The sequence below is a fragment of the Phyllopteryx taeniolatus genome, unplaced genomic scaffold (genome assembly GCF_024500385.1).
Source record: "Phyllopteryx taeniolatus isolate TA_2022b unplaced genomic scaffold, UOR_Ptae_1.2 contig_29, whole genome shotgun sequence".
In the NCBI taxonomy this organism is placed as follows: domain Eukaryota; kingdom Metazoa; phylum Chordata; class Actinopteri; order Syngnathiformes; family Syngnathidae; genus Phyllopteryx; species Phyllopteryx taeniolatus.
In genome coordinates, this window is record NW_026903217.1 from 555,449 (window position 1) to 627,537 (window position 72,089).

Consider the following 72,089-nt stretch of genomic DNA (forward strand, 5'->3'; position numbering starts at 1 on the left):
ACCAAAGAAATTAACATTGCAAAGAGGATCTATACAGCAAAGTTGGAAAAACAGTTTAGCGCAAACGACTCTAAATCAGTCTGGCATGCATTCCAGTCGCTGACTAATTACAAGCGACGATCCCCCCAAGCTGAGAACAATAGCACACTAGCCAACGACTTGAATACCTTCTACTGCAGATTTGAAAAGGACAGTTTCACACCACACACCAACCCGGCCCCACCCGCGACCACAATCACACCTCTGACCTCTGCGTTAACCATCCATGAACAGGATGTGAGACGCATCTTCAAACAACAAAAGATTAACAAAGCGGCAGGCCCGGACCACGTGTCTCCATCCTGCCTCAAAGTCTGCGCGGACCAGCTCGCGCCAGTCTTCACTCAGATCTTCAACAGATCACTGGAAATGTGCGAAGTTCCATCCTGCTTCAAACGCTCCACCATCATCCCAGTCCCCAAGAAACCTGCAATCTCGGGTCTGAATGACTACAGGCCTGTCGCTTTGACATCTGTGGTCATGAAGTCCTTTGAACGTCTTGTGCTGGACCACCTCAAGAGTGTCACAGGTCCCCTGCTGGACCCCCTGCAGTTTGCCTACCAAGCGAACAGATCTGCGGATGATGCAGTCAACATGGGACTGCACTTCATCCTAGAACACCTCGACAGTGCAGGGACCTACGCGAGGATCCTGTTCGTGGACTTCAGCTCAGCGTTCAACACCATCATCCCTGAACTCCTTTCATCCAAGCTTCTCCAGCTCAGCGTCTCACCTGCCATCTGCCAGTGGATCTACAGCTTTCTGACGGGCAGGACACAGCAGGTCAGGCTGGGGGAGGCCACCTCATCCACACGCAGCATCAGCACTGGGGCGCCCCAAGGTTGTGTCCTCTCTCCGCTGCTCTTCTCTCTCTACACGAACGACTGCACCTCAGCGAACCCGACTGTCAAACTCCTGAAGTTTGCAGATGACACCACTGTCATCGGCCTCATCAAGGACGGTGACGAGTCTGCATATCGACAGGAAGCGGAGCGGCTGGAGCTGTGGTGCGGCCGACACAACCTGGAGCTGAACACGCTCAAGACTGTAGAGATGATCGTGGACTTCAGGAGGCATCCTTCGCCACAGCTGCCCCTCACGCTGTCCAGCTGCCTTGTGTCAACCGTCGAGACCTTCAAGTTCCTGGGAATTACAATCTCCCAGGACCTGAAGTGGGCGACTAACATCAACTCCGTCCTCAAAAAGGCCCAGCAGAGGATGTACTTCCTGCGGCTTCTGAGAAAGCATGGCCTGCCACCGGAGCTGCTGAGACAGTTCTACACAGCGGTCATCGAATCAGTCCTGTGTTCTTCCATCACAGTCTGGTTTGGTGCTGCTACAAAAAAGGACAAACTCCGACTGCAACGGACAATCAAAACTGCTGAAAGGATTGTCGGTACCCCCCTACCCACCCTTGAGGACTTGCACGCTGCCAGAACTAAGACAAGGGCGTGCAAAATCCTCTCGGACCCTCCCCACCCCGGTCACCAGCTCTTCCAGCTCCTTCCCTCAGGTAGGCGCTACCGATCAATGCAAACTAGAACTAGTAGACATTCCAACAGCTTCTTCCCTCTTGCAATCAACTTCTTGAACAGCTAACTTACAATTCCATTACAACAAGCTGGCAATTTTTTGACTTGAGTTCGTTGTCACATTTCTGTATTCTGTATTATGTATTACTCGTGCACTCACTGTAGTTGTCTCGCCGTGCTGCACTATTTGCATATAGTGGCCACTCATGCCAGAGTAGTATCTGCTTCATTTGCACACTGATTGAGGAGTATCTGTAACATTTGCACAACCATTGTCCCAGATTATCGCAGTACTCGTCACTTTAAACCGCATACACTCCTTGAAGTCTCAGTGCCCTTTGCACAATGGTCATTGCACCGGACTATTGCGTCATTAGCCATTCGAACTGAGGACTCTGCATCTTTTTGCACAATTGTTGTTTGTTGTTGTTTTTTGTCAATGTCTTTATGTCTCCAAAGTGTTCTGTAAATTGACTGTCTGTTGTACTAGAGCGGCTCCAACTACCGGAGACAAATTCCTTGTGTGTTTTGGACATACTTGGCAAATAAAGATGATTCTGATTCTGATTCTGATTCTGATTCAGGTTGCAGTCTCTATGGAGGCGTGGGTTCAAATCCCACTCCTGACAGTGTCTAGTGTATAAAGACAATTTGTCCATTCTGTTGTTCATTTCCTTTTTGTGAGTGCGCCTCTGCTGAGGGGGAATTCAGTGCTCACATGGCAAGTGACAATGTGACTCGGAAGGGCATGATAAAGGCGAAAGCCTCCCCTCCCCGATCAAAGCGCGAGTCGTGCTTACATATAGGAATAATGTGCTCGTCACAGACTGTCAATAATTAACACCATCTTCACACATAAGGGTTTCCAGATGAGCACTTGACACCAGGACAACCTTAGGCCGCAGTTCGATGATCGACTTTGTGGTCGTGTCATCGCACATGCTGCCGCATTTCTTGGACACTGGGGTCAAAAGAGGGGCGGAGCTGCAATCTGATTCCCACTTCTTACAAGACGTGACCAACAAACACTTGGTTCCTGTCCTCGGTCGTCCAGTACCGGTGGGGGGAAAATGTATGTTTTGCAAGCAGAAGGAGTTTGTTCTCATTTTCCTCAAATAGAGCTTAATATACACAAACCGGTCAAGCGGTCAAGCTCCCGCTTGGCAGGCGAGAATTCCACCACTGAACCACCAATGCTTGGTATGGGGGTTCTTGCACTGACTACATTCCAATACTCTCGAACGGGTCGCCCACCGGATGAGCAAACCGCCTGGGGTGAATAAAGACCCGTAACCTTTGTTCCTTCTAAACAACGCAACACACTACTGTCAGGATGGCCGAGCGGTCCAACGTGCTGCATTCAGGTTGCAGTCTCTATGGAGGTGTGGGTTCAAATCCCACTCCTGACAGTGTCTAGTGTATAAAGACAATGTGTCAATTCTGTTGTTCATTTCCTTTTAGTGAGTGCGCCTCTGCTGAGGGGGAATTTAGTGCTCACATGGCGAGTGACAATGTGACTCGGAAGGGCGTGATAAAGGCGAAAGCCTCCTCACCTCTCCCCGATCCAAGCGCGAGTTGTGCTTACTTATAAGAATAATGTGCTCGTCAAAGACTGTCAATAATGAACACCATCTTCACACATAAGGGTTTCCAGATGAGCACTTGACACCAGGACAACCAAAGGACGCAGTTCGATGATCGACTTTGTGGTCGTGTCATCGGACATGCTGCCGCATTTCTTGGACACTGGGGTCAAAAGAGGTGCGGAGCTGCAATCTGATTCCCACTGGGTGGTGTGTTTGCTTCGATGTTGGGGGCAGATGTAAGTTCGACATGAAAGAGAATTACGTATTTTGAGGGTGTGCTGGTAATGTCTGGCAGAGTCCCCAGTCAGAAGGAGCTTCAACTCCCACCTCCGGCAAAACTTTGTCCATGTCCCGGGGGAAGCAGGGGACATTAAGCACGAGTGGCCCATGTTCTGGCAACAGACTTTGTCGTCATTCTCCTACTCTTGACTTGGATTCCAACATTTCAGATGAGTATTGAGTCAGTAAGTCAGAGGCACTGGCATGCATATAAACATCAGAAAACTATGATGCAATGAAAAACAACATAATCAACGTCTGTCGGAGTGGCTGAGCCGTCCAAGCAACTCCATTCAGGTTCCAATATCTATGGGTATGCGGGTTGACATTCTGCTTCTTGTGTGATTAGACTGACAAAAACTGTCTGTTTCCTCTGCTTGGTTTTCCAGTCCAACAAAAATTGGTAAAACTCGGGTGTTATCATTGTTTCTGCCCTACACTGCCACCAAACAACACAAGGAATATTTGTGAGGATGGCCCAGCGTGCCAAGTTGGTGAACTTCGTTCGGAAAGTCTACGCATATGACCCACTTCTGACAAGATGTGACCAACAAACACTTGGTTCCTGTCCTCGGTCGTCCAGTACTGGTGGGGGGAAAATGTGTGTTTTGCAAGCAGAAGGAGTTTGTTCTCATTTTCCTCAAATAGAGCTTAATATACACAAAATGGTCAAGCTGCATCGGCCAGGAATCGGACCCAGGCCTCCCGCGTGGCAGGTGAGAATTCTACCACTGAACCACCAATGCTTGGTATGGGGGTTCTTGCACTTTGACTACATTCCAATGCTCTTGAACGGGTCGCCCACCGGATGAGCAAACCGCCTGGGGTGAATAAAGACCCGTACCCTTTGTTCCTTCTAAACAACGCAACGCACTACTGTCAGGATGGCCGAGCGTTCCAAGGCGCTGCATTCAGGTTGCAGTCTCTATGGAGGCGTGGGTTCAAATCCCACTCCTGACAGTGTCTAGTGTATAAAGACAATGTGTCAATTCTGTTGTTCATTTCCTTTTAGTGAGTGCGCCTCTGCTGAGGGGGAATTCAGTGCTCACATGGCGAGTGACAATGTGACTCGGAAGGGCGTGATAAAGGCGAAAGCCTCCTCACCCCTCCCCGATCTAAGCGTGAGTCGTGCTTACTTATAGGAATAATGTGCTCGTCACAGACTGTCAATAATTAACACCATCTTCACACATAAGGGTTTCCAGATGAGCACTTGACACCAGGACAACCAAAGGACGCAGTTCGATGATCGACTTTGTGGTCGTGTCATCGGACATGCTGCCGCATTTCTTGGACACTGGGGTCAAAAGAGGGGCGGAGCTGCAATCTGATTCCCACTGGGTGGTGTGTTTGCTTCGATGTTGGGGGCAGATGTCAGTTCGACATGAAAGAGAATTACGTATTTTGAGGGTGTGCTGGTAATGTCTGGCAGAGTCCCCAGTCAGAAGGAGCTTCAACTCCCACCTCCGGCAAAACTTTGTCCATGTCCCGGGGGAAGCAGGGGACATTAAGTACGAGTGTCCCATGTTCTGTCAACAGACTTTGTCTTCATTCTCATGCTCTTGACTTGGATTCCTACATTTCAGATGAGTATTGTCAGTAAATCAGAGGCACTGGCATGCATCTAAACATCAGAAAACTATGATACAATGAAAAACAACACAATCGAAGTCTGTCGGAGTGGCTGAGCCGTCCAAGCAACGCACTAACCATTCGTCCACCGTGCCGCTAAAATGAACTTGTTTGTGAAATATGGACCATGGGGACCCATACTTGCAACGCATACATTTTGTCCAATGTTTTAGTGAAGTCAATATCAAATATGGGGGGCACAAGTCAGTGCAAACTGTAGGCCGGTCCCAAGCCCGGATAAATGCAGAGGGTTGCGTCAGGAAGGGCATCCGGCTTAAAACCTTGCCAAACAAATATGAGCGTTCATCCAAAGAATTCCATACCGGATCGGTCGTGGCCCGGGTTAACAACGTCCGCCACCGGCGCCGTCAACCTGCAGGGCGCTGTTGGAAATCCAGCTACTGTGGGTCGAAGTCAAAGAAGAAGAAGAAGAAGAAGAGGTGGAAAGCGGGTTCTCCGGCAGAAAGAGAAGAGGAAAACACAGAGCCTAGAACTGAATGTGGGGACTTTGAATGTTGGGACTATGACAGGAAAATCTCGGGAGTTGGTTGACATGTTGATTAGGAGAAAGGTTGATATATTGTGTGTCCAGGAGACCAGGTGGAAAGGCAGTAAGGCTAGAAGTTTAGGGGCAGGGTTTAAATTATTTTACCATGGTGTAGATGGGAAGAGAAATGGAGTCGGGGTTATTTTAAAAGAAGAGTTGGCTAAGAATGTCTTGGAGGTGAAAAGAGTATCAGATCGAGTGATGAGGCTGAAATTTGAAATTGAGGGTGTTTATGTGTAATGTGATTAGTGGCTATGCCCCACAGGTAGGATGTGACCTAGAGGTGAAAGAGAAATTCTGGAAGGAGCTACATGATGTAGTTCTGAGCATCCCAGACAGAGAGAGAGTCGTAATTGGTGCAGATTGTAATGGACATGTTGGTGAAGGTAATAAGGGTGATGAAGAAGTGATGGGTAAGTACGGTATCCAGGAAAGGAACTTGGAGGGACAGATGGTGGTAGACTTTGCAACAAGGATGCAAATGGCTGTAGTGAACACTTTTTTCCAGAAGAGGCACGAACATAGGGTGACCTACAAGAGCGGAGGTAGAAGCACACAGGTGGATTACATCTTGTGCAGACGATGTAATCTGAAGGAGGTTACCAACTGTAAGGTAGTGGTAGGGGAGAGTGTGGCTAGACAGCATAGGATGGTGGTGTGTAAGATGACTCTGGTGGTGGGGAGGAAAATTAGGAAGACAAAGGCAGAGAAGAGAACCATGTGGTGGAAGCTGAGACAGGACGAGTGTTGTGCAGCTTTTCGGGAAGAGGTGATACAGGCTCTCGGTGGACGGGAAGAGCTTCCAGAAGACTGGACCACTGCAGCCAAGGTGATCAGAGAAGCAGGCAGGAGAGTACTTGGTGTATCTTCTGGCAGGAAAGGAGAGAAGGAGACTTGGTGGTGGAACCTCACAGTACAGGAAATCATACAAGGAAAACGGTTAGCTAAGAAGAAGTGGGACACTGAGAGGACCGAGGAGAGGCGAAAGGAATACATTGAGATGCGACACAGGGCAAAGGTAGAGGTGGCAAAGGCAAAACAAGAGGCATATGATGACATGTATGGCAGGTTGGACACTAAAGAAGGAGAAAAGGATCTATACAGGCTGGCCAGACAGAGGGATAGAGATGGGAAGGATGTGCAGCAGGTTAGGGTGATTAAGGATAGAGATGGAAATATGTTGACTGGTGCCAGCAGTGTGCTAGGTAGATGGAAAGAATACTTCGAGGAGTTGATGAATGAGGAAAATGATAGAGAAGGGAGAGTAGAAGAGGCAAGTGTGGTGGACCAGGAAGTGGCAATGATTAGTAAGGGGGAAGTTAGAAAGGCATTAAAGAGAATGAAAAATGGAAAGGCAGTTGGTCCTGAGGACATTCCTGTGGAGGTATGGAAGCATCTAGGAGAGGTGGCTGTGGAGTTTTTGACCAGCTTGTTCAATAGAATTCTAGTGCGTGAGAAGATGCCTGAGGAATGGAGGAAAAGTGTACTGGTGCCCATTTTTAAGAACAAAGGTGATGTGCAGAGCTGTGGCAACTATAGAGGAATAAAGTTGATGAGCCACACAATGAAGTTATGGGAAAGAGTAGTGGAGGCTAGACTCAGGACAGAAGTGAGTATTTGCGAGCAACAGTATGGTTTCATGCCCAGAAAGAGTACCACAGATGCATTATTTACCTTGAGGATGTTGATGGAAAAGTACAGAGAAGGTCAGAAGGAGCTACATTGTGTCTTTGTGGATCTAGAGAAAGCCTATGACAGAGTACCCAGAGAGGAACTGTGGTACTGCATGCGGAAGTCTGGAGTGGCAGAGAAGTATGTTAGAATAATACAGGACATGTACGAGGGCAGCAGAACAGTGGTGAGGTGTGCTGTCGGTGTGACAGAAGAATTTAAGGTGGACGTGGGACTGCATCAGGGATCAGCCCTGAGCCCCTTCCTTTTTGCAGTGGTGATGGATAGGCTGACAGATGAGGTTAGACTGGAATCCCCGTGGACCATGATGTTTGCAGATGACATTGTGATCTGCAGTGAAAGCAGGGAGCAGCTGGAGGAACAGTTAGAAAGATGGAGGCATGCACTGGAAAGAAGAGGAATGAAGATTAGCCGAAGTAAAACAGAATATATGTGCATGAATGAGAGGGGTGGTGGGGGAAGAATGAGGCTACAGGGAGAAGAGATGGCAAGGGTAGAGGACTTTAAATACTTGGGCTCAACCGTCCAGAGCAATGGTGAGTGTGGTCAGGAAGTGAAGAAACGGGTCCAAGCAGGTTGGAACGGGTGGAGGAAGGTGTCAGGTGTGCTATGTGACAGAAGAGTCTCTGCTAGGATGAAGGGCAAAGTTTATAAAACAGTGGTGAGGCCAGCCATGATGTACGGATTAGAGACAGTGGCACTGAAGAGAAAACAGGAAGCAGAGCTGGAGGTGGCGGAAATGAAGATGTTGAGGTTCGCTCTCGGAGTGACCAGGTTGGATAAAATTAGAAATGAGCTCATCAGAGGGACAGCCAAGGTTCGATGTTTTGGAGACAAAGTTAGAGAGAGCAGACTTCAATGGTTTGGACACGTCCAGAGGAGAGAGAGTTAGTATATTGGTAGAAGGATGATGAGGATGGAGCTGCCAGGCAAGAGAGCTAGAGGAAGACCAAAGAGAAGGTTGATGGATGTCGTGAGGGAAGACATGATGGCAGTTGGTGTTCGAGAGGAGGATGCAGAAGATAGGCTCTCATGGAAAAGGATGACACGCTGTGGCGACCCCTAACGGGACAAGCCGAAAGGAAAAGAAGAAGAATATCAAATAAGTGAATGATTGAAATAAGACTTGGTGAACTATAAAGTGTGTAATCCTTATTAAAATACATTCATTTAAACAGTGAAGGTGACTGAATTTGCTTTTATATCAAATCCCTTTCCCCCATTAAAAAGATTTGAAATGTCTTTTATCCATTGGAAACCCTCCAAAAACAAAATGCTTTAACTTAAAGCAAGAAATGGACTTGCTTGCTTGTGGACTCTTGGGATTTATTTTTTTGTCAAAAAAGGACATTTGAAAGCATTGTTCTATGATTGCTTTGTAATTCCGATTGTCTTTGAATTGAATTTTTATATTGTTGTGAACTTTAAAGGGACATTTGTATTGTCGATTTGCAGTATCGCTACAGATTTCGCAATGTGATTTTGGTTAATTTCATAAACCTACAATTGCGCTTGAACCAGAAAATTAAGCAAATAATAGGTTTATTATCCAAAATTAGACTAAATGACCGGTCAATAAAATAAAACAGAAATAAAATAGGAAAAAGTAATTGAACTTAAAACCTTTTGTCTCACTCCTGAAGTCAACAAGAAGGTGTAATATAACAGGAAACGTTGTTCTAAGGTGCATATGCCAAATGATGTGACTAAAATTATATGTTAACTGTCGTTTTGTCCACTGTCTTGTTTGTTGTTATAAGTAAACTGCCGGCTTCATGTTCAATCTCAGAATCAGAATCAGAATCAGAATCATCTATATTTGCCAAGTATGTCCAAAAAACACACAAAGAATTTGTCTCCGGTAGTTGGAGCCGCTCTCGTACGACAACAGACAGTCAATTGACAGAGAACACTTTTGAGACATAAAGACATTGACAAAAAAAAAAAAAAAAAAACAGTCACTGAGCAGTAAAGGGTAGTTAGTTATCTGGTAATGCTGGTACTTTTTTTTTTTTGACAATTGTGCGAAAAGATGCAGTCCTCAAGCACTTAGAGCAGTTCGAATGACTAGTATTGCAATAGTCCGGTGCAATGACCATTGTGCAAAAGGCGCCGAGACTTCAAGGAGTGTATGCGGTTTAAAGTGACGAGTGGTGCGATAATCTGGGACAATGGTGCAAATGTTGCAGATACTCCTCAATCAGTGTGCAAATAGAGCAGATGCTACTCTGGCATGAGTGGCCAGTATTGGTCAACAACAGATATGCAAATAGTGCAGCGTGGCGAGACAACTACAGTGAGTGCACAAGTAATGTATAATTGGTCCCACAGAAATGTGACAACGAACTCAAGTCAAAAAATTGCCAGCATGTTGCAATGGAATTGTAGGTTAGCTGTTTAAGAAGTTGATTGCAAGAGGGAAGAAGCTTTTGGAATGTCTACTAGTTCTAGTTTGCGTTGATCGGTGGCGCCTACCTGAGGGAAGGCGCTGGAAAAGCTGGTGACCGGGATGCGGGGGGTCCGAGAGGATTTTGCACACTCTTGTCTTAGTTCTGGCAGCGTGCAAGTCCTCAAGGGTGGGTAGGTGGGTACCGACAATCCTTTCAGCAGTTTTGATTGTCCGTTGCAGTAGGAGTTTGTCCTTTTTTGGAGCAGCACCAAACCAGACTGTGATGGAAGAACATAGGACTGATTCGATTACCGGTGTGTAGAAGGACCTCAGTAGCTCCCGTGGCAGGCCATGCTTTCTCAGAAGCCGCAGGAAGTATCCTTTTCAAATCTGCAGTAGAAGGTATTCAAGACATTCGCAAGTGTGCTATTGTTCTCAGCTTGGGGGGATCATCGCTTGTAATTAGTCAGCGATTGGAATGCATGCCAGACTGATTTAGAGTCGTTAGCACTAAACTGTTTTTCCAACTTTCCTGCATAGTTCCTCTTTGCAATGTTAATTTCTTTAGTCAGCTGGTTTCTAGCTCGATTACACAGGGCCCTGTCCCCGCTCTGAAATGCGTCCTCCTTAGCTTGGCGAAGCTACTTAAGTTTAGCAGTGAACCACGACTTGTTGTTGAATGTGGGTGCAGTCTAAGCAGCTTTGAAGTTCCATCTTTGCTTCCTTGGTCCACTTTTTCACTGTTTTCACTGTAGGCCTCGCGCATTTAAGTTCTTGCCTTTATGTCGGTATTAAGTGAATGAAGCAGTGATCAGACAAGCCCAGGGCGGAACGAGGTATAGCACGGTATGCGTTTTTTACCGAAGTGTAGCAGTGGTCTAAAATGTTATTTTCCCTGGTAGGACAGTCGATGTGCTGCTTGTACTTAGGGAGTTCGTGGTTGAGTTTAGCTTTGTTAAAGTCCCCGAGAATAATGAGGGGTGAGTCCGGGTGTTTTTTTTTCAATTTCGTTGACTTGTTCGGCGAGCGTTAGCAGTGCGGCATTCGTGTTAGCTTGAGGCGCAATGTAGACTCCAGCCAGGATGAATGATGCGAACTCACGCGGCGAGTAGAAGGGCTTACAATTCAAAAACAGTGACTCCAAATGCGGGCTGCAGTGTGTGCTGAGCTGCTTCGACTCCGGCACTCTCTTTGCTAGTGTAGTATATATCAATAGTACCACAGTCAGAGTTCCTTTGCGAGGGCCAAATGCTTGGAGATCTGTATTCAAGCCAACCATCTTTTCTTTGAAGTTCTACATCAAAGGACTTCCTTCAACCATTTTTACGTTTATTAGGGTTTTCCTTCTCTGGCCAGACAGCAACATGTCCTGGGTTCACAACAGGCGTCCCGGTCTGCTAAGAGGTCTGCTTTTCATCTTATAAGATAAGGGTACCGGGTGTGAGCCTAGCTAGAATGTGAGGCGCCAGCAGGCGGGTGTGATTCCCAATATGGTCATGAGGAACGAACATCTTCCGGGTGCAACCAGGGTGTGGGTAAGTCCACGCCCAGAGAATTAAACCTTGATAAACTGAGATCCAGGGTTTTTCGGGGCTTTTTTGTTGTTCTGGCTATGTAAGCAGGTGTTATGACACTAAGGCTTGTTCAATAAATCAAATTAGCCCAAACGCCAAGTGTCTCAAAGTCTTCATTCATTCCTGCCCAACGGAAGCCACAGTTCTCCCGGGTGGCCTCCGACTCGGAACCATCCATCCATCCATCCATTTTCTGAGCCGCTTCTCCTCACTAGGGTCGCGGGCGTGCTGGAGCCTATCCCAGCTGTCATCGGGCAGGAGGCGGGGTACAACCTGAACTGGTTGCCAGCCAATCGCAGGGCACATAGGAACAAACAACCATTCACACTCACAGTCATGCCTACGGGCAATTTAGAGTCTCCAATTCATGCATGTTTTTCGGATGTGGGAGGAAACCGGAGTGCTCGGAGAAAACCCACGCAGGCACGGGGAGAACATGCAAACTCCACACAGGCGGGGCCGGGGATTGAACCCGGGTCCTCAGAACTGTGAGGGTGACACTCTAACCAGTCGGCCATCGTGCCGCCGACTCGGAACCACAGGCGAAAAAATATAATATCACGAACACTGCCGGGCGATGGCGCCGCGGGGCCGCTTCAGATTTCATGCCGGCAAGAAGGTGAGCGTTTCCTCACTGTTTGGATCTGGCAGCCATGCGGCGCTCGCGCGAGTGGCTTGCGTGCGGCATTGAAACGGCTGGTGTGGGTGTGCCTGTGTATCCGTGTTGGTGGAGGTGGTTGAAGGCTTCGTCTAAATTTGTGGATAAGACCACGTGGATCTCTTCCAGAAACATCCCCTCCTATCACTAAATATGAATGTTGTGTTTGTCCAATTCCTTGACCATTGATGCTTAGCATAATAGGGTTTTGTGTTGAACCATAATTTCTTTGGTGTTTTATTCTATCCATTATTGCATTATGTTTTTTTCTGGCCCTTAATGCCTTTGTCCACCATTTTTTGTGGGGTCCACCTGCCGGTAAAATGGGTGGTTTGTCCCAATGTCTGACACCTTGTGTGACGATATGGCAAATTCTGCACGCATCAGATCTGTACCATCTGGTTGAAACATAAGTAGATGTCTGTTCCTCTATACGAGCTGTTATAGCCTCCACAGTTTATCACTTCGCATTAGTCGAAAACATAAGCATTGTTTGTTCCTTTCTTTGTGATTAATTGTAATTTGGAATGGTATTCCACATTTGCTTGGTACCCTTTCTCCTGCTCTATGAATTGTTGGTCTACTAAATTCCCCGTTTGCCGAATGCAACTTGAGGCAATAAATGCAACACTAATGAAACAATCAAAGTGGTTTGGCAACATGACATTGTGTCCAGTGGAACCAGTTAGTCCCTTTTCCTTCAAGTTGGTAGGCGTGTGAAGTCCTCGCAGTCACGGTGAACGGTCCCGTCCACCTTGGTTCAGACCACTTCCTCTTTATCACTTGAAGCCAAACAGATGCAGGTGGATTATCGCCGTCTGACTGGATGCCTGCAAAGCTGAATAGAACACCTCTTAATTGATCAAAGTAAGACAGTCGCGACTAGGAAGAAAGTGACTCAAAAGATGAGCCAGAACCTGGACCAGGAAAAGAAAAAGAAAAACCATGATATATTTTGATAGGGCTGAGTTTGTGTGTACTATTTACAGATGCTCTGATGGACATGACCACAATTGGGAGAGCTCTCAACCATGACATATTTGACTGTGCACAGCATTTAGCCAATTTTTGTTTTAAAGTTGCAGTCATACGTTCAACGACTCCTTTCGTTCACTACTAGTTCAATTACAGCCCATCCAGCCACTAGTTCCCCATTGTTTGTCCTATAACAACAACCATCCATAAGTAACTTTCTCCCTCCCTTCAACGGTTCCGACAATAAATCTGAACGACATGCTTTGTCTTTTCAAGCCTTCTGCTCACACCAATGGATTCTTTCAGTTACACCGTCGGCCATGTTAGTATTGACAGGTGTAAACTGAATATGCGGTTGTTGTAACAATGATAATGTTTCATTTTTCACTTGTTTGAAAAGGTAAATATGCGTGAGTTGATGAAAGCGGTTGTGGAGTGTGTGGTGTGTAGCAGAGCGGGTGCATAAGCACCACATGTGCGCATTTTTCTGGAAGAGCCGCAGATCCTGCTGCATATCTCTCGCAGTCAGAAGCACGTTCTACTATTGGTTCTAACAAAACACTCGTGTGTAGTAGTACCATTCTTTCACCCCGTACTATTTGGTACAATACTGCAGCGGCAGTATGAGGTTTGTTAGAGATGTCCAAATGAAACGGTAGTTTATTGTTAGGAATTGCCAAAGCAATGGCTTGACTTAATTCTTGTTTAATTTGTATGAAGAGTTCTTTCTCATCATGTGTCCAATTGAGTTTAGCCGACAGATTTCTTAATCCTTCTCGTTTAAGTGCCAATGAAATGTGAGACGCAGAAAATGGCATTTTGAACCACGGCAATAAATCCGATGTCAGCTCAACCACTGCCGCAACACCCTCTCGTACCACCACTATTCTATCACTTGGTAAAATACCATGAGTGTCTGATCGTTTTTCAAAAATTATTGTTGATAAATCCAATCGTGTTCTCTATCATAGAACAAGGTACAATGTGGAGGGTCAGGGGGTGGCAGGAATGGCCCCAAGGACACAACCCACGGCTTCCACTCCGCAAATGTCTGTAGCACGCTGTTATTTATTTGACACTGGCTGGCTCTAGGGACGTGGAATGTCACCTCTCTGGCTGGGAAGGAGCCAGAGCTGGTGATTGAGGTCGAGAAGTTCCGACTAGATATAGTCGGACTCGCCTCCATGCACAGCTTGGGCTCTGGATACCAAGATGGCGCCTACCAGTGTGGTCGCCTCGGTAGCGCGCTCTCTAGTATTGTTTTTGTCTTTGTGTTTTTCGTCCGTCTTTGGAGACCTTACACGACTCACTTACACAAGGGGAGACCAGCGAACCATCAAGGAGGCTACTACGGACTTTCTGTCACCAAATTTCGGAAATCCTCTGTTTTTTCCCTGAGTTACTCACCGGAGCGGCGTCCGCGGTTTTCGACGCATGGAGACGGAAACGGCGCCACAGAGGGAAGCGTGGCGGCATTCAGGTGAAACTCTGCAAGAGAGGATACAGATTGCCGTTCCCGTCGATCCACCTCGCGAATGTATGCTAACTACCCAACAAAATGGACGAGCTTCATCTTCTGTTAAAGACCAGTAAAGACTTCGGCCGTACCGCCGCCATGTGCTTCACGGAGACCTGGCTTTGCGACGCTGTAATGGATGGCGCCGTAATGCTTCCCGGCTTCCATACTCATCGAGCAGACCGCGACATGGAATCATCGGGGAAAACAAAGGGCGGCGGGATATGCTTCTATATCAATGAAAAATGGTGTACGGACGTCACGGAGCTCAGCACACACTGCAGCCCGCATTTGGAGTCGCTGTTTTTGAACTCTAAGCCATTCTACTCGCCGCGTGAGTTCACATCATTCATCCTGGCTGGAGTCTACATTCCGCCTCAACCTAACACGAACACCGCACTGCTAATGCTCGCCAAACAAGTCAACGAAATTGAAAAAAAAACACCCGGACTCACCCCTCATTATTCTCGGGGACTTTAACAAAGCTAAACTCAACCACGAACTCCCTAAGTTCAAGCAGCACATCGACTGTTCTACCAGGGAAAATAACATTTTAGACCACTGCTACACTTCGGTAAAAAACGCATACCGTGCTATACCTCGTGGCGCCCTGGGCTCGTCTGATCACTGCTTAATTCACTTAATACCGACATAAAGGCAAGAACTTAAATGTGCGAAGCCTACAGTGAAAACAGTGAAAAAGTGGACCAATGAAGCAAAGATGTAACTTCAGAGCTGCTTAGACTGCACAGACTGGAGTGTCTTTGAAAATTCACCCGGCAGCCTGGATGAATATACGGACACTGTTACATCCTATATCAGTTTCTGTGAAAATGTGTGTGTATCAACAAAATCATTTCGCACATTCAACAACAACAAGCCGTGGTTCACTGCTAAACTGAAACAGCTTCGCCAAGCTAAGGAGGACGCATATCAGAGCGGGGACAGGGCCCTGTATAATCGAGCTAGAAACCAGCTGACTAAAGAAATTAACATTGCAAAGAGGAACTATGCAGCAAAGTTGGAAAAACAGTTTAGCGCTAACGACTCTAAATCAGTCTGGCATGCATTCCAATCGCTGACTAATTTCAAGCGACGATCCCCCCAAGCTGAGAACAATAGCACACTAGCCAACGACTTGAATACCTTCTACTGCAGATTTGAAAAGGACACTTTCACACCCCACACCCACCCGGCCGCACCCCCGACCACAATCACACCTCTGACTTCTGCGTTAACCATCAATGAACAGGATGTGAGACGCATCTTTAAACAACAAAAGATTAACAAAGCGGCAGGCCCAGACCATGTGTCCCCGTCCTGTCTCAAAGTCTGCGCGGACGAGCTCGCGCCAGTCTTCACTCAGATCTTCAATAGATCTCTGGAACTGTGTGAAGTACCATCCTGTTTCAAACGCTCCACCATCATTCCAGTCCCCAAGAAACCTGCAATCTCGGGTATAAATGACTACAGGCCTGTCGCTTTGACATCTGTGGTCATGAAGTCCTTTGAAAGTCTCGTGCTGGACCACCTCAAGAGTGTCACAGGTCCCTTGCTGGACCCCCTGTAGTTTGCCTACCAAGCAAACAGGTCTGCGGATGATGCAGTCAACATGGGACTGCACTTCATCCTAGAACACCTCGACAGTGCAGGGACCTACGCGAGGATCCTGTTCATGGACTTCAGCTCAGCGTTCAACACCATCATCCCTGAACTCCTTTCATCCAAGCTTCTCCAGCTCAGCGTCTCTCCTGCCATCTGCCAGTGGATTTACAGCTTTCTGACAGGCAGGACACAGCAGGTGAGGCTGTGGGAGGCCACCTCATCCACACGCAGCATCAGCACTGGGGCGCCCCAAGGTTGTGTCCTCTCTCCGCTGCTCTTCTCTCTCTACACGAACGACTGCATCTCAGCGCACCCGACTGTCAAACTCCTGAAGTTTGCAGATGACACCACTGTCATCGGCCTCATTAAGGACGGTGACGAGGCTGCATATCGACAGGAAGCGGAGCGGCTGGAGCTCTGGTGCGGCAGACACAAACTGGAGCCGAACACGCTCAAGACTGTAGAGATGATCGTGGACTTTAGGAGGCATCATTCGCCACAGCTGCCCCTCACGTTGTCCAGCTGCCTTGTGTCAACCGTCGAAACCTTCAAGTTCCTGGGACAGTCTCTCAGGACCTGAAGTGGGCGACCAACATCAACTCCGTCCTCAAAAAGGCCCAGCAGAGGATGCACTTCCTGCGGCTTCTGAGAAAGCACGGCCTACCACCGGAGCTGCTGAGACAATTCTCCACAGCGGTAGTCGAATCAGTCCTGTGTTCTTCCATCACAGTCTGGTTTGGTGCTGCTACAAAAAAGGACAAACTCCGACTGCAACGGACAATCAAAACTGCTGAAAGGATTGTCGGTACCCCCCTACCCACCATTGAGGACTTGCACGCTGCCAGAACTAAGACAAGAGCGTGCCAAATCCTCTCTGACCCTCCGCACCCCGGTCACCGGCTCTTCCAGCTCCTTCCCTCCGGTAGGCGCTACCGATCAATGCAAACTAGAACAAGCAGACATTCCAACAGCTTCTTCCCTCTTGCGATCAACTTCTTAAACACCGAACCTACAATTTCATTACAACATGCTGGCAATTTTTTGACTTGAGTTCTGTGGGGCCAATTATATATGACTCGTGCACTCACTGTAGTAGTCTCGCAACACTGCACTATTTGCATATCTGTTGTTGACCAATACTGGCCAATCATGCCCTTTATTGCTCAGTGACTGTTTTTTTAGTCAATGTCTTTATGTCTCAAAAGTGTTCTCTGTAAATTGACTGTCTGTTGTCGTACGAGAGCGGCTCCAACTACCGGAGACAAATTCCTTGTGTGTTTTTGGACATACTTGGCAAATAAAGATGATTCTGATTCTGACACGTGTCGAGCAGTCCCCAATAGATGTCAGCAACAGGAGTCACAGTTTTTTGTTGCACACATGCTAGCACATGTGTACGCAGGTCTCCTTTGGTTCCATCATGGTTCCATCTGGAAACACAATGTCAGGTCCGTGTACTGCACAGACAATGGCAGCATTACATTTCTGTAAAATGTCTCTTTGGCACATTTCGCCTGCCTCGTCCTGTTGTTTCACCACGTCCTCTGGGCAGCAGGTTGGGACAACAGTTGGCAATGTGTCCCTCTTGTCCACAGGCGTAACAACTGTAGTTACTCTGTGCTTCAGCAGGGCCTCGACAGACAAATGCAACATGTCCAGTTTTTCCACATGCAAAGAATCTTATGAAGTTCGCACCGCGGGAGTGACCCCTGAAACCACCTCCGACCCACCTCTAGTCTGCTGCTGTAGTAGCAAAGTGGCCCACGTCGGGTCCTACGACAGTAGCTGAGGTGCCATGACAGATAGTGCTTGTTTTTTTTTTTGTTTTTTTTTCTGACACATTTTCTTTGGCAGGGCCTTTTTTCTATCCATCTTTACATAAAGCGAAGTACTCTTAGTTCTAAGTATAGTGAGGAAGTTTGTGGTGCCTGCGCATATGGTGTTTTTTTTATTTATTTTATTATTTATTTTTTATTTTTTCAATTTCATCTTCCTTTCTTTCTCTTTTTTCCTTTTGTCATGCCATAATCATGGCATCATCTTTTGGTTCAAATATCCCCACCAATGCAAGTACATTCATCACTGTACACAGAGCTTGTTCTTTTTCAGCGATTTTAGAGTTCACTGCGGAAGACGGACGGTTTTTTGTTTTTTAGAAGTTTTATTTCTACAACTAGTCTGTCTTTTAGACGGTGTAACTCAGGAAGCAAAGGCTCAGTCTTTCTGATTTGTCCTTCTTCCTATTTTTTATCTAATCATTTACTTATTTTCTCTCTTTCCTTTTTCTGTCTCTTCTCCCCTACATACCTTAGTCCCGTATAGTGTAACATTAACTTTGTGAATTGCCACCTTTTCCCCCTTCGTGACCTAAATCTCCCAATACCAATTCAGGTTTTTCTACCAATTGACAATGTTTGTCAAAATGTGCTTGCATCCATCCATCCATTTTCTGAGCCGCTTTTCCTCACAAGGGTCGCGGGCGTGCTGGAGCTTATCTCAGCTATCATCGGGCAGGAGGCGGGGTACACCCAAAACTGGTTGCCAGCCAATCGCAGGGCACATACAAACAAACAACTATTCGCACTCACATTCACAACTAGGGGCAATTTAGAGTTGTCAATTAACCTACCAAGCATATTTTTGGGATGTGGGAGGAAACCCGAGTCCCCGGAGAAAACCCACGCAGGAATGGGGAGAACATGTGTATTTCTACACATAAATAACACTGTATTATTCTGGTCCACCAAGACCTTCCCTGGTCTCTAACCAGAGGGATCCTTCACTTCTAATATTTACCTTTTAATAGTGGTAAAACTTCCCTGACCGTCGTCAGAGGATAACCTTCCCCAGTCGTCACTGGGGGATAACCTTCTCCAATCTGTCGAGATTGGAGGCTATCCTTCCACAACCTTTGTTGTAGAATTTCTCTATCTTGCGAGTCACACAAAACTTATGATTAGAAAAAATTACTTGTCTCGGACTCACAAATAATTTGGTAACTGTCAATGTGCAGAATTTTGTTAAAAAGGTCTCTGCTTACCTTAGTTTGTGAGCGATCTGTTTGTGAGTCCAGGCCAAGTAGTTGATGACCAAAATTAACCTCTCCTGTCGGACAAATCACGACGAAGGGTCACCATCTGTTAAGGACGTAATATAATGTCAATGTTCAATAGATCATGGAACCTTCAATCGTTCTTGCATGTTCGTTTTCTTTGTCCAAAAAGAGAGGAAAAAAGAACACCAAAGTGCTGAGTCTCAGGGTGCATTCAGTCAACTGTTCACCAGAGTGCAGCTTCACTGAATGACACACCTTGTTTATTTGCGCCAACTCCTTTTATACACATCAGAAGGTTTCGTTATGACTGTTCAGCAGAAGGTTTTGATATATGTTTCGCAGAAGGTACCTCTGGCCTTGGGTGTTATCAGAAAAGGGGGAGTCACCCTAAAACCCTCATTCTTCAGTAATCTACCTTCTACATATTCTCATGGATAACAAAACCTAAACATGTATTACCCTCGTGTTTTGGAAACGGAACTTAATTGTGAGATAAAGGAACATAGCTTCATGAGTACAAAATAGAACAATCCAACAGGTTCCAACTACCGGAGACAGATTTCTTGTGTGTTTCTGACATCCTCTGCAAATAAAGATGATTCTGATTTTGATTCTGCTGATTCTGATTGAATTTACTCAATTTCACAATTTCATTTGCACAATTGTCCAAAAAAAAAAAAAACACAAAATTTGCATCGACATGACCACATTACCGGTAAAATTGCATTGCTCAGTGACTCTCCGTACTTTGGTCTAATGTGATTATGTCTCCAAACTATTTTCTGTCAAATGGCTGTCCGTTGTCGCACGAGAGGGGCTCCAACTACCGGAGACAAATTCCTTGTGTGTTTCTGACATACTCGGCAAAAAAAGAGGATTCAAATTTTGATTCTGCTGATTCTGATTGAATTTACTCTACCTAATCTACTCCTAATAATACTGCCATTGACTCCACTGTAATGTATTCCTCGGACGTGGTTCGGGTTCATAAACCGTGGCTTTGGGGTCCATACAATAATGTGCAATAATTACGTATCATTTAAAAATCCATACCTTCGTATCCCTAGCCTCGAGCCAATTAAAAGCACTGATGTGATAAAATTGTGACGTATCATGAGATACTAATATATATATATATACATATAGATATATGTGTTTATAGAATTGTTTTTTTTTTTTACTGTCGGAAAAGGAGAAACGGGATGTTTAAAAGAGGTACGTGAAGATTCTGTCTCCGAATAAAGAGACAGTAAGTCATAAGAGAGAGAATGACTGCATTATAATTAAGGTCAACCACCGATAAGAAAACAATTCCATGAGAATCTCAAGTGAAGAAGCTTACAGAACCTGGTATTCCCTGGAGGTCTCCCATCCAAGTACTAACCAGGCCCACCGCTGCTTAGCTTCTGAGATCGTGCGTTCTCAGGGTAGTATGGCCATAAGACACATGGTTACCTGAAGAAAAGCAACATTTTTGTTAAATATATTGTAGAAGTTATTTGCTTAGTATGGACGATTTTGAGAAAGGAAGATGTCTCGCCTTCAAGAAGATGACTCAGCAGGAATCATCCGATAGAAGGGCGCCTTGACCAAGGACGTGGCCGGGGACGTGGCAGGTGTTGGTCTCATGTCTTCACCTTGAAACCTTCCACTTAGTGTGTTGTGTCTTGTAGCTTAGTATGTTATGTCTTGGAGCTCAGAAACCTCCCTATTTCAAATAAATACAGGAGCGACGGGAGAGATTGTTGAGAGCGTGATGAAAGGCTATAATCTGAACAATCTCCCATACAATCTCCTCCTCATGAGCAAAAGAAACCAGCGTCTTCATTCCTTTTGTGTCTATTTTTATAGGTGTTGGGTGAGATAGATCCAACATTAAATTGGTCCTTCGAGCCGGATGTCAACACACCCGAGGATTCCAGTTGTGGAGCCGACTTCCAGTTAAGAGACCGTGGCCACGGCAAGTAAGACTTCGTTCTCCTCAGATGGGATCTGAATGTTGATGACAGTCCACAGGATTGAAGACGACTTTGTGAGTTAAAATAAAAAAAAAAAAAAGGGATTAAAGAGTGAGTGAATTGCGCGACAAAGAAGTCTGCGGCAGAATAAACCTTGTGTGATACTAGTCACTGGCAAGTAAAAGAGGGATGGCAGAGTCCAAGAAATTCCGCGAGGACGGCGGAGTCCTGTACGTACTGAAATTCCGTGTTTCCGTGTGTTTGTAAAAACGTTACTAGTATCGTGTGAATGTGTAAAAGTATGAATGTATAAGACAGGATTGTCTTAGGCAGCCGTGGCCCAATGGTTAAGATCATCGCCTGCCACCGTGGGGGACCTAGGTTCAAAACCCTGACTGGACCATCCGCCAACATCCCCCGGACTCACGGCTGTGGTGTCCTTGAGCAAGACACTGATACCCCGAAATGCTCCCCGGGCGCTTCAGCTGCCCCCTGCTCCAGTGTGTTCCACTAACATGTGCATGTGTTCACTGTGATGGGTTAAATGCAGAGAACAAATTTTGTGTGCATGCATGCATGTTCATGACAATAAAAGATGATGATTCTTCTTCTTCTTCTTCTAAGTGACAACTGGGTTTGGAAGCAGATGCAAGAATCCTCCGCTCCGTGTGGGTAAAAGCTTGAGAATTACCAAAACACAGACATTCATTTTCACCCTGTGATTTTGAATAAAATCAGTATTTAGGTCACTCTAGGTGCCAATAAACTGACTTCCAAATTCACAAAAAGGGAAAAAATAACAGTAAAATGGATCCAAAAGAACGCCTAAAGCGTAAAGACTGGAAATATGTTCAACTCCAAAACTCTTCCAAAATAAAACATTTAAACACGTGGATAACCAAATACGGTTTCGCTAGCCAGCTAAATTCGTAAAATTTGGTTCAACTTCGAGACGAAATAAAATGTCGACACAAAAATAAGATATCAAAAATAGAAAAAGAGGGATATGACGACTTATTCTTCTGGCTAAACATGGCGTCTAAAAGAGAAAAAGGAAGTAAGAAAAAGAAGGACTTAGAAAGTGAAAAGAAAAGGCAGGCAGGTAGGGATAAAGACAGAAAGATGACGAGACAGGACCAGTAGTAAGAGTTGAGAAAAAGTGAAAAGAATGAGGAAACAAAGGCATCAGCACCCTTGTACCCGTTTTTGCCACCTCATGAAAGTCCTCCAACTCATGAGTCAGAACCTCAACGAGTTTTATGATCAGGAGGGTCACAAATGAATTGGTCTAAAACTATGGGAGGAACATTGTCTCCCATTCCCAAAATAACAAATATAACCACAGACGAGGGAGACATGGATTTATATCCAATGATTGAGGTGGCAAATCCAAACGTCCAAGAGGACCACAAAGAAACTATTTTGGTCTATAGGACCTGGACTAATGAGGATGTGAAAAAGCCCGTAGCCGGCATCACACCCTATAAAATAGACATTGTCCAGTTTGTTGAGGAAATGGAAAATCTTAGATAGTCCTATCATTTAAATGGAACAGAAACTCAACAAATTTGGATGACTGCAATGGGGCCTGATTGGGACCTTTGCTGAAGAGATTGGGACCCAAAACACCATGGTATTGTAATGCCACATAATGACAGAGAATTATAACATCGAGTTAGGGCTTTAATAGAAAGAACCACAGCCAGGTTCCGCAAAAGGGCAAGGACGACGAACTTTTTGAAGAGTATAGGGTTAGAACGACCGCTTGTTTTAAAGCAAACAGCGGCTTGAAGGATGCCAATCCTCAGGGCCCTTATCAACAACAATTAAAAAATGCCTTACATGCGAATTCTGGAGAACACATTAAAAGATGGGTAGATAAACATTGGATAAAACTAGCAACTGGCCCTCTGGAGGAATATGTTAATCATGCCCTCCACGCAGAGAGAGAGTTAGGATTAAAAAAAAGGAAGATAGATGTCTTCCTCAACGAAGGAGCAGAAATATACTACCAAGGCAGAGGGGGAGCAAATTTTACAGGACGTGGCAGAGGCTGTGGGAGAGGAAGTTATGGTAGAGGTCGAGCCAGTTATGAGGCTGTTGGTGCTGTGGAGAGAAAGGCCACATTGCACGTGACTGCCCTAAAAGAAATAAAAGAGAATACGGACAAACTACCACATGACTAAGCCAGCCTGCTTCCCAACATAACAAATCCTCTTGTGTAATCATTAAAGAGAATGAGGAAGTGGATTTCAATTTACAGGACATTCTGAGTTTGGACACTGAAAAACCTGAAATAACCTTGTTAGTAAATGGGAAATAAATGAAATTTCTTTGCGATACAGGAGCATGTAGGACTGCATGTCGAGAAAAGATTCCAGGTTCCAAACTATCGGGACATAAGGCAATAGTTAGATCTGCAAATGGGCAATTTAGTTTTGCCATGGAACTTGAGCCTGTGTGGATTAGAGACCCACAGGGGAGATCTTGCCCATCTTCGAAGTCCCGGAGTGCCCTGTGAATTTGTTGGGAAGAGATGGCTTATTCCAACTAGGACTTGTACTCATTCCATCGTCAAATGGAAATATTGTAGTGAAACGAAAACATGAATTAAAAAGAGAGGACCTCTATGTGACACTGGAAAGCAGAGAAATTACATTCTATTACACAATCGATATCCCAGACAAACCACCGTTAAACATGGGAAAAGCCCTGTTGTCTGCAGCCTTGCAGCTTATAACGGAAGTAGAAGACAACAAAAAAGGTGATGAGCTGCATATAACTCTGTGGTACAAAAACACACCAGGGCCAGACCCAGGATATGGGAAAAAGTTACGACATGCGACACCTGATAAAATTACTGAAGATTAGACAATGAAACAAAAGTCGCGGCAGGGATTCGTCAATATCCATTAAAACCAGATGCACATGAAGGAATCAAACCGGTAATTGAAGCACTAATTAAGGCAGGAGTTATAGTGGAGTGTCCAGAATCACCATGTAACACACTCATTTTTCCCGTAAAAAAGGCCCCACCTTCAGTGGGTTGGCGAATGGTACAAGACTTACAGGCAGTAAATTCTGCAGTAATACAGAGAGCAGCATGCGTACCAGATCCACACACATTGTTAAATTCATTGAGACCAGACGCTACTGTGTTTACAGTGGTGGACATAAGTAATGCCTTCTTTTCTGTACCAGTAGAAAAGAACAGTCAATTTTGGTTTGCATTCACATTTGAGGGAAAACAATATACATTTACTAGATTACCACAAGGTTACTGTGAAAGTCCAACCATTTATTCACAAGTAATGAGAACAAGCATGTCTAAATTCACTCCCCCAGGAGGGAACCAAATTTTACTCTATGTAGATGATGTTCTCCTGGCATCTCCAGATGGAGAGACATGCATCAAAGATTCATTGGCCTTACTGCATCATCTAGCAGAAGAGGGACATAAAGTTAACAAAAATAAATTACAATGGTGTAAAAGGCAAGTCAAATATCTAGGCCATAATTTAAGTGTAGGAGGAAGGACTATATTCGAAGACAGAAAAGCTATAGTCTTAAAAGCCCCTAAACCACAGATGAAGAAACATATGATGTCATTTTTAGGTCCAAACTATGCAGAAATTGTTGCACCATTGTCAAAATTAATGTATGAAGCTAACCTTAAAATGACATCACCTGTTCAATGGAATACAGAGGCAGAAAAGGCCTTCTGTGACATTAAACAACATTTGGTGTCCAGTACTGCGCTGGCCCTTCCAAATTATGATAAACCATTCATTCAAATGGTAGATTGTAAAAACTATTACATGACCTCCGTACTCACACAACAACACGGTGATGAGCTAAGACCAATAGCTTATTTTTCGACTAAATTGGACAGCGTGACGTGTGCATTACCGAATTGTGTCAGAGCAGTTGTGGCAGCTTCGATGGCAGTAGAGAGCAGTTCCACGATTCTGTTATTTCATCCATTAACTCTTAAAGTCCCACATACAGTGTCTGCTCTCCTATTGCAAACCAATATGGCGTTTTTATCACCTGCAAGACATTTATCTTGCATGGCCATCTTGCTGTCACAACCACATTTGACTGTTGAGCGATGCACAACCTTAAATCCACCCACACTAATACCCTTACTTGATGAAGGCACGCAGCATGATTGTCAGGAATTGGCTGAACAAACTGCTAAATGTAGAGGTGATTTGAAAGATCACCCGTTAAGTGACGGACAGGTTCTATATGTAGATGGTTCTTCGAAAAAAGATGAACTAGGGAAGATAAAAACAGGATACGCGGTGGTAACTTTAGCTATTGTGCTAAAAGCTGAGTCACTACCGTCACATTACTCCGCCCAAGCTGCTGAATTAGTAGCATTAACCGAGGCATGCAAACTAATGATAAATAAAGATGTTACAATCGATACTGATAGCCAATATGCGTATTCCACAGTTCATGTGTTTGCGCAATATTGGGATAACAGAGGAATGATTACGTCAACAGGGAAGCCAATAACACATGCTGAATTACTTAAACAATTATTACACGCAGTGCAACATCCACGAAAAGTGGCAATTTGTAAATGTGTTGCACATACATCTGGCACTGACAAGGTTTCTAAAGGAAACGCATTTGCTGACAAAGCCGCGAAAGAAGCAGCCGATAAACCATTTTTAGGTTTAAAAAAAGAAATTGAACAACAAACCTGAGATGACCACACACTAAAAGACATGCAACAACAAAGTCCACAACAAGAACGCAATTATTGGGAAAAACAAGGTGCAAAACTACAAAATAAAATTTACATTAGCACAGAAGGGAAACAAATACTTCCAAAAAACCTATTTAAATGGGCTGCTATATTGAGCCATGGTGTGTCACATGTCTCAACCGGAGGGATGGTGGCACAGATACATCGACACTATACAACCTATGGTTTCAATTTATATTCAAAGAATTATTGTAGAGCATGCATGATCTGTGCACGACATAATCCGCAAGGGCAATTGCGACCTACTAGAGGTCAATTCCCAGTGCCAACATACCCCTTCCAAAGCATTCACATGGATTACATAGAATTAAGTCAAAGTGAGGGAAAGAAGTTCTGTTTGGTTATCATAGATGCATTTTCTAAATGGATCGAATTATTCCCAACAAAATCACCTGATGCTCTGACGGTGGCAAAAGCACTATGTAAAGACATCATTCCAAGATATGGCATACCTGAAACCATTTACAGCGATAATGGGACTCATTTTGTAAATCAAAAAATCAATAAAATAGGAACCATGTTCCACATCAATTTGAAAAACCATTGTGCTTACCACCCTCAGAGTGCAGGTCTAGTGGAAAGAATGAATGGCACAATTAAAAACAGACTGAAAAAATGTATGGAAGAGACAGGAAGGTCATGGACACAGTGTCTTGACCTCGTTAAAATGTACATCAACATTACAAGCACCGCAGGTTTAACACCATACGAAACATTGTTTGGAAGACCTTATAGACTTCCGTTGTTTAAACAAAAATGGGAACTTGATGACGAAACAACCTTAGCTGATTACATGAGAAAGTTGTTAGAGAAACAAAATGATTTAAAAGTATCTGCTGAAAGTAAACATGTTTCCCAGCAGGAAACCAAGTTGGTTGGACCAGGAGACTGGGTCCTAATTCGAAGCATCAAAAAGAAGCACTGGCATTCACCAAAGTGGGAAGGACCGTATCAAGTGTTATTGACAACTCCAACAGCCCTAAAAATAGCAGAAAGAAATACATGGGTTCATTTAACACACTGTAAAAGAGTCATTTCAGCTGAGTACTCAAATAGGGAAGGTGAGCAAAAGTCTGATAACGGAGCGGGAGCAGATGTGTAGATTCTGAAAATGCTTGCTGGTTAGTGAAGAAAAAAGACACCAACCCTTTTAGTGAGAACTCAGCAGAATGGCACACCCACGTTGGTTACAAGATTCGATAAGTTGTTACGTAGCAACTTTGGCTACTATGGTGTTGGTTTTGTTTATGTGGTACATGGGACGTCCCACCCTAAATGATACAACGAATTTTTTAGATAGAAAATCACCTACCAGCTGGACCAATATGACGAACCCAATAATGGAAAATTTTGAACCATTAACTCGTATCAAAAGGAGTACAGCTGATGATCAGAACTGTGGGCATGGCCTCCAAACGCGGCAAACCGGTTTAATATTTTGTGCCCCCCAAAATCAAACTGCTTTAATCATAATTCCATATGCGGCTCTCACCAATGATGCTCAAGAGAATGGGCAGAATTGGGGATTTGGATGTGACTGGTATGCAACTATAGGCTTTGGATGGGAACACCTCATTGGTGAAACAGGTTATGATTGGTCCAGTTGGTCACTAAAAACAGCAAAAGAACATAGAAAGAAGTTTAACATAAGCAAAACGGCCCATAGTTTAATATTGAAATACAAATCAAGTCACCCAGTGTGTTTGATGATGAGCTTGTGGGCATATTCTGGCGGAAAAGATCCCCAATTCCGAGGAGCATTGTGTTATGGGAACCGTGTTAAACCATTTAAACCATAAATGCCATTGAAAACTTCAAGAAAGGTGGACAAATTTTAATGGTTAACAACATAACTACTGATGATTGGTTCCTTGCTGTCACAGGAGTTTCAGGACAAAATAACAATTGGTTACTATTGGTGGAACAAGCAGCAAATGTAGCGAGAAATGATTGTGTGGTTTGCATGGGTCCGAGGCTTTTGTTGCGCATAGTTCCGGCACAATTATCACAAGATTGTATTATTCCATTAATCATGGGATCCTATATATCCCGTCATAAAAGCAGATAAACACAAACCAATGTTTTCTACTTTAGTACCACCGAATAATTTTACTTGTATAAACATGATTAGTAAAGGCAAAAAATTAGGACCACTGAACGACACACAGTGTAAAGTAACCTTAAAAGTCGGACCAAATTTTATGCCAGTATCACAGAGCGACATCTGGTGGTGGTGCGGAGAGAATAGACTGTTTGATAGATTACCTAAAGATATATCTGGATTGTGCGCTATTATCACTTTGATATTGCATGTGTCAGTATACCCTATGCCTGTTCAAGATTTAATGGAAAGGGCACCAATGTTTTTGTCCAATCTTGAACACAGACAAAAAAGAGATTTATCCTGGCAGAGGCAAAATTATCCAACATAAAACATACATCGACGCCATAGGTGTTCCTCGTGGGGTTCCTAATCAATACAAATTAGCTGACCAAGTTGCAGGAGGATTTGAATACTTCATATGCTGGTGGTGTACGATTAATAAAAATGTTGATGGGATAAACTATATCCACTTCAATGTACAGAGATTAGGAAATTGGACTCAGAGTGGGTTGGAAGCTGTGCATGAGCAACTCAAGGACGTTCCAAGACCGCATAGCTGTCGACATGCTCCTCGCAAGAGAGAGAGGTGTTTGCGGTATGTTTGGAGAACAAACAATACTGCTTCAGATGGCAGCTTGACCAGAGCCATCGATGGTCTACGGACCCTCAATCAACACTCCTTGTGGGACAGCTGGATGGACGTTTTTGGTAAATACAAAACCCTAATTTCACCAATATTGATATCAATTGCTGTTTTTGCAGCCATTCTGACATGGTGTGGATGTTATTGTACCCCATGCATTCGGGCTTTAATCAGTAGATTAATTACCACAGCAATTACCCCCACGTGGAACCGTATGGAGCAGATTTATCCTTTATTGGAGGTTGATAATGATGACGATGATGATGATGATGATGTTGTTTTACCCGATTTTTTTCCTGATCCAGATGATTACGATGTTTAAACTACAACATTCATGTATGACAAGTTTACTCTGAGTGTAAATGTATTTGTTTCATAAAAATGATTCTACAGTTAAAAAAAATTGAAATGAAGTGACTGTTAAATGATATGAGAATTTGTGCAAATACATGATAAACAGGAGGGAAATGTTAAATATATTGTAGAAGTTATCATTTATTTGCTTAGCTTGCATTAGTATTATGGACCTTTTTGAGAAAGGAACATGTCTCGCCTTCAAGAAGATGACTCAGCAGGAATCATCAGAGAGAAGGACGTGGCCGGGACGTGGCAGGTGTTGGTCCCATGTTTTCACCTTGAAACCCTACCCTTAGTGTGTTGTGTCTTGTAGCTTAGTACGTTATGTCTTGTAAACTTAGAAACCTCCCTATTTTCAAATAAATGCAGGAGCGACGGGAGAGATTGTTTAGAGCGTGTTGAGAGGCTGTAATCTGAACAATCTCCCATACGCCCTCCTCATGAGAAAAAGAAACCAGCGTCTTCATTCCTTTTGTGTCTATTTTTTATAATGTTGGGTAAGATAAATCCAACAATACCCAAGGTCAAAGTCAGAAAGTGAGAGGTGCATCGATGAATATGTGGTGGGTGTTTTGAAGTGTTCAAGTGTCTGAGTCAAAGTACCTATGTGATATTTAGTGAACAACTGCTTAAGAATTATCTCACCTAAACAGGTAACTCGAAACGGGACTTGAACCCTGGACCCTCAGATTAAAAGTCTAATACTTCAACCGATTGAGCAATCCAGGAGATAGATTAAATGAGGGAGTGAGCTGAGGAGACGAGGTGCAAATTTAGCACAAGCAAGAAATTTGACACTGACTAAACAGGTACTCGCAAGACAGAAAATCAGATTAAAAACCAGGTATGCAAATGACCAAGATACCCAAGGTCAAAGTGAGAGTGTGTGGTGAACAGATGAACATGTTGGGTGTTTTGAAGTGTTCAAGTGTCTGAGTGAAAGTACCTGCATAATATTTAGTGAACAACTTCTTAAGAATTATGTCGCCTGAACAGGGACTTGAACCCTGGACCCTCAGATTAAAAGTCTGATGCTCTACCGACTGAGCTATCCAGGCTCTACAGTCAATGGGGGAGTGAGTTGAGGAGACGAGGTGCAAATTAAGCGCAAGCAAGATTTGACTGACGAAACAGGTACTCGAAAGACAGAACATCAAATTAAAAGCCTGGTATGTGAATGACCGAGATACCCAAGGTCAAAGTCAGAAAGTGAGAGGTGCATCAATGAATATGTGGTGGGTGTTTTGAAGTGTTCAAGTGTCTGAGTGATATTTTGTGAACAACCTCTTAAAAAATATGTCACCTGAACAGAGACTTGAACCCTTGAGCCTCAGATTAAAAGTCTGATGCTATACTGACTGAGATATCCAGGCTCTACTGGCAATAAGAAATTTGACTGATGAAACAGGTACTCGAAAGACAGAACATTAAAAGCCTGGTATGTGAATGACCGAGATACCCAAGGTCAAAGTCAGAAAGTGAGAGGTGCATCGATGAATATGTGGTGGGTGTTTTGAAGTGTTCAAGTGTCTCAGTCAAAGTACCTGCGTGATATTTAGTGAACAACTGCTTAAGAATTATCTCACCTGAACAAGTAACTCGAACAGGGACTTGAACCCTGGACCCTCAGATTAAAAGTCTAATGCTCAACCGACTGAGCAATCCAGGAGATAGAATAAATGAGGGAGTGAGCTGAGGAGACAAGGTGCAAATTAAGCGCAAGCAAGAAATTTGACACTGACTAAACAGGTACTCGCAAGACAGAACATTAGATTAAAAGCCTGGTATGCGAATGACCGAGATACCCAAGGTCAAAGTGAGAGTGTGTGGTGCATAGATGAACGTTTTGGGTGTTCAAGTGTCTGAGTGAAAGTACTTGCATAATATTTAGTGAACAACTTCTTAAGATTGATATCGCCTGAACAGGGACTTGAACCCTCGACCCTCAGATTAAAAGTCTGATGCTCTACCGACTGAGCTATCCAGGGTCTGTCGTCAATGAGGGACGCAGTGAGGTGAGGATACTAGGTGCAAATTAAGAGTGGCTCTCAAAAGACAGAACATCAGATTAAAAGCCTGGTATCCTACTGACCAAGATACCCAAGGTCAAAGTGAGAGTGTGTGGTGCATCGATGAACATGTGGTGGGTGTTTTGAAGTGTTCGAGTGAAAGTACCTGTGTGATATTGAGGGAACAACTGCTTAAGAATGAGCTCACCTGAACAGGGACTTGTACCCTGGACCCTCAGATTAAATGTCTAATGCTCAACCGACTGAGCTATCCAGGATCTAAAGTAAATGAGGGAGTGAGCTGAGGAGACGAGGTTCAAATTAAGCGCAAGCGACACGACTGAATAAACAGGTACTTGAAAGACAGAACATCTGATAAAAAGGCAGGTATGCTTCTGACTGAGATACCCAAGGTCAAAGTCAGAAAGGGAGAGGTGCATCGATGAACATGTGTTGGGTGTTTTGAAGTGTTCAAGTGTGTGAGTGATATTTAGTGAACAACCTCTTAAGAAGTATGTCACCTGAACAGCGACTTGAACCATCCATCCATCCATTTTCTGAGCCGCTTCTCCTCACTAGGGTCGCGGGCGTGCTGGAGCCTATCCCAGCTGTCATCGGGCAGGAGGCGGGGTACACCCTGAACTGGTTGCCAGCCAATCGCAGGGCACATCGAAACAAACAACCATTCTCACTCACAGTCATGCCTACGGGCAATTTAGAGTCTCCAATTAATGCATGTTTTTGGGATGTGGGAGGAAACCGGAGTGCCCGGAGAAAACCCACGCAGGCACGGGGAGAACATGCAAACTCCACACAGGCGGGGACGGGGATTGAACCCCGCACCTCAGAACTGTGAGGCTGACGCTCTAACCAGTCGGCCACCGTGCCGCCGCGACTTGAACCCTCAGATTAAAAGTCTGTTGCTATACTGACTGAGCTATCCAGGCTCTACTGGCAATAAGAAATGTGACTGACTAAACAGGTACTCGCAAGACAGAACACCTGGTATGCGAATGATAGAGATACCCAAGGTCAAAGTGAGTGTGTATGGTGCATAGATGAACGTGTTGGGTGTTTTGAAGTGTTCAAGTGTCTGAGTGAAAGTACCTGCGTAATATTTAGTGAACAACTTCAGAATTATGTCGCCTGAAAAGGGACTTAAACCCTGGACCCTCACATTAAAACTTCGCAAGAGACATTAATGATGCAAAAGTAACTATTGTTGGTGAGAAGTAGTAACTGTAGTCTAATTACTTTCTCAGGGAAAGTAACATGTTACTTTGCTCATTACTCATAATGGTTGGTTTTATTTATTTATTTATTTATTTTTTGCGTTACCGGCATCACTTGTCCTATGGCAGTCCTTAAAACCACAACCATTAAAGAGAAACCATAACTTCAGCAGCAGCATGATCAGCTTTCCCTTGTCCTGTCATGACATAAATCGATCGAGGCATTCAGCCTGTCAAGTGAATCCCTGTGCTACTTTACTAATGTTGAATGTCATTTTAAATATATTCCGTTTCAAGCTTGTCATGTCAGGAAGTATTTGCGCACTCGAGCCAGCCCAGCCAACTGCATCAGCATATTCATGTGCAGTATACATGAATGTGACAGCTTGCCTTTCTTTGTGATTTGTTCAATTGTAACGACCAAACTTCAAGTGTTTAAAAAACATTCACTGCCATTGACGGCTTTTGAAGTCAAATAACCATGTTAACTGGGAAAGCTGGTAGTGAATGAGTTAAAGAACATTACCAGCCATTCAGCATTATATCCATCCATCCATTTTCTGAGCCGCTTCTCCTCAATAGGGTCGCGGGCGTGCTGGAGCCTATCCCAGCTGTCATCGGGCAGGAGGCGGGGTACACCCTGAACTGGTTGCCAGCCAATCGCAGGGCACATAGAAACAAACAACCATTCGCACTCACAGTCATGCCTACGGGCAATTTAGAGTCTCCAATTAATGCATGTTTTTGGGATGTGGGAGGAAACCGGCGTGCCCGGAGAAAACCCACGCAGGTACGGGGAGAACATGCAAACTCCACACAGGCGGGGCCGGGGATTGAACCCGGGTCCTCAGAACTGTGAGGCTGACGCTCTAACCAGTCGGCCACCCTGCCGCCCTCAGCATTATATAATACAGTTATTTCTAATGCATAGTCATTAAAATATGATTGGTTAGATCAAGTTGTTTCTCATGTTTTTATTTCCAAATTTAAACAGATTTGTTTTATTCCTCTACATCCAATACTGTATATTTCTATCTGTATTTGTTTGTTTTTGTGAATACATAGCAAAGAAGCATCAAAGAAATGAAAGGTGACAAAAAATAATTTTAAAACTGATGTTGAAAACCGTTTGGGAGACAAGTTTGATTTTCACCTGTAGTGAATTAGCATCTGAAGTAGCAGTAAATGTCAGTGAAAATTATGCTGTCATTTCGAGAAGCGTTTCAAAGGTGCCGAGAGAGGACCACGGCACAACAGCCGCTAGCACCACGGGGAGCCTGCCGTGGCCCTCGGCTGCTTCTCGATGCGCCGTGCTTGTTTCTTCGCCTCAGCCGGAATCCGAGTTGGCCAAGGTCTACCAGATGATGAGCACTATGGTTTTACTGTTCATTTGGACCCCTCCTTGAGCCGTCACGTTATCGTGGTGGAAGGGTTAGTGTGTCCCAATGATCCTAGGAGCTAAGGTGTCTGGGGCTTTATGCCCCTGGCAGGGTCACCCATGACAAACAGGTCCTAGGTTAGGGACCAGACAAAGCACGGCACAAAGACCCCTAATGATGACGACAAACGATGGAGTTGGTTTTCCCTTGCCCGGCCGCGGGTCACCGGGGCCTCCCTCTGGAGCCAGGCCTGGAGGTGGGGCTCGAAGGCGAGCGCCTGGTGGCCGGGCCTGCACCCATGGCACTGTCATTGTGTTGCACTGTCTGGGTGAGCAAAGGTGGGCGTTGACATCGGTGACGCACCTGTCATGCATTGTAATCATCAGCCTTTTTAGTGGGCACCGTGACAGTGCGTGGTCGTCGGAATATTCATTCGTTTTTGCCCCCGTGTTTGCCGCCGTTCTGAGCGCTGTCCAAATTTAGGTTCTATACGATTATACCACACGGACCTTTTGTCGTGTCTCCGTGCGTTATCTGTTTTTTGATTCTCTGGTTGTGAGCCCCTTTATTTTCGTATGTCTCGCTATCACATGCTCTGTCATTGAATTAAAATTGTTCGGACCTCTTACCTAGTCTCTTTTTTGGGATCTGCCCTTACGGCATTGCCGTCCGTGACACCTTCCCGTGGGCTCACCACCTGTGGGAGGCGACAGAGGGGTCGGGTGCAGTGCAAGCTGGGCGGGGGCCGAAGGCAGGGACCTTGGCGATCCGATCCCCGGCTACAGAAGCTGGCTCTAGGGACGCGGAATGTCACTTATCTGGCAGGGAAGGAGCCCAAGCTGGTGTGTGAGGTCGAGAAGTTCCGACTAGATATAGTTGGACTCGCCTCCACACACAGCTTGGGCTCTGGTACCAGTCCTCTCGAGAGAGGTTGGATTCCACTCTGGAGTTGCCCACGGAGAGAGGCGCCAAGCAGGTGTGGGTATACTTATTGCCCCCCGGCTTAGCGCCTGTACGTTGGGGCTCACCCCGGTGGATGAGAGGGTAGCCTCCCTCCGCCTTCGGGTGGGGGGGAAGGGTCCTGACTGTTATTTGTGTCTATGCACCAAACAGCAGTTCAGAGTACTCATCCTTTTTGGAGTCATTGGAGGGGGTGCTGGAGAGCGCTCCCGCTGGGGACTCTATCGTTCTGCTGGGGGACTTCAATGCTCACGTGGGCAATGACAGTGAGACCTGTAAGGGCGTGATTGGGAAAAACGGGCCCCCCCGATCAGAACCCGAGCGGTGTTCTGTTATTGGACTTCTGTGCTCGTCACGGATTGTCCATAACGAACACCATGTTCAAGAATAAGGGCGTCCGCACGTGCACTTGGCACCAGCACACCCTAGGTCGCAGTTCGATGATCGACTTTGTGGTCGTGTCATCGGACTTGCGGCCGGATCTCTTGGACACTTGGGTGAAGAGAGGGGCGCAGCTGTCAACTGATCACCACCTGGTGGTGAGTTGGCTCCGATGGTGGGGGAAGATGCCGGTCCGACGTGGCAGGCCCAAACGTATTGTGAGGGTCTGCTGGGAACGTCTGGCAGAATCCCCTGTCAGAAGAAGTTTCAACTCCCACCTCCGACAGAACTTTGGTCATGTTCCGGGGGAGGCGGGGGTGATCGAGTCCGAGTGGACCATGTTCCGCGCCTCCATTGCTGAGGCGGCCGACCGGAGATGTGGCTGTAAGGTGGTCGGTGCCTGTCGTGGCGGCAATCCCTGAACCCGTTGGTGGACACCAACGGTGAGGGATGCCGTCAAGCTGAAGGAGTCCTATCGGGCCTTTTTGGCCTGCTGGCCAGCTGCCCAAGCGGAATGCAGCTCTGGTAGTCGCTGAAGCAAAAACTCAGGTATGGGAGGAGTTCGGTGAGGCCATGGAGAAAGACTTCCGGACGGCTTCGAGGAAATTCTGGTCCACCATCCGGCGTCTCAGGAGAGGAAAGCAGTGCACCACCAACACTGTGTATAGTGGGGATGGGGTGGTGCTGACCTCGACTTGGGACGTTGTGAGTCTGTGGGGAGAATACTTCGAAGACCTCCTCAATTCCACCGACACGCCTTCCCACGAGGAAGGGTTTGAGGACACCGAGGTAGGTAAAAAGCTCCTCGGTGCCAGGGCTCCGGGGGTGGATGAGATTCGCCCGGAGTTCCTAAAGGCTCTGGATGTTGTGGGGCTGTCCTGGTTGAAACGCCTCTGCAACATCGCGTGGACATCGGGGACAGTGCCTCTGAATTGGCAGACTGGGGTGGTGGTCCCCCTTTTTAAGTTGTTCCAAATACAGGGTGATCACACTCCTCAGCCTCCCTGGTAAGGTCTATTCAGGGGTGCTGGAGGGGAGGGTCCGTCGGGAAGTCGAATCTCAGATTCAGGAGGAGGAGTGTGGTTTTCGTCCTGGCTGTGGAACAGTGGACCAGCTCTACACCCTCAGCAGGGTCCTTGAGGGTGCATGGGAATTCGCCCCAACCAGTCTCCATGTGTTTTGTGGACTTGGAGAAGGCGTTCGACCGTGTCCCTCGGGGAGTCCTGTGGAGAGTGCTTCGGCAGTATGGGGTACCGAACCCCCTGATACGGGCTGTTCGGTCCTTGTACGACCGGAGTCAGAGTTTGGTCCGCATATCCGGCAGTAAGTCGGACTCGTTCCCGGTGAGGGTTGGACTCCGCCAAGGCTGCTTTTTTTGTCACCGATTCTGTTCATAACTTTTACAGACAGAATTTCTAGGCACCAGTTTGGTGGCCTCAGTATTGCATCTCTGCTTTTTGCAGATTATGTGGTTCTGTTGGCTTCATCAAGCCGTGACCTCCAACTCTCACTGGAGCAGTTCGCAGCCGAGTGTAAAGCGGCTGGGATGAGAATCAGCACCTCCAAATCTGAGACCATGCTCCTCAGTCGGAAAAGGGTGGCATGCCCTCTCCAGGTCGGGGATGAGATCCTGCCCCAAGTGGAGGAGATCAAGTATCTTGGGGTCTTGTTTACGAGTGAGGGAAGAATGGAACGGGAGATTGACAGGCGGATCGGTGCAGTGTCTGCAGTGATGCGGACTTTGTATCGATCCGTTGTGGTAAAGAAGGAGCTAAGCCGAAAGGCAAAACTTTCATTTTACCGGTCGATTTACGTTCCTAACCTCACCTATGGTCACGAGCTGTGGGTCGTGACCGAAAGAACAAGATCCCGATACAAGCAGCCGAAATGAGTTTCCTCCGCAGGGTGTCCGGGCTCTCCCTTAGAGATAGGGTGAGAAGCTCGGTCATCCGGGAGGATCTCAGAGTAGAGCCGTTGCTCCTTCATATTGAGAGGAGCCAGATGAGGTGGCTGGGGCATCTGATTCGGATGCCTCCCGGACGCCTCCCTGGTGAGGTTTTCTGGGCACGTCCCACCGGGAGGAGACCCCGGGGACAACCCAGGACTCGCTGGAGAGACTACGTCCTTCGGCTGGCCTGTGAACGACTCGGGATCCCCCCGGAAGAACTGGATGAAGTGGCTGGGGAGAGTGAAGTCTGGGTGTCCCTGCTAAAGCTACTGCGCCCGCGACCCGAACCCGGATAAGCGGTCGAAAATGGATGGATGGATGGATGTTGGATAGATTCAATATACCGAAGAGCTTTAATGCTTCCACAAATATAGATTTTAGTAGTGTAACATCTTTTTACTAACCATTAATAATTATCTTGTCTGATGTTAGATAAATTGTAGAAGTTATCATTTATTTGCTTAGCTTGCATTAGTATAATGGACAATTTTAGATGTCTCGCCTTCAAAAAGAAGACTCAGCATCATCCGATGGAAGGGCGCCTGGACCAAGGACGTGATCGGATGTGGTCGGGTCGTGACAGGTGTTGGTTCAATATTATGTGTTGTGTCTTATTACTTAGAATACTATGTCTGGGAAAAACCCTCTTATCATCAAATATTTTGTGTTGTGTCTTATTGCTTAGAACATTATGATTTGTAAATCCCTCCTATTTCAAATAAAAGCAGGAGCGAGGGGGGGGATTGTTTAGAGCGTGTTGAGAGGCTGTGATCTGAACAATCTCCCATACGCCCTCCTCATGAGAAAAAGAAACCAGCGTCTTCATTCCTTTTGTGTCTATTTTTTTATAATGTTGGGTAAGATAAATCCAACATCTGATTAGGGTGAGGCGGCACGGTGGACGACTGGTTAGAGCGTCTGCCTCACAGTTCTGAGGATCGGGATTCAATCCCCGGCCCCGCCTGTGTGGAGTTTGCGTGTTCTCCCCGTGCCTGCGTGGGTTTTATCCGGGCACTCCGGTTTCCTCCCACATCCCAAAAACATGCATTAATTGGAGACCTTAAATTGCCCATAGGTGTGAATGTGAGTGCGAATGGTTGTTTGTTTGTATGTGCCCTGCGATTGGCTGGCAACCAGTTCAGGGTGTACCCTGCCTCCTGCCCGATGATGGCTGGGATAGGCTCCAGCACGCCAGCGACCCTAGTGAGGAGAAGCGGCTCAGAAAATGGATGGATGGATGATTAGGGTGAGAAGCTTGGTCATCCGGGGGCTCATAGTCGAGCCGCTGCGCCTCTGCATTTAGAGGAGCCAGATGAGGTGGCTCGGGCATCCGTTTAGGATTCCTCCCTAACCTCTCCCTGCTGAGGTGTTCTGGGCACACTGTGTATCAAGCTTATTTAGTGCCAAACCCAAATATACAGTGGTAAAGAAAGTTTTCAGAGCCCCTTAAATTTTTCACTCTTTTTTATATTGCAGCCATTTGCTAAAATCATTTGTTCATTTTTTTTCCACATTAATGTACAACCCCAATTCCAATGAAGTTGGGACGTTGTGTTACACAAATAAAAATAGAATACAACGATTTGCAAATCATGTTCAACCTATATTTAATTGAATACACTACAAAAACAAGATATTTAATGTTCAAACTGATAAACTTGATTGTTTTTAGCAAATAATCATGAACTTAGAATTTTATGGCTGCAACACGTTCCAAAAAAGCTGGGACAGTGTCAAGTTTATCAGTGTGTTGCATCACCTTTTCTTTTAACAACATTCAATAAATGTTTTGGAACTGAGGACAATAATTGTTGAAGCTTTGTAGGTCAAATTCTCTCTCATTCTTGCTTGATGTACAGCTTCAGCTGTTCAACAGTCCGGGGTCGCCGTTGTATTTTTCGCTCCATAATGCGCTGCACATTTTCAATGGGAGACAGGTCTGGAGTGGAGGCAGGCCAATCTCGTACCCGCACTCTTCTTATGTTTAACACAACGTCCCAACCTCATTGGAATTGGTGTTGTAAACACAGCACCCCATATTGACAGAAAAACAATGGAATTGTTGAAATGTTTTCCAATTTATTAAAAAAGAAAAACTGAAATATCAGTATTCAGACCCTTTGGTCAGTATTGAGTAGAAGCAACCTTTTGAGCTATTACAGCCAAAAGTATTTTCGGGAATGATGAAACAAGTTCTTCACACCTGGATTTGGGGATCCTCTGCCATTCCTCCTTGCAGATCCTCTCCAGTTCTGTCAGGTTGGATCGTGAACATTGGTGTACAGCCATTTTCAGGTCTCTCCAGAGATGCTCAATTGGGGTTAAGTCAGAGCTCTGGATGGGCCATTCAAAAACAGTCACAGAGTTTTTCTGATGCCACTCCTTTGGTATTTTAGCTATGACTACAGGCCTGTCGCCTTGACATCTGTGGTCATGAAGTCCTTTGAAAGTCTCGTGCTGGACCATCTCAAGAGCATCACAGGTCCCCTGCTGGACCCCCTGCAGTTTGCCTACTGAGCGAACAGGTTTGCGGATGATGCAGTCAACATGGGACTGCACTTCATCCTTGCACACCTCGACAGTGCAGGGACCTACGCGAGGATCCTGTTCGTGTATTTCAGCTCAGCGTTCAACACCATCATCCCTGAACTCCTTTCATCCAAGCTTCTCCAGCTCAGCGTCTCACCTGCCATCTGCCAGTGTATTTACAGTTTCCTGATGGGCAGGACACAGCAGGTGAGGCTGGGAGAGACCACCTCATCCACACGCAGCATCAGCACTGGGGCGCCCCAAGGTTGTGTCCTCTCTCCGCTGCTCTTCTCTCTCTACACGAACAACTGCACCTCAGCGCACGCGGCTGTCAAACTCCACAAGTTGCAGATGACACCAATGTCATCGGCCTCATCAAGGACGGTGACGAGTCTGCATATCGACAGAAAGCGCAGCGGCTGGAGCTGTGGTGCGGCCGACACAACCTGGAGCTGAACACGCTCAAGACTGTAGAGATGATCGTGGACTTCAGGAGGTATCCTTGGCCACAGCTGCCCCTCACGTTGTCCAGCTGCCTTGTGTCAACCGTCGAGACCTTCAAGTTAATGGGAATTACAATCTCTCAGGACCTGAAGTGGGCGACCAACATCAACTCCGTCCTCAACAAGGCCCAGCAGAGGATGTACTTCCTGCAGCTTCTGAGAAAGCACGGCCTGCCACAGGAGCTGATGAGTCAGTTCTACACAGCGGTCATCGAATCAGTCCTGTGTTCTTCTATCACAGTCTGGTTTGGTGCTGCTACAAAAAAGGACAAACTCCGACTGCAACGGACAATAAAAACTGCTGAAAGGATTGTCGGTACCCAACCACCCACCCACCCTTGAGGACTTGCACGCTGCCGGAACTAAGACAAGAGCGTGCAAAATCCTCTCGGACCCTCCACATCCCGGTCACCAGCTCTTCCAGCTCCTTCCCTCAGGTAGGCGCTACCGATCAATGCAAACTACAACTAGCAGACATTCCAACAGCTTCTTCCCTCTTGCGATCAACTTCTTAAACACCTAACCTACAATTCCATTACAAAATGCTGGCAATTTTTTTACTTGAGTTCATTGTGGCGGCAGGGTGGCCGACTGGTTAGCACGTCAGCCTCACAGTTCTGAGGAGCGGGGTTCAACCCCCGGCCCCGCCTGTGTGGCGTTTGCATGTTCTCCCCGTGCCTGCATGGGTTTTCTCCAGGCACTCCGGTTTCCTCCCACATCCCAAAAACATGCATTCATTGGAGACTCTAAATTGCCCGTAGATGTGCATGTGCAGGCGAATGGTTCTTTGTTTGTATCTGCCCTGCAATTGGCTGGCAACCAGTTCAGGGTGTACCCCGCCTCCTCCCCGATGATAGCTGGGATAGGCTCCAGCACGCCCGCGACCCTAGTGAGGAGAAGCGGCTCAGAAAATGGATGGATGGATGAGTTCATTGTCACATTTCTTTTTGGGCCAATTATATATTACTCGTGCACTCACTGTTGTAGTCTTGCCACGCTGCACTATTTGTTGTTGACCAATACTGGCCACTCTTGCCAAAGTAGCATCGGCTCCATTTGCACACTGATTGAGGAGTATCTGCAACATTTGCAAAACCAACATTGTCCCAGATTATCGCGCTACTCATCACTTTAAACTGCATACACTCCTTGAAGTCTCGGCGCCCTTTGCACAATGGTCATTACACCGGACTATTGCAATTATTCGTCATTCGAACTGCTCTTAGTGCTAGAGGCCTCTGCATCTTTTGCACAATTGTAAAAAAAAATAAAAAATAAAAAAAATAAAAAATAATGTACCGGCATTACCAGATAACTATTAACCCCTTATTGGTCAGTGACTGTTTTTTGTCAATGTCTTTATGTCTCAAAAGTGTTATTTGTCAATTGACTGTCTGTTGTCGTACTAGAGTGGCTCCAACTACCGGAGACAAATTCCTTGTGTGTTTTTTGGACATACTTGGCAAATAAAGATGATTCTGATTCTGATGTGCTTAGGGTCACTGTCTTTTTTGAAGGTGAACCTTCGGCCCAGTCTGAGGTTCTGAGTACACTGGAGAAGGTTTTCATCCTGGATATTCCTGTACTTGGCCGCATTTATCTTTCCTTCAATTGCAACCAGTCGTCCTGTCCCTGCAGCTGAAAAACACCCCCACAGCATGATGCTGCCACCACCATGCTTCACTGTTGGGACTGTATTGGACAGTTGATGAGCAGTGCCTGGTTTTCTCCACAATATGCCACTTAGAATTAAGGCCAACAATTTCTATCTTGGTCTCATCAGACCAAATAATTCTTATAATTATTTAATTATAATTATTTCTCAACATCTTTGAGTCCTTTACATGTTTTTTAGCAAGCTCCATGTGGGCTTTCATGTGTCTTGCACTGAGGAGAGGCTTCCGTCGGGCCACTCTGCCATAAATCCCAGACTGCTGGAGGGGTGCAGTGATGGTTGTCTTTCTAGAATTTTCTTCCATCTCCCGACTGCATCTCTGAGCTCAGCCACAGTGATCTTTGGGTTCTTCTTTACCTCTTTCACCAAGTTGCTCAGTTTGGCCGGACGGCCAGCTCGAGGAAGGGTTCTGATCGTCAAAAACGTCTTCCATTTCAGGATTATGGAGGCCACTGTGCTCTTAGGAACCTTAAGTGCAGCAGAAATGTTTTTGTAACCTTTGCCAGATCTGTGCCTTGCCACAATTCTGTCTCTGAGCTCTTCAGTCAGTTCCTTTGACCTCATGATTCTCCTTTGCTCTGTGAGCTGTAAGGTCTTATGTAGACAGGTGTGTGGCTTTCCTAACCAAGTCCAATCAGTATAATAAAAAGCAGCTGGACTCCAATGGAGGTGTAGAACCATCTTAAGGATGATTAGAAGAAATGGACAGCACAAGTTAAATACATTAATGGCACAGCAAAGGGTCTGAATACTTATGGCTGTGTGATATTTCAGTTTTTCTTTTTTAATAAATCAACAAAAATGGAATTGTTAAAATGTTTTCCGATTTATTAAAAAAGAAAAACTGAAATATCAGTATTCCGACCCTTTGCTCAGTATTGAGTAGAAGCAACCTTTTGAGCTAATACAGCCAAAGGTCTTTTTGGGAATGATGAAACAAGTTCTTCACACCTGGATTTGGGGATCCTCTGCCATTCCTCCTTGCAGATCCTCTCCAGTTCTGTCAGGTTGGATCGTGAACATTGGTGTACAGCCATTTTCAGGTCTCTCCAGAGATGTTTTTCTGAAGCCACTCCTTTGGTATTTTAGCTATGACTACAGGCCTGTCGCCTTGACATCTGTGGTCATGAAGTCCTTTGAACGTCTCGTGCTGGACCACTTCAAGAGCATCACAGGTCCCCTGCTGGACCCCCTGCCGTTTGCCTACCGAGCGAACAGGTTTGCGGATGATGCAGTCAACATGGGACTGCACTTCATCCTTGCACACCTCAACAGTGCAGGGACCTACGCGAGGATTCTGTTCGTGTACTTCAGCTCAGCGTTCAACACCATCATCCCTGAACTCCTTTCATCCAAGCTTGACCAAGGGATGCACACCAGAAGAAGCAGCACAATGAATTGAACTATTAATTTATGATGCACTAACTGTTTGTTAAATGTTATTAATCTGAGTTTTCTTGCCACAGTTTGAACACACGGGACACCTGGCTGGGCAGGTACGTGCGAGCCAGGATAGCAGCTTTGGGTAGGCGGTTGGTTCTGATCAGAAGCTCCAAACATTGATCCAGTCTGTGTGGAAATGATGACAGAACAACAGTTACACCATTGACTTTCACTTGGGGAGAGCTGAATCCTAGTCGAGATTCAAAAGGGGGTAGAGAGGTCCGGGGGGCAATTTAGGTCAAGGAGGACCTCCTCCCCTATCTGTATGGGGTTAGGTTCGGGTTCAGTCATTCTTTTCCTACGGAAAATTTTGGGTCACGCATTTGGGCACTGGTTCGGAAGATCCTACAAGTTCTGAGTCTTTCGATAGAGCAGGGAGGCGATGCCGAAAGTCATGCAGTAACCGAGACTGACCAAGGCAATTAAGATGTTATCTGCTGCGGACCAGGAGTCCATGAGTGGGAGCTCAGTTGTTCTGTCTGTTTTAGTGTCTTGACTAGCCATTTGGACCCAACAATTTCTGCATGAGTCGTAGTAACATGGTAGCGAGGTGTAGCTTCTGCTCTACACCGCGACCCATCCTTCATAGGCTTCAGCCTACAAATCCCATCCGCTACATCTCGGATGAACAGCTTACTGGGACACAGGTAAGGAATGTTTTTGCGAGGATGCACATGTGCAAATTAGGCGCCAGATGCAGATCAGGATTACTATCATGATAGGCGACTACCGCGGGAGTACTGACTCGGACGTCAGTGTCGTGCTGCCAGATGCCAACATTAATTACAAGACATACAAGATAGTCGAACTCCCGAGAGAAAAAGCCAAGTGGGCTTGGACAGGGGTTATGGGGCTTGCTAGACCTTTAGACAGGATGCTTTCGACTAACCTCAGGGGTACCAAGTATGGAGGGATTCTGCCCATTGCTAAATTGTCTATGGATGAAGAGACATGATGTAGCATGTCATTAATCAATGTGATAACAATCTGTGTTTGAGCATAATCCGTTTGGACCACCGACGGCAGCTGTCTAGTTTGGTTCAGGATGACACTGTAGTGTTGAGGACAAGGATAGTGCCCTCGAGTGTCTTGCCTAACGATTGGAGGTTAGCGGTTTGTCTCTCCATACTGCGTCGAATGTTAGGAATTTCAGTTCGGAACGCCCCAATCTGTTTCTTAACCGTGTTTAAACTGATGCTGTTAACCGTGGAGGTTCCTATGCTAAACAATGAGTAAGCCCCCTACAAAACGCTTTGAACGTCTGGGGATTCCGCTGACGTCGGCCTGGGTGACGGCGAATTTTTATCGTTGCTGGAGCAGGTTTGTGTTGTCGAAGGCAGCATGGTGGATAGCGTTGCGGGACTACGTGGCTCATGGGGATAACATACAAACTCACACAGGCGAGGCCAGATTTTAACCCGTCCTCAGAACTGTGAGGCAGACGTGCTAACCATGCCCCGGTGACAGCTAAATTAGCTCCTTAACGAATACGCTAAGTCTGTCCAGCACAAGAAAGCCTTGTAGCTCAGTGTTTAGATCACTGGTTTAGTAAACCATTGCTTGTGAGGTCCATTCTAACTGAGGCCTGAAGTCAATTTTCGCAGTTGCAATTCATGATGCTATCCACAGTTGGAATGTGGGTGTCTGCATGGTCATTTTGAGTGTGTAAAAAATCATCAGGTACGCTTTCATCCCTTGCGAATAAGCTGACGACAGACCTTTCCTACCTTTTGTCGACCTAAATCTCAGAATACATGAAGTTTCATTTTGCAAAATTAGGTGTTGTAAGTTCATTAGCTGAAACACTAACAGGCCTCATAGCTGGCAGCTCCTCCTCTGGTTGAATCTATCCATCCATCCATCCATTTTCTGAGCCGCTTCTCCTCACTAGGGTCGCGGGCGTGCTGGAGCCTATCCCAGCTGTCATCGGGCAGGAGGCGGGGTACACCCTGAACTGGTTGCCAGCCAATCGCAGGGCACATAGAAACTAACAACCATTCGCACTCACAGTCATGCCTACGGGCAATTTAGAGTCTCCAATTAATGCATGTTTTTGGGATGTGGGAGGAAACCGGAGTGCCCGGAGAAAACCCACACAGGCACAGGGAGAACATGCAAACTCCACACAGGCGGGGACGGGGATTGAACCCCGCACCTCAGAACTGTGAGGCTGACGCTCTAACCAGTCGGCCACCGTGCCGCCCTGGTTGAATCTACAAAGACATAATGTAGCTCCTTCTGACCTGCTCTCTACTTTTCCATCAACATCCTCAAAACAAATAATGGGGTACTCTTTCTAGTCATGAAACCACACTGTTGCTCACAAATACTCACTTCTGTCCTGAGTCTAGCCCCCACTACTCTTTCCCATAACATCATTGTGTGGCTCATCAACTTTATTCCTCTATAGTTCCCACAGCTCTGCACATCACCTTTGTTCTTAAAAATTGGCACCAGCACACTTTTCCTCCATTCCTCAGGCATCTTCGACAAATGACTGAGAACTATGAGAATTTCTTGGGTAGCCCCTCACTTACACTCTGGTCCTATAGATGTTTATAATTTACATAGCCACTCCCACCACACTTCAGTTGTACAGCCGGTTCCATGACCCCCTGTCCTGCATGCTTCCACTCCTATCCCTGTCCTGTCCAGTCCTGTCCTATCTTGTTGTATCCTTCCCTCACAGGCGGTAGCACAACTGCCCCATACAACACTCGATTCTGTGTCATTGTACTAGATTACTTTCCTCATCTTGTTAACAGCAAGAGAGAGTTTTGTCTTTTGTTGTCGTCTTTTCCTCTATTATTTAACTACCTTTTCACTCTGTCTCTTTTTTTGTTTCTGAAATTGCCCTACACAAACTTTGCTCTATTCAACTGAACGATTGTAATTCTCAATAAATATCCATTAGAATACAAAGAAACCACAATTCAAGAATGGTTAGCATAAACATTGAATCTGTATCTGGGTGGAAGGCCCTAGTGAGAATTGAAATTACGAACCCCTGGTTTACAAGATCAGTGGTCTCGCCCCTGAGATATGAGACATTCTGTTAGCATTTTAGCTCATGAGCTTTTACCTAATTTTACAAAATGAAGAGCAAAGCTTGGAAATATCTATGACCAGCTTGTTAACCACAGTGCTAATGGTAGGTTAGCAAAGGATGACAGAGTACGTCATTGCTTTTGACATGCTCAAATTGACTATTCAGGAAGCTGGTTTCCTACCTTGTCTAGCATCATGTATAACAACTACAAAACTAGACTTCAGGTCTCAGTGGGAATTGAACTCACGACCCCCGGTTTACTAGACCAGTGCTGTAGCCACTGAGCTATGAGGTCTTGCTCTTCATGCTAGAGTTACCATTTTGGTTAACGACCTAACAACCACAGTGGGCAATTTCATTGTCGGCTTGTTTAGAAAAAAGGTTTTAAGGAATTTAATTGTCATACCAACACACATTTACACATGTTGTGAGCAATTTATAGTATCTGGGTGGTAGGCCCCAGTGAGAATTTAAATCACGATCCCTGGTTTACAAGACCAGTGCTTTCGCACCTGAGATATGAGGCCTTCTGTTAGTGTTTTAGCTCATTAGCTAACACCGAATTTTACAAAATGAAGAGCATAGCTTGGAAATGTCTGTGATCAGCTTGTTAACCATAGTGCTAATGGGATGTTAGCAAGGGATGACAGAGTACGTCATGGCTTTTGACACGCTCAAAATTGCTATAAAGAAAGCTGGTTTTCTACCTTGGCTAGCGTCATGTATTACAAATGTGAAACAAGACTTCTGGCCTCAGTGAGAATTTAACTCAGGAACCCTGGTTGACTAGACCAGTGCTCTTGCCACTGAGCTATGAGGCCTTCCTTTTCAGGTTAGCGTTACCATTTTGGTTAACTAGTGTTGGATTGTTCTATTTTGTACTAGCTATGTTCCATTATCTAACAATTAAGTTCCGTTTCCAAAACACTAGGGTAATACATGATTAAGTTTTGTTATCCATGAGAATATGTAGGAGTTTAGATTACTGAAAAATTATGGTTTTAGGATAAATCCCCTTTTCTGATAACACCCAAGGTAGAGCAGGAAGCAGAGCTGGAGGTGGCGGAAATGAATCAGAATCAGAATCAGAATCATCTTTATTTGCCAAGTATGTCCAAAACACACAAGGAATTTGTCTCCGGTAGTTGGAGCCGCTCTAGTACAACAGACAGTCAATTTACAGAACACTGGAGACATAAAGACATTGACAAAAAACAATTGTGCAAAAAGATGCAGAGTCCTCTAGCACTTAGAGCAGTTCGAATGACTAATATCGCAATAGTCCGGTGCAATGACCATTGTGCAAAGGGCACTGAGACTTCAAGGAGTGTATGCGGTTTAAAGTGACGAGTAGTGCGATAATCTGGGACAATGGTTGTGCAAATGTTACAGATACTCCTCAATCAGTGTGCAAATGGAGCAGATGCTACTCTGGCATGAGTGGCCAGTATATGCAAATAGTGCAGCATGGCGAGACAACTACAGTGAGTGCACGAGTAATACATAATTGGCCCCACAGAAATGTGACAATGAACTCAAGTCAAAAAATTGCCAGCTTGTTGTAATGGAATTATAAGTTAGCTTTTTAAGAAGTTGATTGCAAGAGGGAAGAAGCTGTTGGAATGTCTACTAGTTCTAGTTTGCATTGATCGGTAGCGCCTACCTGAGGGAAGGAGCTGGAAGAGCTGGTGACCGGGGTGGGGAGGGTCAGAGAGGATTTTGCACGCCCTTGTCTTAGTTCTGGCAGCGTGCAAGTCCTCAAGGTTGGGTAGGGGGGTACCGACAATCCTTTCAGCAGTTTTGATTGTCCGTTGCAGTCGGAGTTTGTCCTTTTTTGTAGCAGCACCAAACCAGACTGTGATGGAAGAACACAGGACTGATTCGATGACCGCTGTGTAGAACTGTCTCAGCAGCTCCGGTGGCAGGCCGTGCTTTCTCAGAAGCCGCAGGAAGTACATCCTCTGCTGGGCCTTTTTGAGGACGGAGTTGATGTTGGTCGCCCACTTCAGGTCCTGAGAGATTGTAATTCCCAGGAACTTGAAGGTCTCGACGGTTGACACAAGGCAGCTGGACAACGTGAGGGGCAGCTGTGGCGAAGGATGCCTCCTGAAGTCCACGATCATCTCTACAGTCTTGAGCGTGTTCAGCTCCAGGTTGTGTCGGCCGCACCAGAGCTCCAGCTGCTCCGCTTCCTGTCGATATGCAGACTCGTCACCGTCCTTGATGAGGCCGATGACAGTGGTGTCATCTGCAAACTTCAGGAGTTTGACAGTCGGGTTCGGTGAGGTGCAGTCGTTCGTGTAGAGAGAGAAGAGCAGCGGAGAGAGGACACAACCTTGGGGCGCCCCAGTGCTGATGCTGCGTGTGGATGAGGTGGCCTCCCCCAGCCTGACCGGCTGTGTACTGCCCGTGAGAAAGCTGTAAATCCACTGGCAGATGGCAGGTGAGACGCTGAGCTGGAGAAGCTTGGATGAAAGGAGTTCAGGGATGATGGTGTTGAACGCTGAGCTGAAGTCCACGAACAGGATCCTCGCGTAGGTCCCTGCACTGTCGAGGTGTTCTAGGATGAAGTGCAGTCCCATGTTGACTGCATCATCCGCAGATCTGTTCGCTTGGTAGGCAAACTGCAGGGGGTCCAGCAGGGGACCTGTGACACTCTTGAGGTGGTCCAGCACGAGACGTTCAAAGGACTTCATGACCACAGATGTCAAAGTGACAGGCCTGTAGTCATTCAGACCCGAGATTGCAGGTTTCTTGGGGACTGGAATGATGGTGGAGCGTTTGAAATAGGATGGAACTTCGCACATTTCCAGAGATCTGTTGAAGATCTGAGTGAAGACTGGAGTGAGCTGGTCTGCGCAGACTTTGAGGCAGGATGGGGAGACGTGATCCAGGCCTGCCGCTTTGTTAATCTTTTGTTGAAGAATGATGGTTTTAAGGTGACTCCCCCTTTTCTGATAACATCCAAGGCCAGAGGTACCTTCTGGTAAACATATATCAAAACCTTCTGCTGAACAGTCATAACGAAACCTTCTGACGTGTATAAAAGGAGTTAGTTCAAATAAACAAGGTGTGTCATTCAGTGACAGTTGATTGAATGCACCCTGAGACTCAGCATTCTGGTGTCTTATTTTTTCCTCTCTTTTTGGACAAAGAAAACGAACATGCAAGGACGATTGAAGATTCCATGATCTATTGAACATTGACATTATATTACGTCCTTAACACTAGCTAACAAACAGTGGGCAAATTCATTGTCAGCTTGTTTAGAAAAAAGGTTTTAAGGAATTTAATTGTCATAGCAACACACATTTACAGATGCTATAGGCAATTTATAATCTTCAATTAACCTACCATGCATGTTTTTGCAATGTGGGAGGAAACCGGAGTGCCTGGTGAAAGCCCACGCAGGCACCGGGAGAACATGCAAGCTCCACACAGGCGAGGCCTAAGTTAGCATTTTGGTTAACGAGCTAACAACAAAGTGGGCAAAAGTGCATTGTCAGCTTGTTAAGAAACAAGGTTTCAAGGAATTTAATTGTCTTAACAACACACATTTACACATGATATTGCATGAAATTCGATACCCAAAGTCCCGGCATTAGCCGAATAAGTCTTGAAGGGAAATCAGAATAGAATTAGAAAATAAAAATAAATAACGTAACGATAACACAACGATAACAACAATGAAACAAATGCTAAACCCCAGTTGTGAGTTAGCGCAAAGATGCAAATGCAGCAGAAATACGAATGTGTGAGGCTTGAATTGTGCATATTTACATGCTCATTTAGTTACTGTTTTACTATACCAGGGATCTAAGCACTTGTTGTCTAGGCTAGCGTTGGTATTTTGGTGAAAGCGCTAATTTCGTTGCCACAGAATAATATGTCCCAGATTAGCTCGTAGTGGGTAGTGGAAGGTGTATGTTGAAAAAGCACTTTGTATTTGTCAGTTTGGGGGAATACAGTTACTCTTGTTCATGCATTGTTGACTTTCAGTCGGGCCACAATGGTAATTTTTGGTACAGAGATTGTGAGTATTGACTGAGGAGAAGAAGGTTGCTGTTCCAATGACAACTGCAGAGTGTAGCATTTGGATGGAGTTATCCTGTTTCACATAATCAATAGCAGTTGTTTAGATTGCCAACAGGCGCCAGTGAGAATTGAACTCACAACCCCTGGTTTACAAGACCAGTGCTCTAACGGCTGAGCTATGAGGCCTTCTGTTAGTTTTTTAGCTCATGAGCTAACACCGTATTTTACAAAAGGCAGGATAGCAATGGAGTGTGATGTTGGTAGTTGCCATGGTCAAACAGCATTTTGAAAATTTCTGGGCATGACACCATACTGTTGCTCGCAAATACTCACTTCTGTCCTGAGTCTAGCCTCCACGACGCTTTCCCATAACTTCATTGTGTGGCTCATCAACTTTATTCCTCTATAGTTCCCACAGCTCTGCACATCACCCTTGTTCTTAAAATGGGCACCAGCACACTTCTCCTCCATTCCTCAGGCATCTGCGACAAATGACTGTGAACTATGTGAATTTCTTGGGTAGGCCCTCACATACACTCTGGTCCTGTAGATGTTTATAATTTACATAGCCACTCCCACCACACTTCAGTTGTACAGCCGGGTCCACGACCCCCTGTCCTGAAAGCTTCCACTCCAGTCCCTGTCCTGTCCTATCTTGTTGTATCCTTCCCTCACAGGGTATCTATTGGGTGCTCTATTCGACTGAACGATTGTAATTCTCAATAAATATCAATTAGAATACAAATAAACCATAACTCAAGAATGGTTAGCATAAACATTGAATCTGTATCTGGGTGGTAGGTCCCAGTGAGAATTGAAATCACAACCCCTGATTTACAAGACCAGTGCTCTCGCCCCTGAGCTGTGATGCCTTCTGTTAGCTTTTTAGCTCATGAGCTAACACCTAATTTTATAAAATGAAGAGCAAAGCTTGGAAATGTCTGTCATCAGCTTGCTAACCATAGTGCGAATGGTATGTTAGCAAGAGATGACAGAGTACGTCATGGCTTTTGACACTCTCAAAATGGTGAAACAGGAAGCTGGTTTCCTACCTTGGCTAGCGTCATGTATAACATATGTGAAACTTATGGCCTCAGTGAGAATTGAACTCACAACCCCTGGTTTACAAGACCAGTGCTCTAGCCACTGAGCTATGAGGCCTTTCTTTTCATGTTAGAGTTACCATTTTGGTTAACTAGCTAACAAACACAGGGAAAATTTTCAGCTTGTTTAGAAAAAAGGTTTTAAGGTATTTAATTGTCATACCAACACACATTTACACATGCTATGGGCAATTTATAGTCTTCAATTAACCTACCATGCATGTTTTTGCAATTTGGGAGGAAACCGGAGTACCTGGTGAAGGCCCACGCAGGAACCACGAGAACATGCACAGGCGAGGCCTAAGTTAGCATTTTGATTAAAGAGCTCACAACCACAAAGTGGGCAAAAGTGCATTGTCAGCTTGTTAAGAAAAAACAAGGTTTCAAGGAATTTAATTGTTTTACCAACACACATTTACACATGATATTGCACGAAAGTCGATACGCAAAGTCCCGGCATTAGCCGAATAAGTCTTTAATTGAAATCACAATAGAATCAGAAAATAAAAATAAATAACGTAATGATAACACAATGATAACAACAATAAAACAAATGCTAAACCCCAGTTGTGAGTTAGCGCAAAGATGCAAATGCAGAAAAGGCTGTGGATGCAGCAGAAATACAAATGGCTTGAATTTTGCATGATATTTACATGCTCATTTAGTTACTGGTTTACGATAGGTTTACTATACCAGTGATCTTAGCACTTGTTGTCGAGGCTAGCGTTGGCATTTTGGTGAAAGCGCTAATTTCGTTGCCACAGAATAATATGTCCCAGATTAGCTCGTAGTGGCTAGTAGTAGGTGTGTGTTTAAAAAGCACTTTGTATTTGTCACTTTGGGGGAATACAGTTACTCTTGTTCATGCATTGTTGACCTTCAGTCGGGCCACAATGGTAATTTTTGGTACAGAGATTGTGAGTATTGACTGAGGAGAAGAAGGTTGCTGTTCCAATGACAACTGCAGAGTGTAGCATTTGGATGGAGTTATCCTGTTTCACATAATCAATAGCAGTTGTTTAGATTGCCAACAGGCCCCAGTGAGAATTGAACTCACGACCCCTGGCCAAGCGGAATGCAGCTTTGGTGGTCGCTGAAGCAAAAACTCGGGCATGGGAGGAGTTCGGTGAGGCCATGGAGAAAGACTTCCGGACGGCTTTGAGGATATTCTGGTCCACCATTCGGCGTCTCAGGAGGGGGAAGCAGTGCACCATCAACACTGTGTATAGTGGGGATGGGGCGCTTCTGACCTCGACTCGGGACGTTGTGAGCCAGTGGGGAGAATACTTCGAAGACCTCCTCAATTCCACCGACACGCCTTCCCATGAGGGAGCAGAGTCTGGGTTCTCTGAGGCGGGCTCTCCTATCTCTGGGGTTGAGGTCACCGAGGTGGTTAAAAAGCTCCTCGGTGGCAAGGCCCCGGGGGTGGATGAGATTCGCCTGGAGTTCCTCAAGGCTCTGGATGTTGTGGGGCTGTCCTGGTTGACACGCCTCTGCAACATCGCATGGACATCGGGGACAGTGCCTCTGGATTGGCAGACTGGGGTGGTGGTCCCCCTTTTTAAGAAGGGGGACCAGAGGGTGTGTTCCAACTACAGGGGGAACACACACCTCAGCCTCCCTGGTAAGGTCTATTCAGGGGTGCTGGAGAGGAAGGTACGTTGGGAAGTTGAATCTCAAATTCAGGATGAGCAGTGTGGTTTTTGTCCTGGCCGTGGAACAGTGGACCAGCTCTACACCCTTGGCAGGGTCCTCGAGGGTGCATGGGAGTTCGCCCAACCAGTCTACATGTGTTTTGTGGACTTGGAGAAGGCGTTCGACCGTGTCCCTCGGGGGGTCCTGTGGGGGGGTGCTTCGGGAGTATGGGGTACCGAACCCCCTGATACGGGCTGTTCGGTCCCTGTACGACCAGTCTCAGAGCTTTGTCCGCATTGCCAGCAGTAAGTCGGACTCGTTTCCGGTGAGGGTTGGATTCCACCAAGGCTGCCGCCCTTTGTCACCGATTCTGTTCGTACCATTTATGGACAGAATTTCAAGGTGCAGCGAACGAAGCTTTTGAACGAACTGATTCAGTAAACTCAAAAGAACTGCCGTGCCCATCGCTACTTCAAATGTATATGAAATAACAGCAATAACGGCACTTGATTCGACATGTCGCTTACCGTCCATCCAAGGGTGACAAATGTGCAACAAATCACCATATATCAAATCAACTGTTTTTTTTCTTCTTTAATTCTGTTTGCTCTAGTAGTTGGCAAGGGGAGTCCACTAATTACACTGGAAATGCAAATTTCAGAGCTGGATATCAAGTTCATTTAATGCCAAACACAAACATATACAGTAACTCAATATAATAAACAATTCTTCCTTCTTGAACACCTGAAGACAAACGGCATCTTGATGCGTCAACTCCTATGAAGAGAGAGGTTTTTTTTAAGAAGAATGATGATATCAATGTGTATAAAAATACATCCTGATCAGCTAACAAATCCTGATGACCAGCAATTAGAAAGCCACCAGGTCCATTTTGTGCCCTTCAATCAAGTGCTTCCATCCACGATCGGCTTTCTCCCCTTTCCAGATGCAAACAAGTTTGTCTGTCCACTTCCCAGTTCACCAGTCGAAATGATCATCATTGCATTATTGTCTTAATTACAACCACATTGTGGAGAACTTGTCTGCTCAGTTGTCCTGCCATCGACTGGCAACCAGTCCAGTGTGTACCCTGCCTCTTGCCTGATGTCAGCTGGGATCATCTCCAGCTCACCTGTGAACCCTCATGAGTAAGTGCTATAGAAAATGGATGGACTTTTCAATATAGAGGCATCTTTTCTTTCTTATGGGGCGAGATATGGCTCAAAATTATTTGCACGTGTTTTTCAGATCCACAAATATATCCGCGATTCCCACGTGTCTTTCAAATACACAAATTATTTGCACGTGTTTTTCAGAGCCACAAATATATCCTCGATAACCCTCGATTGTTAATGTGCATTTATCATTTGTGGCGGCATGGTGGCCGACTGGTTAGAGCGTCTGCCTCACAGTTCTGAGGATCGGGGTTCAATCCCCGGCCCCGCCTGTGTGGAGTTTGCATGTTCTCCCCGTGCCTGCGTGGGTTTTATCTGGTCACTCCGGTTTCCTCCCACATCCCAAAAACATGCCCGAATTGGAGACTCTAAATTGCCCGTAGGTGTTACTGTGAGTGTGAATGGTTGTTTGTTTATATGTGCCCTGCGATTGGCTGGCAACCAGTTCAGGGTGTACCCCGCCTCCTGCCCGATGATAGCTGGGATAGGCTCCTTAGTGAGGAAAAGCGGCTCAGAAAATGGATGGGTGGACGTAACGCAGGTTTCAACTTGAGAAGATTCACACGTGTGGGAAGGCCCTCCCTCCTTCTGCTAGACGACAGTGTTGCTGTCTCCATTGATGACTTGACTACAAGATGTCAACTGACGATGATGACATAGAAATGGCGCCAATTAAAAAGGTTACTGAAGCAATTATTCAGCCACTCACATACGTCGGTCATTCCAAACTGATCAATGTTTTAATGTTGTGTATTGATAGCATACACTTTGCTGCTGACAAAACGGTAAGCCTCGTGAGTCACATTCTCATGCATTGCCTTTTATGGGAACGACGACCTCCCCAACATGGGCGCCACATAGGCACACGTGGGCGTAACCAAGAGAAGAGACGTAACCAAAAGGAGAAGACCTCAGGCTGCAGACAGTCTATGGTCCGACTCTCTTGAAATCCCCAGTAAACAGACAATGGCTGAACAAGGTGGACAACAAGTAGCCCTATCATTAGTCAAATAGAAAGCAATCGCCTTCTTCATCTGGCAGGAAGATACAAAAGCCATCTTATTATTACTACAGTGTTTAAATAAGAACATTTTCTCGCTCTCAAACATCTACTATATACACGCACACACCTACACACACACACACACACACACAAAGATACAGGAACACAGCCATCTGGTGGATAGAGTGAGGGCCTTCCCACACGAGTCAATCTTTTCAACTTGAAACGACTTAAGTTTTTCAAGAATAAATCCACAGGATACCACAAAAAATAAGTACCACAAATTCAAACTACAGCGGTAAAGGAGAAGACTTGCCAATCAGAGACACCTCGCAAGAAGAAACTCATTAATTCAAACGTGTCACCCTGTGTGTGTTCTCAATCGCTCTGCCTGGGTCAAATGGCATGGAAGGGTTTGCTGACAAGTGGTGCCATGGGAGAACGCTTTGTTGCCACCCAGAATAACGTACAGTATTGTTGTGATGTCATGGTGAATTGTATTATGAATGTACAGAATGGACGGAGAATAAGCCCGTTTCAACTCGGTGATTATTGTTGGGAAAAAAAATTAAATTGTTCCTCTCTGCAGTGCTGTTACCGACGAGTGACATGACTTACGAAATTTACGAGCTGTCGTCGGGCTCTTTTTATACTTTGACTTGCGAGCAAAAATTTGATACAAGCGCTGTGTGGTGCCAGTGAACTCAACTCACTTCACAACAAGCAGCAGTTCGGCAGAGAGTGAACAATTCATTAAAAAAAAAAAAAAAACAGCTTCAAGCTGTTTACCGCCTCTTCGAGTTTAAGTTTACTGTCAACCTAAACAAAAAAAGTGACACATTGTACAACCCCAATTCCAATGAAGTTGGGACGTTGTGTTAAACATAAATAAAACCGAATACATGTATTTGCAAATCATCCATCCATTTTCTGAGCCGCTTCTCCTCACAAGGGTCGTGGGCGTGCTGGAGCCTATCCCAGCTATCATCGGGCAGGAGGCGGGGTACACCCTGAACTGGTTGCCAGCCAATCACAGGGCACAAACAAACAACCATTCACACTCACATTCACACCTACGGACAATTTAGAGTGTCCAATTAATGCATGTATTTGGGATGTGGGAGGAAACCGGAGTGCCCGGAGAAAACCCACACAGGCACAGGGAGAACATTCAAACTCCACACAGGCGGGGCCGGGGATTGAAACCGGGTCCTCAGAACTGTGACGCTCTAACCAGTCATCCACCGTGCCGCCATTTGCAAATCATGTTCAACCTGTATTTAATTGAATACACTACAAAGACAAGATTTAATGTTCAAACTGATAAACGTGATTGCTTTTAGCAAATAATCATTAACTTAGAATTTGATGGTGGCAACATGTTCCAAAAAAGCTGGGACAAGTGGCAAAAAAGACTGAGAACTTTGAGGAATGCTCATCAAACCCTGTTTGGAAAATCCCACAGGTGAACAGGCGAATTGGGAACAGGTGGGTGCCATGATTGGGTATAAAAGGAGCTTCCCTGAATTGCTCAGTTATTCACAAGCAAAGCTGGGGTGAGGTTCACCTCTTTGTGAACAAGTGCGTGAGAAAATAGTCGAACAATTTAAGGACAATGTTCATTCAACATACAATTGCACGGAATTCAGGGATTTCATCATCTACGGTCTATTATATCATCAAAAGGTTCAGAGAATCTGGAGAAATCACTGCATGTAAGCGGCAAGGCCAAAAACCAACAATGAATGCCCGTGACCGTCGATGTCCCTCAGGCGGCACTGCATCAAAAACTGACATCAATGTGTAAAGGATATCACCACATGGGCTCAGGAACACTTCAGAAAACCAATGTCAGTAAATACAGTTCGGCACTACATTCGTAAGTGCAACTTGCAACTCTACTATTCAAATTAAAGCCACTTATCAACAACACCCAGAAATCCCGCCTGCTTCTCTGGGGCCGAGTTCATCTAAGATGGACTCATGCAAAGTGGAAAAGTGTTCAGTGGTCCGACGAGTCCACATTTCAAATTGTTTTTGGAAATTATGGACGTCGTGTCCTCCGGGCCAAAGAGGAAAAGAACCATCCGGACTGGTATGGATGCAAAGTTCAAAATCCAGCATCTGTGATGGTATGGGGCTGTGGTAGTGCCAATGGCATGGGTAACTTACACATCTGTGAAGGCACCATTAATGCTGAAAGGTACATACAGGTTTTGGAGAAACATATGCTGCCATCCAAGCAACGTCTTTTTGATGGACGCCCCTGCTTATTTCAGCAAGGCAATGCCAAACCACATTCTGCACGTGTTACAACAGCGTGGCTTCATAGTAAAAGTGTGCAGGTACTAGACTGGCCTGCCTGCAGTCCAGACCTGTCTCCCATTGAAAATGTGTGGCGCATTATGAAGTGTAAAATACAACAACAGAGACCAGACTGTTGAACAGCTGAAGCTGTACATCAAGCAAGAATGGGAAAGAATTCCACCTACAAAGCTTCAACAAACTGTCCTCAGTTCCCAAAAGTTTATTTAATTTTGTTAAAAGAAAAGGTGATGTAACACAGTGGTAAACATGACCCTGTCCCAGCTTTTTTGGAACGTGTTGCAGCCATAATTATGATTATTTGCTAAAAAAATAAATAAAGTTTATCAGTTTGAACATTAAATATCTTGTCTTTGTAGTGTATTCAATTAAATATAGGTTGAACATGATTTTCAAATCATTGTATTCTGTTTTTATTTATGTTTAACACGTCCCAACTTCATTGGAATTGGGGTTGTATATTTAAAATAACCACAGCTTGGCTTCAGATAAGTCACTTTAGCTTAATGCAAACAATGTACAATATTTGGAAAAAATATGGTGGAGCAATAGATATAGACGGATAATATAAGAATACTCACAGGCATATATTCTTCATCCTCTGCAAAGCATGACTCATATTACTGCGGTTTTGAGTGTCTCCATGTACAGTATATCCATATGTCTGAATTATACTGCTCCCAGGTGGCCGTGGTGCAAACACCAGAAGCGGCAGAATGTCCATTAATCCATCCATCCATCCATCCATTCTCTACCGCTTATCCGGGTCGGGTCGCGGGGGCAGTAGCTTCAGCAGGGACGCCCAGACTACCCTCTCCCCAGCCACTTCATCCAGCTCTTCCGGGGGGATCCCGAGGCGTTCCCAGGCCAGCCGAAGGATGTAGTCTCTCCAGCGCGTCCTGGGTCGTCCCCGGGGTCTCCTCCCGGTGGGACATGCCCGGAACACCTCACCAGGGAGGCGTCCGGGAGGCATCAGAATCAGATGCCCCAGCCACCTCATCTGGCTCCTCTCAATGCGGAGGAGTAGCGGCTCTACTCTGAGATCCTCTCGGATGACCGAGCTTCTCACCCTATCTCTAAGGGAGAGCCCGGACACCCTGCGGAGGAAACTCATTTCGGCCGCTTGTATCCGGGATCTTGTTCTTTCGGTCACGACCCACAGCTCATGACCATAGGTGAGGGTAGGAACGAAGATCGACCGGTAAATTGAGAGCTTCGCCTTTCGGCTTAGCTCTTTCTTTACCACAACGGACCGATACAAAGTCCGCATCACTGCAGACGCTGCACCGATCCGCCTGTCGATCTCCCGTTCCATTCTTCCCTCACTCGTGAACAAGACCCCAAGATACTTGAATTCCTCCACTTGGGGCAGGATCTCATCCCCGACCTGGAGATGGCATGCCACCCTTTCCCGACTGAGGACCATGGTCTCAGATTTGGAGGTGCTGATTCTCATCCCAGCCGCTTCACACTCAGCTGCGAACTGCTCCAATGAGAGTTGGAGGTCACGGCTTGATGAAGCCAACAGAACCACATCATCTGCAAAAAGCAGAGATGCAATACTGAGGCCACCAAACCGGACCCCCTCTACGCCTCGGCTGCGCCTAGAAATTCTGTCCATAAAAGTTATGAACAGAATCGGCGACAAAGGGCAGCCTTGGCGGAGTCCAACCCTCACCGGGAACGAGTCCGACTTACTGCCGGATATGCGGACCAAACTCTGACTCCGGTCGTACAGGGACCGAACAGCCCGTATCAGGGGGTTCGGTACCCCATACTCCCGAAGCACTCTCCACAGGACTCCCCGAGGGACACGGTCGAACGCCTTCTCCAAGTCCACAAAACACATGTAGACTGGTTGGGCGAACTCCCATGCACCCTCGAGGACCCTGCCGAGGGTGTAGAGCTGGTCCACTGTTCCACGGCCAGGACGAAAACCACACTGCTCCTCCTGAATCTGAGATTCGACTTCCCGACGGACCCTCCTCTCCAGCACCCCTGAATAGACCTTACCAGGGAGGCTGAGCAGTGTGATCCCCCTGTAGTTGGAACACACCCTCCGGTCCCCCTTCTTAAAAAGGGGGACCACCACCCCAGTCTGCCAATCCAGAGGCACTGTCCCCGATGTCCACGCGATGTTGCAGAGGCGTGTCAACCAGGACAGCCCCACAACATCCAGAGCCTTTAGGAACTCCGGGCGAATCTCATCCACCCCCGGGGCCCTGCCACCGAGGAGCTTTTTAACTACCTCGGTGACCTCAAACCCAGAGATAGGAGAGCCCGCCTCAGAGAACCCACACTCTGCTTCTCCATGGGAAGGCGTGTCGGTGGAATTGAGGAGGTCTTCGAAGTATTCTCCCCACCGACTCACAACGTCCCGAGTCGAGGTCAGCAGCGCCCCATCCCCACTATACACAGTGTTGGTGGTGCACTGCTTTCCTCTCCTGAGACGTCGGATGGTGGACCAGAATTTCCTCGAAGCCGTCCGGAAGTCTTTCTCAATGGCCTCACCGAACTCCTCCCATGCCCGGGTTTTTGCTTCAGCGACCACCAGAGCTGCATTCCGCTTGGCCAGCCGGTACCCATCAGCTGCCTCAGGAGTCCCACAGGCCAAAAAGGCCTGATAGGACTCCTTCTTCAGCTTGACGGCATCCCTCACCGTTGGTGTCCACCAACAGGTTCGGGAATTGCCGCCACGACAGGCACCAACCACTTTACGGCCACAGCTCCGGTCATCCGCCTCAGCAATGGAGGCGCGGAACATGGTCCACTCGGACTCGATGTCCCCCGGCTCCCCCGGAACATGAGCAAAGTTCTGTCGGAGGTGGGAGTTGAAACTCCTTCTGACAGGGGATTCTGCCAGACGTTCCCAGCAGACCCTCACAATACGTTTGGGCCTGCCACGTCGGACCGGCATCTTCCCCCACCATCGGAGCCCACTCACCACCAGGTGGTGATCAATTGACAGCTCCGCCCCTCTCTTCACCCGAGTGTCCAAGACATGCGGCCGCAAGTCCGATGACACGACCACAAAGTCGATCATCGAACTGCGACCTAGGGTGTCCTGGTGCCAAGTGCACGTGTGGACACCCTTATGCTTGAACATGGTGTTCGTTATGGACAATCCGTGACGAGCACAGAAGTCCAATAACAGAACACCGCTTGGGTTCTGATCGGGGGGGCCGTTCCTCCCAATCGCGCCCTTCCAGGTCTCACTGTCATTGCCCACGTGAGCATTGAAGTCCCCCAACAGAACAATGGAGTCCCCAGCGGGAGCGCTCTCCAGCACCCCCTCCAAGGACTCCAAAAAGGGTGGGTACTCTGAACTGCTGTTTGGTGCATAGGCACAAACAACAGTCAGGACCCGTCCCCCCACCCGAAGGCGGAGGGAGGCTACCCTCTCGTCCACCGGGGTGAACCCCAACGTACAGGCGCCGAGCCGGGGGGCAATAAGTATACCCACACCTGCTCGGCGCCTCTCACCATGGGCAACTCCAGAGTGGAAGAGAGTCCAACCCCTCTCGAGAGGACTGGTACCAGAGCCCCAGGTGTGTGTGGAGGCGAGTCCGACTATATCGAGTCGGAACTTCTCGACCTCACACACCAGCTCGGGCTCCTTCCATGCCAGAGAGGTGACATTCCACGTCCCTAGAGCCAGCTTCTGTAGCCGGGGATCGGATCGCCAAGGTCCCCGCCTTCGGCCACCGCCCAGCTCACACTGCACCCGACCCCTATGGCCCCTCCCACAGGTGGTGAGCCCATGGGATTGGGGACCTTTCGGGCTGTGCCCGGCCGGGCCCCATGGGTGCAGGCCCGGCCACCAGGCGCTCGCCTTCGAGCCCCACCACCAGGCCTGGCTCCAGTGGGGGGCCCCGGTGGCCCGCGTCCGGGCAAGGGAAAACGAAGTCCATTGTTTGTCGTCATCATTAGGGGTCTTTGAGCCGTGCTTTGTCTGGTCCCTCACCTAGGACCTGTTTGTCATGGGTGACCCTGCCAGGGGCATAAAGCCCCAGACAACTTAGCTCCTAGGATCACTGGGACACACAAACCCCTCCACCACGACAAGGTGACGGCTCAAGGAGGGGTTTAGCACCGCCGTCTATGAAAACATTGGCCTCAACATTAATTGCACTGATCGACAAGATACCACCATACAACCAACCCAACAAGATAATGTGAGTATTTTCCATATCTGATTCAAGACCATGGAAATGACGGATGCACTGAAGCAACTCCCCAGCCAAAACAGCGAGAAGGACGATAGCCTGGACAGAATGGTGAGACTTTGGTGGCGGAGTAAAATTAGTTGAAGTCTCGTCTCAAAGCATTGTTTCCTGCTCAGGAGACGAGCAGAAGCAAAGACAAAGGAGAGATGGAAGTCTTCCAGGCTGAGAACCAAGCCCTTCAGAAAGTCGTCAGCGAAGTTCATCAGGTCAGAACATAAAGTCTTCATTGTGTACAAATATCCACAGTCTAACAATGTCCACAATGAATCTCCAGCTGGTGTCTAGTGAAGGCGATAGTGGTGAGTCTAAAGGTCTTTGTGGTTGTTCTCCACGGAGGAACACCACCCTTATGGCTGTGCAGGGTGCCCTCGCCAAAGCACCAGCAACAAACTCAGGTCTGACCCTCTTTTCCTCATACTATCACAAATTGTTCCACATCTTCCAGGACTTTTGTGCCCACCTGGAGGCGTCCCTGGAGCAAGCATTGCATACTCGGCTGCAGCAGAGCGACTGGGCCAGAACGGAACTGGAGGCGAGGATCCAGGAAGTAACGAAGGAAAGTCCATCCAGCCATCCATCCATTTTCCGAGCCGCTTCTCCTCACTAGGGTCGCGGGCATGCTGGAGCCTATCCCACCTATCATCGGGCAGGAGGCGGGGTGCACCCTGAACTGGTTGCCAGCTAATCGCAGGGCACATACAAACAAACAACCATTCACACCTACGTGCAATTTGGAGTTGTTAATTAACCTACCATGCATGTTTTTGGGATGTGGGAGGAAACCGGAGTGCCCAGAGAAAACCCACGCAGGCACGGGGAGAACATGCAAACCACACAGGCGGGGCCGGGGATTGAATCCTGGACCTCAGAACTGTGAGGCAAACGTTCTAACCAGTCGTTTCCGTGCCGCCCGAAGGAAAGTCAACAGGACAAAAAGGCTTTGGAGGAAACTGTTCAGGAAAAAGACAGATACCGCTCCTTACTTGACATCATCTGTAGGTGCCCAGTTAACCTTCACTAAAAAGACAAGTAGTCACCAGTCAAGAGTTTTGTTGGGTAAAGAGGCCTTAACATTTTTATGAGTTGACTTCAAACAAAGGGTTCATCCGGGTTTTGGAAAGTAGACCCAGAGTCGTGGTGGTACAAGAAGTATTCCAGGTTCCATTTTACCCATCATACCTCTGCCGAGACCAACAGGAGAAACCACACACACCACTGGCACCAACCCAGTACCCAGTTGCTCAGAAAGTAAAACAACCCCATAAACCAGTTAGATGTGAGTCTGGCAGTCACATTTTGCAATTATTAATATTTATTTATTATTAAGCCTTTTTCAGTCTGAGATTCAGGAAATTTAGAGTACCAGAGGCAAAGCAGTAATAACTCTTGCTGGTCAACTTTTAAAAAAGGGCTCTTCTGGGACTTGAAAATTGGACCTCTCACACCCACAGCTAATCGAGAAACATACCGCAAGAACAACAAGGCACATAGAAATTAAAAACATGATCCCTTGTCATACTGGCCATTGTGTGACAATGGGAGTTTCAAATGCAAAGGATGCCTGGCCATTGACATTTCGAAAGAGAGCTTTTAAGGGGATTTCAACCCTGGGACCTCTTGCAGTCCTGCTCTTCGTGAGAAGTATAGCCCGAGACCAAAAACCCACACAGAAGAGCAGACTACTTCATAACTTGTCACATGGATAACCATATGACAAGGAAGCCGATAACCACAGATCTTAAAATACACTATTGAGCTTCTCTAAGCAAGAATCATACCCATCAACCAAAACATGAATCCTCAATGACCCCTTTACTTGTTACACAGGCCACCTTGAGAGGACACACTTTTTGTATTGCAGCATACTCATCCACCACAGATATTTCCTTAGGTGGGTTCATCCAGGAATTGAACCTGGGACCGCTCACACCCGAAGCGAGAATCATACCTCTTGACCAACGAGCCACAGAATGCACAATAGACCACATTACTTGTCACCTGGGCCACTGTGTGACGGCACTGAAAATGAGGCCTTTTCCACGAGGAACCGCTCACACCCCAAGTGAGAATCATACCCCAAGAACAACAAAGCACACTGAGGAGCTCATGACCTTATATCTTGTCACATGGGCCACCGTACGACAAGGTAGTTAAAAATGCAGCAGATAGATTAAAAACAATCTTTTGAAGGATGGCTCGTCCAGAACCTCTCAAACCCAAAACGAGAATCACACCCATAAACCAATGAGCCACAGAGAAATGAAACCCCCGTTTCTATTATTGATGTGTTGTCTGTTCCCAGCGAGAAGTGTGGTGTGGAACAGCAGAGTGTGGCAGCTCGGCTCCAAGCATAGCAAGCTGGATGCCTTGAGTATGAAGGGCCGTTAGGGACATTATTCAGGATTAACTCTCACACTTACTATTCAAATGGTTTCACACACACACAAACTACTGAAAGGCTCTCATAAGGACTACTCAAACACTCTCATACGCACTAGTCTTGCTCTTATTAACACTACTCAAATGGTCTCATTGATGACTCAAATGCTCTCATTGATAGGACTCAAATGCTCTCATTTTCACTACTCAAATGCTCTCATTTACACTCATCAAATGCTCTCATTTACACTACTCAAATGCTCTCATCAACACTATTCAAATACGTTCACGCGAGCATGTCAATCACATTTTTGCACACATCACTGGCATTCACGAGTTCATGTCAATCATGCTCACACGTGAATAGTGTAAATCTTTTATGAGGTAGTTCAATTCAAAAAGTGAAATTATAGAGATGAACTGCACACTGCACGCACTCAGAGTGAAGTATTTCATATTTAAAATATGTATTATTTTAATGATTGCAGCACATAGCAAATAAAAAAAATTCCCCATATTGAGAAACTAAAATATAACATCAAACGAAATAGTGAATTCATTCAAGAAATAGTGATTTTTAATGTAGAAATTAGGCTGGAATTTGCCCTCTGAAAAGTACTTCAGCGTTTAATCACTGTATGAGTACTGAAGAAAACCTTTTCAACTATATTCTAATTTATTGAGAGGTACCTATATATATATATACATATATATATAGGTACTTTGACTCATGGTATGGGAATGTCCCCTAAATTCCACCATTTGGGCTTTGATCTTCATGCAAAAAATGTCCAATACTTTGCACTTGAAAAAAATATTTAGAATTTTGGAATGAATAAGTGGTAGAGACACCAACAGGATTGGATGGTTTTCACTGGTCTCCAACTCGCGGTATGGGAATGTAACCTGAATTATTTTGTTTTGGCTTCATGGTCTTACGAAAAATTGGTCTTGAAAGAAAGTGAAGAATATTTAAAATAAAAAGTTGAAGTCACACCACTATATGGTCTTGTGGTCAGGATTCCTGGTTTGACTACAATTTTAGGAATGTTCCTTGAATCGCTTCTGCTCTCTACTATTTAAACTTTGTCACCTCGTATGATAACTACCTCAGTTTCAGTATTATGGCATGGATCACCCAGGGAACCAGGTCCGGCTCCCAGTATGAGAGTATTTTTTACCCAGTGTTCCACCAAGTCACTGATGGTCTAGTGGTACGCTCGCCTGACTTTGGTGTGGGCAGCGTGGATTCAGCTCACACTGTAATGGTGTAAATGTGCGTGCGAATGGTTGTCCGTGTCAATATGTGCCCTGCGACTGACTGGTGACCAGTTCAGGGTGTCGTCCGCCTTTCGCCTGAAGTCAGCAGGGATAGGCTCCAGCACCCTGTGACCCTGACCAGGATTCCACCATTTTGCTGTTCATGCAGAAAACTTGCGATTGACCTTGGGGGAAAAAAACACAACCAAGGCATGTCCCAGATGGCCAAGTTGTCAGGATTCCTGCATTTCACCCATGAGACCTGGGTTTGACTCCGGGTATGGGAACGTTCCCTGTTTTCCACCATTTGGGCTTTGATCTTCATGCAGAAAATTTCCAACATATTGCGCATGGAAAAAAAAACTTCGAATGAGCGGTCACCGTTATTTCATCATTTTTGCTGTATACACTACGTAATACAATTGCCTACCCAGTACGGCAGCCTTACACATGGCATCTCTACCGGTCGGGTTATTGCTGCTTCCTGTTCCATTCTCTTCCTTCTCCCCCAATAAGAGCACCACATCTTCCTCCTCCTCCATGTTCTCCAAGACCAGCACCACCTCTTCACTGCCACCATGGGGTCACCCAGACCCTCAAAAACCCCTCTGCTAGTGACCTCAACCCCTGATGCTGATGCTAGTCATAACAAAACAATAACAACCATAACAAGAGTTATGTTCTTAATACACAAAGACAATCCATGTAAGAAAATGCCATAAATTACACACACAGACTTGGAGGGTTTACGCTTTCTTTTATCAAAGTAATCCTGCTCATTTGTTCACGTCAAATAATATTTAAGTATTCCTGAATTGCTCTTGTGCTATATGTTAGCAGGACCAGCAAACCGCCTCGCTGGCATTGCCGATGCGTTCAGGTGCAGTGACGTGCTCGACAATCAGTGAATATAAGGTAATAGACTCCTTGTTAGTATAGTGGACCAGACAGGGAGTTGAGTTCATGTGCTCTTTAGCTTTTGGTGGGGCTCTTTGCGGGACAACAAAAAAGCCGCTAAGCCTTGTTTCCAAACAGGGACCTTACGCGTGTTTGGCGAACATAACAACCACTCCACGACTGAAACTGTTGCTCTCGTTCTATCTGTTAGCAGGACCAGCAAAGCGCCTCGCAAGCTGGCATTGCCGATGCGTTCAGTGCATTGACGTGTGCTTGACACTAGGTGAAGGTAGTGCAAAAGACTCCTCGTTAGTTTTGTGGAAAGTATGTCTGCCTGTCACGTGGAAGACCATGGTTCGATTCCCAGACGGGGAGTTGACCTCCAGTGCTATGCAGCTTTTCGTGGGGCTCTTCTTTGTGGGAAAACAAAAAAGCACATCAGCCTCGTTTCCAAAGAGGGACCTTACGCGTGTTTGGCGAACGTAACAAACACGACACGACTGAAACGGTTGCTTTCGTGCCATGTGTGAGCAGGACCAGCCAACCGCCTCGCTGGCATTTCCGTTGCATGCAGGTTCATTGATGTGTGCTTGACACGAGGTGGAGGTAAGGCAAGAGACTGCTCGTTAGTATAGTGGACAGTATCTCCGCCTGTCATGTGGAAGAACAGGGTTTGATTCCCCGATTCTCTTTGATTCTCTTTGATTCTCTTTGCGGGAAAACAAAAAAAACCCATCAGCCTTGTTTCCAAACAGGGACCTTACGTGTGTTTGGTGAACAGAGCAACCACTCCACGACCGAAACTGTTAGCAGGACCAGCAAAACCGCCTTGCACGCTGGAATTGCCGAGGCGTTGAGGTGCATTGACATGTGCTTGACAGTAGGTGAAGATCGGGCAAAAGACTCCTCGTTAGTATCTTCTTCTTTTCCTTTCGGCCTGTCCTGTGAGGGGTCGCCACAACGCGTCATCCTTTTCCATGTAAGCCTATCTCCTGCATCCTCCTCTCGAACACCAACTGCCATAAGGTCTTCCCTCACGACATCCATCAACCTTCTCTTTGGTCTTCCTCTAGCTCTCTTGCCTGGCAGCTCTATCCTCATCATCCTTCTACCAATATACTCACTATTTCTCCTCTGGACGTGTCCAAACCATTGAAGTCTGCTCTCTCTAACTTTGTCTCCAAAACATCGAACCTTGGCTGTCCCTCTGATGAGCTCATTTCTAATTTTATCCAACCTGGTCACTCCAAGAGCGAACCTCAACATCTTCATTTCCGCCACCTCCAGCTCTGCTTCCTGTTGTCTCTTCAGTGCCACTGTCTGTAATCCGTACATCATGGCTGGCCTCACCACTGTTTTATAAACTCTGCCCTTAATCCTAGCAGAGACTCTTCTGTCACATAACACACCTGACACCTTCCTCCACCCGTTCCAACCTGCTTGGACCCGTTTCTTCACTTCCTGACCACACTCACCATTGCTCTGGACGGTTGACCCCAAGTATTTAAAGTCCTCCACCCTTGCTATCTCTTCTCCCTGTAGCCTCATTCTTCCCCCACCACCCCTCTCATTCATGCACATATATTCTGTTTTACTTCGGCTAATCTTCATTCCTCTTCTTTCCATGCATGCCTCCATCTTTCTAACTGTTCCTCCAGCTGCACCCTGCTTTCACTGCACATTACAATGTCATCTGCAAACATCATGGTCCACGGGGATTCCAGTCTAACCTCATCTGTCAGCCTATCCATCACCACAGCAAAAAGGAAGGGGCTCAGGGCTGATCCCTGATGCAGTCCCATGTCCACATTAAATTCTTCTGTCACACCTACAGCACACCTCACGGCTGTTCTGCTGCCCTCGTACAAGTCCTGTATTATTCTAACATACTTCTCTGCCACTCCAGACTTCCGCTTGCAGTACCACAGTTCCTCTCTGGGTACTCTGTCATAGGCTTTCTCTAGATCTACAAAGACACAATGTAGCTCCTTCTGACCTTCTCTGTACTTTTCCATCAACATCCTCAAGGCAAATAATGCATCTGTGGTACTCTTTCTAGGCATGAAACCATACTGTTGCTCGCAAATACTCACTTCTGTCCTGAGTCTAGCCTCCACTACTCTTTCCCATAACTTCATTGTGTGGCTCATCAACTTTATTCCTCTATAGTTCCCACAGCTCTGCACATCACCTTTCTTCTTAAAAATGGGCACCAGTACACTTTTCCTCCATTCCTCAGGCATCTTCTCACGCACTAGAATTCTATTGAACAAGCTGGTCAAAAACCCCACAGCCACCTCTCCTAGATGCTTCCATACCTCCACAGGAATGTCATCAGGACCAACTGCCTTTCCATTTTTCATTCTCTTGAATGCCTTTCTAACTTCCCCCTTACTAATCATTGCCAGTTCCTCGTCCAACACAATTGCCTCTTCTACGCTCCCTTCTCTCTCATTTTCCTCATTCATCAACTCCTCGAAGTATTCTTTCCATCTTGCAAGCACACTGCTGGCACCAGTCAACATATTTCCATCTCTATCCTTAATCACCCTAACCTGCTGCACATCCTTCCCATCTCTATCCCTCTGTCTGGCCAGCCTGTATCGATCCTTTTCTCCTTCTTTAGTGTCCAACCTGCCATACATGTCATCAAATGCCTCTTGTTTTGCCTTTGCCACCTCTACCTTTGCCCTGTGTCGCATCTCAATGTATTCCTTTCGCCTCTCCTCGGTCCTCTCAGTGTCCCACTTCTTCCTGTACTGTGAGGTTCCACCACCAAGTCTCCTTCTCTCCTTTCCTGCCAGAAGATACACAAAGTACTCTCCTGCCTGCCTCTCTGATCACCTTGGCTGCAGTGGTCCAGTCTTCTGGAAGCTGCTCCCGTCCACCGAGAGCCTGTCTCACCTCTTCCCGAAAAGCTGCACAACACTCGTCCTGTCTCAGCTTCCACCACATGGTTCTCTTCTCTGCCTTTGTCTTTCTAATTTTCCTCCCCACCACCAGAGTCATCTTACACATCACCATCCTATGCTGTCTAGCCACACTACCTTACAGTTGGTAACCTCCTTCAGATTACTTCGTCTGCACAAGATGTAATCCACCTTTGTGCTTCGACCTCCGCTCTTGTAGGTCACCCTATGTGCGTGCCTCTTCTGGAAAAAAGTGTTCACTACAGCCATTTGCATCCTTGTTGCAAAGTCTACCACCATCTGTCCTTCCAAGTTCATTTCCTGGATGCCATACTTACCCATCACTTCTTCATCACCCCTATTACCTTCACCAACATGTCCATTACAATCTGCACCAATTACGACTCGCTCTCTGTCTGGGATGCTCAGAACTACTTCATCTAGCTCCTTCCAGAATTTCTCTTTCACCTCTAGGTCACATCCTACCTGTGGGGCATAGCCACTAATCACATTACACATAACACCCTCAATTTCAAGTTTCAGCCTCATCACTCGATCTGATACTCTTTCACCTCCAAGACATTCTTAGCCAACTCTTCTTTTAAAATAACCCCGACTCCATTTCTCTCCCCATCTACACCATGGTAAAATAATTTAAACCCTGCCCCTAAACTTCTAGCCTTACTGCCTTTCCACCTGGTCTCCTGGACACACAATATATCAACCTTTCTCCTAATCATCATGTCAACCAACTCCCGAGATTTTCCTGTCATAGTCCCAACATTCAAAGTCCCCACATTCAGTTCTAGGCTCTGTGTTTTCCTCTTCTCTTTCTGCCGAAGAACCCGCTTTCCACCTCTTCTTCTTTGACTTCGACCCACAGTAGCTGAATTTCCAACGGCGCCCCGCAGGTTGACACCGCCGGTGGCGGACGTTGTTAACCCGGGCCACGACCGATCCGGTATGGAATTCTTTGGATGAACGCTCATATTTGTTTGGCAAGGTTTTAAGCCGGATTCCCTTCCTGACGCAACCCTCTGCATTTATCCGGGCTTGGGACCGGCCGACAGTTTGCACTGACTTGTGCCCCCCATAGGGCTGCATAGCTAATCCTTGAACAACTCCCTATTATCCACCGGGAAATGAAAGACTGAACAGAACCCTCCTACAAATGTTACGCACCCTACAGGAAGGAAAAAATTACAGTGGAAAGAACATTTATCACACATCCTCCATGCGTACAATTGTACTCGACACAAATCAACTGGGTACTCACCATTCTTTCTCCTGTATGGTAGAACACCAAGATTACCACTTGACCGACTTTATGACATAAAACCTGAAAGTGACAGCCAAACAAAACAAGCGTATGCTGATAAATGGTCTTCGCAACTGCGGCAAGCATACAAAATAGCTTCAGAAAATAGCTAGAAAAGCTCAGCTGAAGGGAAAAAGTACGATGAGCAACACACAAAAGGCATTCCTTTGCAACTTGGAGACCGAGTACTGGTCAGGAATCTCTCAGAACGCGGAGGACCTGGAAAACTAAGACCTTATTGGAAAATGTCTATCCACTAAGTTGTTAAAAATATTGGAAATTGTCCTGTTTACCAAGTTTGAGCAGAAACAGGAGCTTGAAATCTCAGAGTTTTGCACAGAAATATTCTATTACCAGTCAATTACCACTGGAAAAAGACCAGACTCAAAATATAAACTAAACAGGACAGAATACAGAGGAATACACATATCACTGGTCTTGTGTACCTGTGAATCAACGAAACAGAACTCAACCTCAGACCATGAACTCAGAGCTACATCCCCTGAATGTAAACCCTTAAGGCGAAGTACTCAATCACTGCCAAAACCAAGCACATCACCCCGAGTTGTTGTGCAAAACCCAAACATGTCAATCCCACCTGGCGCACTTCATTCAGTGCCAAGACCAGCGCCTATTGTCACAGTTCCAGCGGATGTTATACCGAACGAGACCTATGAAAGGGACAATGTCAATGAAACTATTCCTGTTGAAAACAATGATTTGGAAATGGCTACTTCAGGTGAACAATGTGATAATGTGTCAGATTCAAATGGACATGAGGATATCACAACAGCACGGAGATCAATCTGAACAGTGAAACCGAGGGAAATTCTCACCTACAACAAGTTTGGACAGCCATCTTACCAAGCATGGAAAACATGATGTTTGCCTGTGTACCGTACCCAATCCCCTACTACCCAGCACAACCTGACATGTACTATCACTCCCCACCCGTTTGGACATGTTAGGTGTTAGGACAAAAGATTACAAGGACCTTGATATATGATGTTTTTGTACTGTGTGTAGCCTGACTTGAGACATTGGTACAAGATGCCGGAGTCTTCTTTTAAAGCAGTGGAGAGTGTAGTAGGATTGAAAATGCCTAATCAAAGGTTTAATTTAAAACAGACACCCCCTTAATTTTCTGGGTGATTTACCAATGTTTTTATTGTTATGAGTTTATACAATAGCAAACCAGCAGATGGTGCTGTCGCTGTGGACCAGAGGGGTATGCGCAGCTTCAGAAGTAAAGACTGTGGCCGACTGATTAACATATCCTGTTGTTTGTCCGCAGTCTGTCCACCGTAGTTTATTGGGAAGACTATCTGTGTGCCACTTGTTGCTGCTCAGCTTTCCCGAGATCTGGCGCTAACACTAGTGTGGAGCATAAATATGCTATGGTAGTGTGGAATGAGTGGACTATTCAGAAAGGGTCTGGTTCAACAATGTTAAGTGCTCTGTGTGATGTAGATACAAAAATAGTCAAGAGAGACAGAAAAAATATGAAAGCAATTGTGGAGTTCAGTGCATGCCAGGGACTTTCAAAGAGAGGAGACAGAGAATGACATGGCTGTCATCCAGGAAAACTTCCTTGAACTTTTGCAGATTCGAGGCAAATTTGACAAAACAGTTGCAGAAAAGATAGCAGATATTCCAAGAAATGGAAAGTATGCCCAAATAAGTGATGAAATACAAGATGTTGAAATGTCTGATTTAAAGGGAGATGAAAGTAAGGACCTGAGTAAAATGGAACAAGTATCTTTGGTGGTGCATGATGTGAAAAATGATGTCGTGG

The 72,089-nt window shown here is 46.1% G+C and overlaps 7 non-coding genes across 7 annotated transcripts; 2 read left to right on the forward strand and 5 right to left on the reverse strand.

Annotated features, from left to right (window-relative positions):
* The first annotated feature begins 2,898 nt into the window (after positions 1 to 2,898).
* Positions 2,899 to 2,980, forward strand: trnal-cag (transfer RNA leucine (anticodon CAG)). Its single transcript has one exon. It is a non-coding gene; the product is annotated as a tRNA-Leu (tRNA).
* Positions 2,981 to 4,314: 1,334 nt separating this feature from the next.
* trnal-cag (transfer RNA leucine (anticodon CAG)) lies at positions 4,315 to 4,396 on the forward strand. Its single transcript has one exon. It is a non-coding gene; the product is annotated as a tRNA-Leu (tRNA).
* Positions 4,397 to 29,906: 25,510 nt separating this feature from the next.
* trnak-uuu (transfer RNA lysine (anticodon UUU)) lies at positions 29,907 to 29,979 on the reverse strand. Its single transcript has one exon. It is a non-coding gene; the product is annotated as a tRNA-Lys (tRNA).
* An 857-nt stretch (positions 29,980 to 30,836) lies between these two features.
* Positions 30,837 to 30,909, reverse strand: trnak-uuu (transfer RNA lysine (anticodon UUU)). Its single transcript has one exon. It is a non-coding gene; the product is annotated as a tRNA-Lys (tRNA).
* A 15,868-nt stretch (positions 30,910 to 46,777) lies between these two features.
* trnat-agu (transfer RNA threonine (anticodon AGU)) lies at positions 46,778 to 46,850 on the reverse strand. Its single transcript has one exon. It is a non-coding gene; the product is annotated as a tRNA-Thr (tRNA).
* Positions 46,851 to 50,177: 3,327 nt separating this feature from the next.
* On the reverse strand, positions 50,178 to 50,250 carry trnat-ugu (transfer RNA threonine (anticodon UGU)). The gene has a single exon. It is a non-coding gene; the product is annotated as a tRNA-Thr (tRNA).
* A 902-nt stretch (positions 50,251 to 51,152) lies between these two features.
* On the reverse strand, positions 51,153 to 51,225 carry trnat-ugu (transfer RNA threonine (anticodon UGU)). Its single transcript has one exon. It is a non-coding gene; the product is annotated as a tRNA-Thr (tRNA).
* Between the last annotated feature and the right edge of the window lie 20,864 nt (positions 51,226 to 72,089).